Here is a 72,089-nt window from a genome sequence, read left to right on the forward strand (position 1 = left end):
TTGTGTAGTTCTCGAACTACTGTCTCCATACGTATTCGATGATACCTCTTTCTATACGCTCACAGATTATTGAAACAGCCTCACTCGAATGAGCTGTATTACCTGCAGCAGTTGATGGCATGGGCAGCCATAGTCGTTCTGTTAGCTCATTGGGGGAGTCATAACACACACTGAAGAGCAAAAGAAACTGGTACACCTGTCTAATATCGTGTAGGGCCCCGGGAACACGCAGAAGTTCCACAACACACACAACACGACGCGGCATGGATTCAGCACCAGTGCTGGAGGAAACTGACACCATGAACCCTGCAGGGCTGATCATAAATCTGCAAGATTACGAGGGGTGGAGATCTCTTCTGAACAGCACGTTGCAAGGCATCCCAGATATGCTCAATAATGTTCATGTCTGGGGAGTTTAGTGTCCAGCGGAAGTGTCCCTAGAGCCTCTCTGTAGCAATTCTGGTCATGTGGGGTGTCGCATTGTCCTGCTGGAATTGCCCAATGCACATGATTGGATGCAGGTGATCAGACAGGATGCTTACGTACGTGTCAATTGTCAGAGTCGTATCTATACCAATCAGGGGTCCCTTATCACTCCAAATGCACACGCGCCACACCAGTACAGAGCCTCCACCAGCTTGAACAGTCCCCTGCTGACATGCAGGGTCCATGGATTCGTGAAGTTGTCTCCATACCAGTATACGTCCATCCGCTCGATAAAATTTGAAACGAGACTCGTCCGACCAGGCAACATGTTTGCTGTCTCTATAGTCAAATGTCGGTGTTGATGGGCCCAGACAAGGCGTAAAGCTTTGTGTCGTGCAGTCATCAAGGATACAGGAGTGGGCCTTCGGCTCCGAAAGCCCATATCTATGATGTTTAGTTGAATGATTCACACGCTGACACTTGTTGATTGCCCATCATTGAGATCTGCAGCAATTTGCGAAATTGTTCCACTTCTGTCACGCTGAACGCTTCTCTTCAGTCGTCGTTGATCCCGCTCTTGCAGGATCTTTTTCCGGCGGCAGCGATGTCAGAGATTTAATCTTTTACCGGATTCCTGATATTCACGGTACACTCATGAAACCCTGAGATACTGTCAGGTTTCAGATAGATTACATAATGGTAAGACGGAGATTTAGGAACCAGGTTTTAAATTGTAAGACATTTCCAGGGGCAGATGTGGACCCTGACCACAATCTGTTGGTTATGACCTGTAGATTAAAACTGAATTAACTGCAAAAAGGTGGGAATTTAAGGAGATGGGACCTCGATAAACTAAAAGAACCAGAGGTTGTACAGAGTTTCAGGGAGATCGTAAGGGAACAATTGACACGAATCGGGGAAAGAAATGCAGCAGAAGAAGAATGGGTAGCTTTAAGAGATGAAGTAGTGAAAACAGCAGAGGACCTAGTAGGTAAAAAGACGAGGGCTAGTAGAAATCCTTGGGTAACAGAAGAAATACTGAATTTAATTGATGAAAGGAGAAAAGATAAAAATGCAGTAAATGGAGCAGGCAAAAAGGAATACAAACGTCTCAAAAACGACATCGACAGGAACTGCAAAATGGCTAAGCAGGGATGGCTAGAGGACAAATGTAAGGATGTAGAGGCTTATCTCACTAGGGGTAAGGTAGATACTGCCTACAATAAAATTAAAGAGACCCCTGGAGAAAAGAGAACCACTTATATGAATATCAAGAGCTCAGATGGAAACCCAGTTCTAAGCAAAGAAGAGAAAGCAGAAAGGTGGAGAGAGAATACAGAGGGCCTATACAAGGGCAATGTACTTGAGTACAATATTATGGAAATGGAAGAGGATGTAGATGAAGATGAAATGGGAGATACGATACTGTTTGAAGAGTTGACAGAGCACTGAAAGACCTGAGTCGAAACAAGGCCCCAGGGGTGGACAACATTCCATTAGAAGTGCTGACGGCCTTGGGAGAGCCAGTCCTGAAAAAAACTCTACCATCTGGTGAGCAAGATGTATGAGACAGGCGAAATACCCTCAGACTTCAAGAAGAATATAATAATTCCGATCCCAAAGAAAGCAGGTGCTGTCAGATGTGAAAATTACCGAACAATCAGTTTAATAAGTCACGGATACAAAATACTAACGCGTATTCTCTACAGACGAATGGAAAAACTGGTAGAAGCTGACCTTGGGGAAGATCAGTTTGGATTCCGTAGAAATATTGGAACGCGTGAGGCAATACTGACCCTACGACTTATCTTAGAAGAAAGATTAAGGAAAGGCAAACCTACGTTTCTAGCATTTGTAGACTTAGAGAGAGCTTTTGACAATGTTGATTGGAATACTCTCTTTCAAATTCTGAAGGTGGCAGGGGTAAAACACAGGGAGCGAAAGGCTATTTACAATTTGTACAGAAAGCAGATGGCAGTTATAAGAGTTGGGGGGGGGGGGGGGGGCATGAAAGCGAAGCATTGGTTGGGAAGGGAGTGAGACAGGGTTGTAGCCTATCTCCGATGTTATTCAATCTGTATATTGAGCAAGCAGTAAAGGAAACAAAAGAAAAATTCGGAGTAGGTATTAAAATCTATGGAGAAGAAATAAAAACTTTGAGGTTCGCCAATGACATCGTAATTCTGTCAGAGACAGCAAAGGACTTGGAAGAGCAGTTGAACGGAATGGACAGTGTCATGAAAGGAGGGTATAAGATGAACATCAACAAAAGTAAAACGAGAATAATGGAATGTAGTCGAATTAAGTTAGGAAATGAGACACTTAAAGTAGAGAAGGAGTTTGCTATTTGGGAAGTAAAATAACTGATGATGGTCGAAGTAGAGAGGGTGTAAAATGTAGACTGACAATGGCAGGAAAGCGTTTCTGAAGAAGAGAAATTTGTTAACATCGAGTATAGATTTAAATGTCAGGAAGTCGTTTCTGAAAGTATTTGTATGGAGTGTAGACATGTATGGAAGTGAAACATGGGCGATAACTAGTTTGGACAAGAAGAGAATAGAAGCTTTCGAATTGTCGTGCTACAGAAGAATGCTGAAAATTAGATGGATCGATCATATAACTAATGAGGAGGTATTGAATAGGATTGGGGAGAAGAGAAGTTTGTGGCACAACTTAACTAGAAGAAGGGATCGGTTGGTAGGACATGTTCTGAGGCATCAAGAGATCACCAATTTATTATTGGAGGGCAGCGTGGAGGGTAAAAATCGTAGAGGGAGACCAAGAGATGAATACGCTAAACAGATACAGAAGGATATAAGCTGCAGTAGGTACTGGGAGATGAAGGAGCTTGCACAGGATAGAGTAGCATGGAGAGCTGCATCAAGCCAGTCTCAGGACTGAAGATCACAACAACATCATGAAATGGTTGTACGGGATAGTCCCCACTGCATCGTTACCTCAGAGATTCTGTGTCGCATCGCTCATGCGCCGGCTGTAACATCGCGTTCAACCTTACTTAAATCTTGATAACCTGCTACTGTAGCGGCAGTAACCGATCTAACAACTGCACCAGACGCTTGGTGTCTTATATAGGTGTTGCCGACCACAGCGCCGTATTATGCCTGTTTACATATCTCTGTATTTGTATACGCTGCCTATACCTGTTTCTTTGGCGCTTCAATGTATATACACACATTATTTATTTAAATATCACACAGTGAATGCAGTATTTCAAAAAAAAGTTATCTGACTCTTCGTTTATCTTCTTCACTGCACCTCTACTGTATTCCGCAACAAATCTTTTTGATATGCAATAAATTCCGCGCATATCTCCTTCAAACCATTGGGTACCTCACAATACACGGGTGCGACACATCCGCGTTTAACGTGTTTCTCTTTTGGTTCTGTGCCCATGTGCAAACAAAGGTACTACTCCAAATCTTCAAAATGCCACTATGCACACGTAGGAAGGTTACAACATCATTGTGGAGACTATTCTCGGCAACCAACGACCAACGACTCAGTCTCTCCAATGCAAGGTGTGGCACAGTATCCACATCGTATAAATTCATAACTGAGGCGTGCCATAGATAAACACACTTGTCGCCCAATTTCATACACAGAGAGTTTTCATAGACCGTTGGAATAGATAGTGTCACACCAGTGGGACGAATGTGCGGGGGGGGGGGTGGGGGGGGGGGGAGGGGGGGTACGAGTAGGATAATATCTGATGATTGCTGTAGTGCTCACCCTGACATATTACATCCTAGTCGACCTCAGAAATTGGCACTTTAACCTTCTTTGACGCATTACCAATTTCTATTCTTACTTGCAAAGCCCCAGTGATAGTGCAATTCTATAGCCACTTTCAGACGTTTAATTCCACTACGAATTAAATTGTACGTAGAATTGAAAAGCACAGTAACACTTGATACCTTCTTATCCACAGCATCCGCACTCTGTGCCTGCACTATGCACTAGCACAGGGAAGTTCTACTGGGATGGGTTGTATGTCGGTGACCGGTACTATCCTCCATCTTGCTGTTGTTTAGGACCACGAACAGCATCCAATGTGTTGGGAGCATAGCGTGTGTCCTCATTACACAGGTAAATGTGTGGAACCGACAACAACAGCTCTGTTTCCTGTTCCAGCAAGTGGGCTATGTGCACTACAGGATCCCACGTGGCTGCTACAGGTTCAGATATACTGGAGGTTGTTGCTGTCGCAGGTCGAGAGGTCGGTGCAGGTCTGTACAAAATTGTAGTTGAGGTTGCTGCAGGTCTGAACACGGCAGAGATCGAAAAGTTGGCACTCGCCCCTGCAGACTTGGACCTGTCGAATGTTGCTGCTGAACAAACAGGAGAAAGTGTTACAAATGGACCAAAACACGAAAAAAATTAACAATAATGATAATACTAACTACTTACTATTCTGTTGCTTCCTGTTCTGCTGGGTTGGGCTGGATCACAACTGTTGCTGGTGCTTCATGGTTCTTCTTCTTCTTCTTCTTCTTCTGCTGCTGCTGCTGGCTGACTGAGCGAGATAGAGGTCACAGAGCTGCTGAGGCTGCCCTATATCCCCCAAATGACATCACCAGATACTGCCATCCTTGCTGCTGACTGACTGAGCGAGATAGAGGTCGCAGAGCTGCTGAGCCTGCGCTATATCCCCCAAATGACATCACCAGATACTGCCATCCTATTGGCTGAAGCATGTCATGTGAGAAGATTCAGGGTTACTATTGGTTCCCGCCCTTTTTACTGGTCCGCCATCTTGGACTATGTCACAGGAGGTAAGTGGTGAAAGGTCGACAGTGCACTCTGGTGGCGGTGTTCTGAACTAGGTCAGCGGCTGTCCAGACATCAAGGTGAACAGCTATGTTTCATTGTGGAATAGGGCGAAGTTGATGTGGGGTGTTAGGCAATTTAAAAAAAGGCATGCTGTTCCAGCACAAGCATCTGCCTGCATGAGTACTGAAATGCATGTTCATACCATCCCACATTACTGCCACTATTTGTCGAAAAAGTGTTCGCCATATGCTCGTTCATACCATTTGTCTGCACTGCCTTTATTTGTCGGAAAGTATTCGCCACCTGCTCGTCCATTACCTTTTCTTTCCACTCATTGTGTAGGTGGCTATGGATACAGCCCACAGCCTGTAATGCACATATTAAATTCATCCCTGAAACTTCCTGGCAGATAAAAACCAAGACTCGAACTCAGGACCTATTGCCTTTCACAGGCCGACAGCACCCTCAGTAGTTGTGAACCAGGTCAGTTGGACTCTGCACCTCATGGTGAACACACTGGATGGAGCTACCGTCTATAACAACTCAAATTGTTTAAATAAACACTCCATCCTTATGTCTATACATCCAGCATCCCAGCGCAGACAGCCCTTTGGTGCCAATTCACGGATGGAGGAAGGGAAGGGGGGTATGAGAGGGGTAGGGGATGGGGTAGGGGAGGGGTGAGGTGAGGGGAATGGGCGGATTAGGTTAATGGAGATTGCCCAGTAGCCCTATTTTCCCACCAAAATTTCAACTTCCCGAAATAACGCCATTGCGACATAGCCACATCTACAGCCGCCATCTTGGGTCCACCATCTTGAATAAATGTGGCAACAATGCAGAGTAGGGTGTCACAAACTTTGTCACACTACTATGGTACAGAGAGAATTTTACTTTATTGAGAACGAGTATTATTGGTGTTCAGATAGTAGAATAAGAGGTGAAGACAAATAAGAGAAGGTGCAGTGATTGAACAGACGATAAAGCAAACATAGAGTATAATAGTCTCTATGCTTATCAGCATGTAGCAGCGATATTTGTTCGTAGGCTGGTGTCACATGACCGAAAAAGCAAACGTTGCACAGGTATCATACACAACCATTCACCGCCAGTTTCATACGCTTCCGTATGAAAGTCCTTGGAGAATGGCATCACCATCTTGATAATAAGAGGCGTCATTTGCCAGATATTACTGCATGTTATGAAAAAATGAAATGTCGTGTGGCTAGGGCCTCCCATCGGGTAGGCCAGTCGCAGGGTGCAAGTCTTCTGAGTTGACGCCATTTCGGCGACTTGCTCGTCGATGATGACGAGGACAACACAACACCGAGACCCTGATAGGAGAAAATCTCTGACACAGCCGGGAATCGAACCATGGCCCCTTTGCACGGCAGTCCGTCGCGCTGACCACGCAGGTATCGGGGCGGACACTGCATGTTAGTTTTAATTTCAACACCAAATAATAATTTAATATTATAAACATGCATTGTTTTATTTAGTTTTTTTATCAGCAAATTTCGTTACAGCACTCCGTATAACCAAAGCAAACAGTAGCTACCGCTTGCGAGATTTCTCCAGACTTAAATAGCTCGCGAAATTAGTTCGAGGACCTTCTGCCGGTATAGCTAGAGCGCTGTATTACTGTAAAACGCGTGGGACTAATTTCCTGTTATCGACACGTGGTGGAACGTACGCAAGCTCTGCCGCCAGCCACTTATGTCGCTGATAGTGGACATCTGACAACTGATGAGTCATGGTGAACTGGGTTATCTGCACGCGCTCGCTCTTACAGTATATAAGGCGAGAGCTGTGCATCAATGAGACACGGTGGTGCATCGCTTCAGCGCCCAGACTCCACTCGTAGGCAACAACGGTGAGTGTTCACGCCGGACTGATGCAACGCATGGTAACGGCGACGTGAGATTCAACAACTGTTTTCCGGAAGGCTTTTGACACTGTACCACACAAGTGGCTCGTATTGAAATTGCATGCTTATGGAATATCGTCTCATTTATCTGATTGGATTTGTGATTTCCAGTCAGAGAGGTCACAGTTCGCAGTAACTGACGGAAAGTCATCTAGTAAAACAGAAGTGATTTCTGGGGTTTCCCCAAGGTAGTGTCATAGGTCCATCGCTGTTCCTTATCTATATAAACGATTTGGGAGACAATCTGAGCAGCCGTCTTCGGTTGTTTGCAGACGATGCTGTCGTTTATCGACTAATAAAGTCATCAGATCAAAACAAACTGCAAAACGATTTAGAAAAAAATATTTGAATGGTGCGAAAAGTGGCAGTTGATTCTGAATAACGAAAAGTATGAGATCATCCACATGAGTGCTAAAAGAAACTCGTTAAACTTCGGTTACGCGATAAATCAGTCTAATCTAAAAGCCGTAAATTCAACTAAATACCTAGGTATTACAATTACGAACAACTTAAATTGGAGAAAACACATAGAAAATGTTGTGGGGAAGGCTAACCAAAGACTGCGTTATTTATTGGCAGGACACTTTACTAAGGAGAGTGCCTATATACTATGCTTGTCCGTCCTCTTTTAGAACACTGCTGCGCGGTCTGGGATCCTTACCAGATAGGACTGACGGAGTACATCGAAAAAGTTCAAAGAAAGGCAGCACATTTTGTATTATCGCGAAATATGGGAGAGAGTACCACAGAAATGATACAGGATTTGGGCGGGAAATCGTTAAAAGAAAGGCGTTTCCCGTTGCGACGGAATCCCCTCACGAAATTCCAATCACCAACTTTCTTCTCCGAATGCGAAAATATTTTGTTGACACCGACCTACATACGGAGGAACGAGAACCACGATAAAATAAGGGAAATCAGAGCTCGTACGGAAAGATATAGGTTCATTCTTCCCGCGAGCTATACGAGGTTGGAATAATAGAGAGTTGTGAAGGTGGTTCGATGAACCCTCTGCCAGGCACTTAAATATGATTTGCAGACTATCCATGTAGATGTAGGTGAACAGGAAGGGGTTGGGTTGGGTTGGGTTGTTTGGGGAAGGAGACCAGACAGCGAAATCATAGGCCTCATCGGATTAGGGAAGGATGGGGAAGGAAGTCGGCCGTGCCCTTTCAAAGCAACCATCCCGGCATTTGCCTGGAGCGATTTAGGGAAATCACGGGAAACCTAAATCAGGATGGCCGGACGTGGGATTGAACCGTCGTCCTCCCGAATGCGAGTCCAGTGTCTAACCTGAACAGGAAGGGATAGAGTGAAACGGAGCTAAATATCTCGTCCTGGAGGTTACTTGGTAATTATATGTATGTGGTGTCTGTTCATTCGAACGTGTCTGAGAGAACAGACACTACATTCATAATTAAGGAGATTACAGCCAAACATCCCTAAGTGCAGATGCACTCGAGACTCGAACTCTTATGGCAATTGCGGGATGATGCGTGTCATGAGACTAATGATCAGGATTGCTATATCATTGGTGTGTGGTATAAGTCGAGAATTTGGATCTGACTGGAAGTGTGCTAGGGTAGTCCGTGTTGTGGTCGTGGTGACCACTGGGTCTGGATGGCATACTGGTCTGCGCAACTGCCTAGCAAGCAGGAGACCAGGTTCGAAGCCCAGTTCAGCACAAATTTTCCATTTGACCCATTGATATACATCAATGCCCTGTCGTAGCTGATGATTTTAGTTCCTTTGTGACTTTCTTCTGTAATTGTCTACTTCTTGCTCTTTTCTTTTACCACACAACTTTCGTTTCATATACATCACAAAGTGGTCTCTTTATGCATTCTAATCCCAAAGTTTCTTATGAGTTAATACTTGTCTTTCAAAACACTTGAAATCAGAAAACGTGTGATACATAATGGCCAGCATGGGGTTAAATGATAAAAGACAGTTTTGTCTTTCCCCTCCGTTAAATTAAATTTATTATGCAAATTTGAGATTAGGATAATAAATTCTACTCCATCTAAAACGTTTTGTTAAAATGTACCGATTTTCACAAAACACAAAAATGTTTATTTTCTTGTTAAATGTAACAAATTCTTTGTGATATAAGACGCAACACTTTCCTCAGCAGATGCTCTGTCACTACGTTTACGTGGGGTTCCCAAAACGCTACATCATGAAACGATTTTCCTATACCGCTTCTCGTTGGACATGTAAACAATACAATAACGATAATGGAATTTCGGTTCTAGGTACCGGATTTCCTCTTCCACAGTCGATTTTCGCCCTTATGTGGACGCACAACCGTTTCTGACACTTGACCGATTTATCGGGCTACCTCTTGTTTTTAAAAATATTCCTCTAATCTATGGTTCAAATGGCTCTGAGCACTATGGGACTTAACTGCTGTGGTCAACAGTCCCTTAGAACTTAGAACTACTTAAACATAACTAAGGACATCACACACAACCATGCCCGAGGAAGGATTCGAACCTGCGACCGTAGCGGTCGCGCGGTTCCAGACTGTAGCGCCTAGAACCGCTCGGCCACTCCGGCCGTCCACTAATCTAGGTGAAGCCACTTTTGTGCAGTGAGGGAGAAGTTGAAACTTTATACTCAGCAGTTTCAATCGATCAGAAATGGTTGTCCGTGCTGACTAAATTAGAAACCAGAGGAGCTGATTTCCAAGCGGCTGTAAAATAACTGATGGTGTAAAACAACATTTGTGTACAACAACTGACAACATCGGGATCCCGACATTTAGCCGGGCTAGCAAAACCTCTTCAGGCCATAACATGTAAAACGGGAAACAGTAAAAAAAAAAAAAAAAAATAAAAGTTCTTGCTTATCTGTATCAGTGATATCTGCGTAGGTTGCATTTTATCTTATCTGTGGCAGCGGTGTTTAGTTGTCAAATGACTATTATCTAAGAACCTGAGAAACTGTTCGTTATCAAACAAACATCATGAAAATGTGTGGAGGGCGTGTGCATCGCGACGGCCTACAACGCTGACTGCATGTGTTCTCTTGTCTGCAGTAGCAGCCGGACCGTTGGACAAGCATGGCGCTGGTGACCTGGAGCTGGGTGCTGGACGGGCTGCTGTTGCTGCTGCCGCTGCTCTACTGGTACACGACGCGCCACTACTCTCTCTGGAAGAGGCTCGGGGTGCCCTACGTGAAGCCGAAGCTGGTCGTCGGAAACATGGGCGGCGTCGTGACCGGCCGCCAGCACATGGGGGAGCCCATATACGAGTGCTACCTGCGGGCAGGGGACGAGCCCTTCATGGGAATGTTCGCCTTCGATCAGCCGCTCCTGATGGTCAAGGACCCCGAACTCGTGGGCCGTGTCTTGGCCTCGGATTTTTCCTCCTTCTACCGGCTAAATTTTACCCTCCCAGAATCAGAGGAATCTCTGGGTGGACGGTCAATCTTCTCCACCAATGGTCCAAGGTAAGAAGTACAATTATTTCAGTTAGTTTACACAAGTCACAGCATCAAAACGACGCCGAACAAAAGTTTTGCACAGAATGCCTATTTATTTAGAAGCATACTCTAAATGGATGAGTTACAGTCTACTTCAGTGCTCTAAATGGAAGACTTACACGTTATTGTTATTGTAGTCTTCAGTCCGAAGACTGGTTTGATGCAGCTCTCCATGCTACTCTATCCTGTGCAAGCTCCTTCATCTCCCAGTACCTACTGCAGCCTACATCCTTCTGAATCTGCTTAGTGTATTCATCTCTTGGTCTCCCTCTACGATTTTTACCCTTCAACCTGCCCTCCATTACTTGGTGTTACCATGATGCCTCAGAACATGTCCTACCAACCCATCCCTTCTTCTCGTCAAGTTGTGCCACAAACTTCTCTTCTCCCCAATCCTATTCAATACCTCCTCGTTAGTTATGTGATATACCCATCTAATCTTCAGCATTCTTCTGTAGCACCACATTTCGAAAGCTTCTATTCTCTTCTCCAAACTATATATCGTCCATGTTTCACTTCCATACATGGCTACACTCCATACAAATACTTTCAGAAACGAATTCCTGACACCTAAATCAGTACTCGATGTTAGCAAATTTATCTTCTTCAGAAACGCTTTCCTTGCCATTGCCAGTCTACATTTGATATCATCTCTACTTCGACCATCATCAGTTATTTTGCTCCCCAAATACCAAAACTCCTTTACTACTTTAAATGTCTCATTTCCTAATCTAATTTCCTCAGCATCACCCGATTTAATTCGACTACATTCCGTTATCCTCGTTTTGCTTTTGTTCATGTTCATCTTATACTCTCCTTTCAAGACACTGCTCTTCCAAGTCCTTTGCTGTCTCTGACAGAATTACAATGTCATCAGTGAACCTCAAAGTTTTTATTTCTTCTCCATGGATTTTAATACCTACTCCGAACTTTTCTTTTGTTTCCTTTACTCCTTGCTCAATATACAGATTGAATAGCATCGGGGAGAGGCTACAACCCTGTCTCACTCCCTTCCCAACCACTGCTTCCCTTTCATGTCCCACGACTCTTATAACTGCCATTTGCTTTCTGTACACTTACACGTGTATTTGGGCAATTAAAAATTAGGAAAGATTATTTATTTTCGTCCTAAATGTATACAGGGCGTTTGTTTTAACTGGAGACAACCAAATATCTCGAAAACGACAGATGGTTCGAAGAAAAATTCTAGGTGTAAAGCTAATACGCATTAAAGACATGTGTCTGTGCTACAACTAACCACTTCATAACCACCCCCATCCAGCATGGGTGGGGTCCACTTTGTATTTTCAAACTGTATACAGCTCATATTTTCAGCACATTCAGATTCTACCCCAAAGTATATGTATTGCTTTCTCAACCCATTATTTCCCACTCGTAGCAGATGCCGCTGTAATCGAGACATATCAAGTGTGCCTGTTTTTGCAATTGACAACCGAGGTTCAAGTGGCTCTGAGCACTGTGGGACTTATTATCTGAGGTCATCAGTCCCCTAGAACTTAGAACTATGTAAACCTAACTAACCCAAGGACATCACACTCTAACAACCCTACCACAACAAAGGCAAAAAATTAATTGTGATTGTGGTGTTGCTCAGGCTACTAAATATTGCATTTTCGGGCAACAACAACGTTATATTATGTGGCAGGTGTCATTAGAGCACAGTTAATAAAGTCATTTCATGAAATAATGGATAAACTACGCACTCATCCTTTCGTGTTTCCCACGCTGGTCTCGTTGTGAACTCATGGCTCATTCGTCGAAAATCTAGGTCGTGATGATTCCAAGCTCGGATTCAAAGAGGCCTAGGTGTTATTCTGCGATATCCAAAAGTTTTATAGATGTGTTTCATAAACCATTCTTGAAGATTAAACTTTTGCAAGTTAGCACACTGGTGATGTAAAAAAAAAGGAATCAGCACTCCGAATTCTTTTTTATTACTTTTGTTGCAATATCACGTACCTCACAAAACGTCACTTCACAATGTAAAACATACTTGAAAATATTTTCCTCACTGTTAAAGTTCACATTTTATAAACTGACTACAATTTGCGTCTTTTCAACATGACGACCAACACTTGACTCCTAATAATCGCTTACGCGCCCAAAAATCAGAGTTACAAGTACGTCAAAGATCATAGTGACAAACAAAAACAATTTACATAAGAGTAATATCATTGCAATATAAACATATCGATCTATCAAAAAACCTCTACATTAATGAAATCAAATCTGAATGTTGTCTCAGAAATATGTTAACTACTTTACAGAAACACAGTAGAATATTGCTGGTATCGAGAGGTTGAGTTGAGGTGCCGTAATGGTTACGTAATTCAAGTACCATTACAACACGCATCCATGCCCGCGGCAGGATTTGAACATACGACCGTAGCAGTCGCACGGTTTCGGACTGAAGCGCCTAGAACCGCTCGGCCACAACGGCCGGCTGAGAACCGAGGCATTTGACTCTACGTTTCATTTACGATGTATTATGTTGGTGCATAAGTTGGTAGCGCATCTGTTTTGCAGGTTGGTATCCCGGTTGCTAAGGGTTCATTTATCGATTTTCCTTTATTACTTGTAGGTCACTGCCCCTATTTCAGTTTACGTTTTGTCATTTTATCATTTGGAAATAGTAAGTGGAGCTGTGTAAGCTAGAAAATAGAGTGCCAAATGAAGAAACATTTCCGACGTCTTCTTCTGTGACAGCAGCGGAGACAGCCAGAAATATTTGCGACGTGTATGAGAATAGCGCCATTGGACACATCGTGGAAAGAAAATGATTTTCTCGTTTTATGGAGGGTCGTTTTGACGTTACTGACTCTACACATTCAGGAAGCCCTTGGGTGTTTGGTAAAGGTCGTTTCATCGCGTTAGTCCATAACGACCCACGTCAGTGTACTCGAGAAGTGGCATACAGCATGTGATGAACTGTGACCATTCCACCTTCGTGCGACACATTCAGGCGACGAGGAAGGTTAAAAAAATCGGGAGTATGTGCACCGCATGCTCTAAGCCATAATTACAAATAACTGGCGAGTGGCTATATGTGCATCTCTGCTTGCTCGTCATCAGTTGCCTCGTGAATAACACCAATTATTCCTACCCTGTAACGTTACTGGTGACGAGAAATAGTGTAATTATGCTAACATAAGGAAAATAAAGGAATGAATCAGCCCAAACAAAGCAGCAATTCCCTGTACAAAGATGATTGTGATCATTTATAGTGGAGGGCGCTAAGCAGCTAGGTCATCAGCGTCCTTGCATTAATGTTATACCGAACAAGATTTTCACAGTCTGTGGAAGGAGATCAGTAAACTGGAAAACATTTGATCCCATCACAGGAAACATAAAGCAACCCCAAGAAGGTCAGGTTCATAAAAGCTCGTAATAAAATACCGGCGATACGGATAACTAAATAAAATCAAGAATAATATACCTGTAAGGATGCTGTGAAAAAAGGGACAAATAATAGTGGCTGGATGACGACTTAGAAATAATAGGTGGCCCAGCCACTCTGTGACACATTAAGATCTCACACCCAGTATTTTGGGAAGAATTCCGGACACCATACAAATTTTTAAGACACGAACAACACTCGCCTCGTTATCAGTTAAAATAGAAGAAGGTCCTGTGGGAGACCCCGTTTAACCCTCAGGTCGCCATATAAAACACAGTTAAAAGGTGTACTGACAGCTGTGCCGCGCATCTCTGACATACTGGGTGCTCGTCTCGACGTAAGAGGAAGCCATGTGTCAATGGATAATGTACCACTCTAAGCCGAGTAAGAGCTATTTCTTCACAGCGTCGCGAGCGGAGGGAGGTGAACCATGTTCGCACTGAAGTCTTGATGGAACGCAGTTTGTTATTACTCACGGCCAGCCACTGAGACTCCCACCAACAGATGGCCTTCCTGGTCACAAATGAAGTGATAGCCCAAGAGGGACTGAACAGTGGGCAGGAGAAGGAAGGGAGGAAGCCTCCTTAGCAGCCGCATCAGCGACAGCGAGTTCGTATTGCTGGATGCCTATGTGCCCTGTAATCCAGCAAAAAATTATTTTCGTGTTTTTCCTGTGCCCAGAGAAGGAGAGTGTCCTGTACCAGTTACACCATACGATCTGCTGGGTACATCTGTCCAAAAGTGAGAAGGGCACTTTGAGAATCAGAACAATCGATACATTTTTTGTCACGACGCCTTCTCATCTGGTCCATTGCCCTCAGGTTAGCAAACAGTTCTGCGTAATGAACTGAAAACTGCTCTGGGAGCCCTATCCTGAGGACACCGTGGGGGAATACGACAGAACAAGCAGAAACATCTCCCTGCTTATAACTATCTGTGTAGACAGTCATAAAATCTGGGTGGCTACGTAAAATTTCATTAAATTTAATTTTAAAAACATAGTCTGGGGTACAATGTTTCTTGTAAGCAGTCAGGGGGAGGCCCTACTCCACCCCTGGCTGGCACCTTAATACCCTCCGCCTGTAATAACTCAAGGCTCTCAAATGGCCGTGTTGCGTTTGGTCGATGATCGAACAGCCGTTCCAGTGGCGGCTGAACGTAACTGGATGCTGGCGATGTAGGAACGGACAATGCCCTATATGCTAGGTGTACCACGAGAAGAAGACGTCGAATAAACAGCGGACGCACACGAACTAACAGCAGGGCTCGTGCGATAGGCCCCTGTCGACAGCCTTATACCCTCGTGATGAACTGCATCCAGCTTTTAAGGTATAAAGGCCTTGCTGACCCATAAATCTGGCATTAGTAGTCAAGCCGGGGTCGCACAAAAGCATTATAAAGTTAGAGCAGACTCGCTCTGTCGGCTCCCCAAGACCTATAACTGGCACACTTAAGAGTGTTTAAGGCCTTGAGACATCTCAGTTTCAGTTCTTTAAGGTGTGGCAACCATGTTAACTTCTAATCAAAGATAAGATCGAGATACTTCACCTTTTCCTTAAAAGTAAGAACGGTGTCCCCCACTTTTAAAACGGTCAATTTTTTTTTTAAACTTACAGTGGGAACGATTAAAAGCAACACAAACTGTTTTCTCTAATGAGAATTTAAGACCTGTGGTGCAAGACCATTCCTCCAATCGCCTGATCGTCACTGGCATCTTCCGAGTAGCCGTGGTGAGGCTGGAGGAAGCACAGAAGATGGAGAAGTCGTCTACAAACAAGGAACATAGTACCGGACTTCGCACTGTGGCTGTAAAACTATTGATTGCAATGGCGAAAGCCGTGAAATTTAAAACACTCCCTTGAGGGGCACCATTCTCCTTCTTAAAACGGAGACAGAACATTCCCAACCATGTATATAAAATATCTGTCCGAGAAGAAGGACTGTATGAAGGTTGGTAGACTTCCACGGAATCCCTACTGATGGAGCTGCGACAAAATATTATGCCTCTAGGCAGTGTCGTAGGCCTTTTCCAAATGGAAGAAAACACCAACAAGGTGTTGCTTACGAAGGAAAGCGTGTTGGATTGCAGCTTCGAGTAGGGTCAGGTTATGTATCCCTTGTCGATGTTACAAGAGGCCCCTGTATTCGTACAGCTGCTATTGGCGGTCGAGAGTTGTGCCTTGAGCTCCTCCTAACGGCTTCCCATACTTTACTTGCGGATGTGGACTTATTGATGGAGTTCAGAAACTCTTGCCAAGACCTTTGCTTACTCTCCCGAATTATTCTCCTCACCTTTGCGTGCGCCTTTCGAAAGTTTGCAAGATTCTCATCTTTAGGGCCTCGATTGAATCTGCACATAGCTGCCATCCTGTGCCTGATTGCAAAACGACACTCATCGTTCCACCAAGGGACAGGTCGCCTCCCACGCACTTCCACAGTCTCTGGGATGGATGCATCAGCAGCATGGTGAATCACAGCTGTAACGTGATCCACACAGTCCTGGACGCCGTCATATTGCTCGAAAGCAGCTAACTGCCTGTAAAGCATCCAGTTAGCCGTCTTGAATAACCATCTCGGTGGCTTTCTTTCAGGATCTGCTCCATGAGGCAGATGGATCCAGATAGGGAAATGATCACTACCGTGAAGGTCATCGTCCACTGCCCACTGAGCAGTGTCTCCAAGAGCAGGTGAGCTGAGGGAGAGGTCTATGGCTGGAGATGGACCTGTAGCAGTGCTAGAATGTGTGGCTTGACCCATGTTCGGCAGTATAAGGTCTGTTGCGTGCAGCATATCCTCATGTACCTGACCCTTGGGGCATGTGGAGTTAGAACCCCATAGTGCACTGTGTGCATTGACGTCCACTAAAAGGAGGAAGGGTTGGGGTAGTTCGTCAAGAAGTTGAGTGAGGACCCCTACTATCTAGACGCTCGTGGGGTGATAAGTACACAGAGCACACTGTGATGTCAACATGGGCAACTATCCGAACGCCACCCGCTTGTAGTGTTGTTGTTAAGGGAATAGGTAATGAGTGAAAAGTTTCCTTTATGAATACTGCGACCCCACTTTTTGCCCTGTCACCAGTGAGGTCGTCGTTTCTATAAAGGTGATAGTCTCCAAGTACAGATGTGTCAGTCGCTTTAAAATGAGTCTCTTGAAGGCAGAGGCAAAAGGGTCTGTCCTGTACAAGGAGTCTCAGTTCTGCCAGATGAGTCCTGTATCCATTTATATTTCATTGAAGTATGGGAGCCTTTTCAGCAATGTGGTCTTAATTCACCCCTGTCTTTGTGCCAAGTTGGTGAGGCGCTTGTAGAATGAGGCAGAGTTTTGGGGCTGACGGTCTCGTGACGAGGCATCAAAATCCTTGATGTCCTCATCATCAATCAGATGTGCCGGAATGACGTCTGATGGCGTCCAGGTCAGCTTTCTATGCGAATATTGGTATCTTTTCCCTGCTCCCTTTCCCAGCCAGGATGAGGGGGAAAGGGGGCGGTGAGAATCACTTTTCTTTGAAGGAACTTGGCGTTGAGGGTCACTCTGATTTTGGGGTGCCTTTGAGCTATGTACTGTGGAAGCATTACTGGTCTCTTCCGTCATAGCTGTCTGGATTGCAATGTCTTGTATTTTAATTTGGCACATACAGGTGCTATAGGTGGATAATGAAACATTGGACGTCGTCTGAGTCGAAGTGTCGATCTCAGTAACAGGTTTCTGCGCCAACGTAGCATAAGAAGTGAAAAGGACAGGGGGTTTCATCGCCTGATAGTCCTTTTTGGCTTCAGTGTAGGGGATCCGCTTGGTCACTTTGATTTCCTGAATTTGTGTTCCTCTGCAAAAACAGGATATGGTCTGCTCCAGACTGAGTGGCTTCCAGAGCAGTTAATACAGACTGCTGGAGATGGACAGTCTGTCCCAGCTTCATGGGCTTCCTTTCCACAAGTTGCTTCGCCTCTGCAACTTAGCGTTGTATGACCAAAACGCTGGCATTTCAAGTATCGCACATGGTTAGGTACATAGAGCTGCACCGTAAGTCGGAGGAAAACTGTTCAGGTAGCGATGGAGAACTGAAGGTCTCAATAAAACTGACAGTCTTCTCGGTCTCTCCATTGTTCTTGCTTGTCCTTTGTTCCACAGCTATGATCCCCTGTGATGCCTGTTCTTGTTTGAGTGCAGCAACGTCTATATCCATATCATCACGACAGGTTACCACACCTTTGCCGGTTAAGGGAGTTATGCAACTCAGCAATGATGTCATACTCACCCAAGGAACCATTGAGCAACCGCTTATTAGACTTTAAGGCACCAGCCAGCCCATCTAAGCTTTTATGTATATAGAAGGGGGACACTTTTTCAAACGTCCCCTCCTTCCTCTTGATCACTACAAAGACATTGTTATTCATGACTACTTGAGCCCCATTACTGACAATAAATTGATTATGAGGAGGATCAGCCTCCCACATTCTTTTGAATGAAGGGATATGAGAACTCCCAGGTGGCACGCCCTCCCCACTGCGAGGAGAAGGAGATTTCGAGCGTTCCATCTCAGTCCCACGAGCAGCTAGGGAAATAAGGGTCCACTGAAGACAGGCCCCACGTGCCGGAGTAAGCCTTATACGACTGAGGTTCCCCAGAGGTTCCCCAGAGGTTGCCCGCTAGTGACTGTTCCACCTCAACAGCCATGCATCTCATCAGTGCGCAGCATACCTTGAGAATGAGGTTTCTTTTATAGAGGCTTATTCCATCACCGCGATCCAGGCGGTCAAGCCAAGATCCCCATTCCCTGTGACTCACAGTGTTCTACAGCCGCGCCGCATGGTGGTCGCTGAAGCGTGCCCAGAGCCTACAGTGGTAGGAGACTGGCGGCGCTTACCAGTCCCCAGATCAGGAACCCCAGGGTCGCCAGGCCCGTACTCACCAAACAAATTCTGAGCCCCTGAGGGGCCCATACAAACATCAGCGCGCATCTGGTGAAACAGCGACGATGTGGTGTACTACGAATGACTTCCCTGAGGTGTAAACATCACCCCTGACATTCATTGTAACAACTGAGACGACTTGCAGACGTAAGCCAAGAACAACGATCAGGCAGGCGCTGAAGTGATGCTACACTGTGGTGACGCCCGCCTTCGTTGTGCTAAACTGACATAAACATCTTACGATCTCAAATTTTCAGCTTTTCCGCTCTCTACAAGCAGCATTCAAAGAATTTCCTGTCCGGACGAAAAGGCGCGCCGAACATGGCTTGACAAGCTCTTTGAAACGCCTGGTATGGCAGAACAGAGCGGATTAGGTTGTGGAAAGGGGCCAAAATATGTTGCTGTCAGTTTCACTCAACATACAAACTTTATTCATCAACACAAAATATTACAAAGAGGATGGAAAACGCCCAAAACTTTAATCGACCTCCTTCGATTTACTTTAGATCGGCTAAAGGCCACACTCAAAATCCAAGACACAAGGCCTAAGCAATAAATTAAAATACAAGGTTCTTCTGGAGGTTTCACCCAATAATATTTTCTGAATATTGAATCTAAACAGGCTGAAGGCCTTAGCAATTTAATTTTAATGGAACTTGGGTGGAGGCCGCATATTAGGCAATAAGAAGAGTTTCAAAAAGGCAGAAGGCCTTATCTTAAAACAGAAGCATAACAATCTTATGCCTTAAGGGCAAGACAAGGACATTAATTTAAGAGACATTAAAACTCGGCTGAAGGCCACACATCAACTAAATAACTAAAATACAAATAGGGAAATTACTACACAACAGAAGGAACGGCACTCAGAAGTTTCCAAGGGTCGGCCTGGGATTGTAACACTAACGCCCGTTTAGGTGAGACAGGCAGCGTGTCCAACGACTTCTAAATCTGGAGGCAACACAGCTAACAGACCAACCAATCAACTAAATCACTTCCGCTCCACGCACGCAAGATTTCAATGCGCGACACACAGAATATTGGCGCCCACACCGACCGACAACACATCAGCTGTCGAACTACTTGCCGCGCTGGACAGCAACAACATGACGAGGAAAATACACTGCCTAAAATTACGTCAACGATCAGGGCAGGTAACTGGAACCTCAACGGCCATAAGGCAGAAGATACTGCTGGTGGACTTCCATAACAGGGCATAAACTAAGTTATACAGGAAGACGGCTGGAATCTTAGCCGACTTAAATACACACACGTTGTTGCTCGCGGGAATGTCCCAAAAGCGACAACCAGGATCAAACGAAGAAATGTAAACATTTGAGGCTCGATAGTAAGTTAAGTGAGGACTCAACTCTCATGTCCAAGATCGGTGGGCGACGAACTCGTAGCACTCGCAAGCAGCACATAACACTCCCACCGCGCGTGCACGCCGCCAGCGGCTCCAGCCCGACTCCGCACGAAGGGTGTTTCTATAGAACGGAGTCAGACAATTTACCCCATAACTGGCAGACTGTTGTAAATAGTGAAGGAGAAGCTATTATTGACGACTAAACTCTCTGTTATTTGTATCTGTTGTGTTTAGTTAACTAATGGGGAACCTACGAACTCGTGTACCAACCTAATACACTACTGGCCATTAAAATTGCTACACCAAGAAGAAATGCAGGTGATAAACAGGTATTAATTGGACAAATAAATTACAATAGAACTGACATGTGATTACATTTTCACACAATTTGGGTGCATAGATCCTGAGAAATAAGTACCCAGAAAAACCACCTCTAGTCGTAATAACGGCCTTGATACGTCTGGGCATTGAGTCAAACAGAGCTTGGATGGCGTGTACAGTTACAGCTGACCATGCAGCTTCAACACGATACCACAGTTCATCGAGAGTAGTGACTGGCGTATTGTGACGAGCCAGTTGCTCGGCCACCATTGACCAGACGTTTTCTGCTGGTGAGACATCTGGAGAATGTGCTGGCCAGGGCAGCAGCAGTCGAACATTTTCTTTATCCAGAAAGGCCGGTACAGGACCTGCAACATGCGGTCGTGCATTAGCCTGCAGAAATGTAGGGTTTCGCAGGGATCGAATGAAGGGTAGAGCCACGGGTCTTAACACATCTGAAATCCAACGTCCACTGTGCAAAGTGCCATCAATGCGAACAACAGGTGACCGAGACGTGTAACCAATGGCACCCCATACCATCACGCGGGGTAATAGGCCAGTATGGCGATGACGAATGCACGCTTCCAGTGTGTGTTCACCGTGATGTCCCCAAACACAGATGCAACCATCTTGATTCTGTAAAGAGAACCTGGATTCATCCGAAAAAGTGACGTTTTGCCATTCGTGCATCCAGGTTCGTCGTTGAGTACACCATCGCAGGCGCTCCTGTCTGTGATGCAACGTCAAGGGTAACCACAGCCATGTTCTCCGAGCTGATAATCCAGGCTGCAAACGCCGTCGAACTGTTCGTGCATATGGTTGTTGTCTTGCAAACGTCCCCATCTGTTGACTCAGAGATCGAGACGTGGCTGCACGATCCGTTAGAGCAATGCGGATAAGATGCCTGTCATCTCGACTGCTAGTGATACGGGGCCGTTGGCATCCAGCACGGCGTTTCGTATTACCCTCCTGAACCCACCGATTCCATATTCTGCTAACAGTCATTTGATCTCGACCAACGCGAGCAGCAATGTCGCGATACGATAAACCGCAATCGCGATAGGCTACAATCCGTCCTTTATTAAAGTCGGAAACGTGATGGTACGCATTTCTCCTCCTTAGACAAGGCATCACAACAACGTTTCACCAGGAAATGAGGGTCAACTGCTGTTTGCGTATGAGAAATCGGTTGGAAACTTTCCTCATGTGATCACGTTGTAGGTGTCACCAACCTTGTGTGAATGCTTTGAAAAGCTAATCATTTGCATATCACAGCATCTTCTTCCTGTCGGTTATGTTTCGCGTCTGTAGCACGTCACCTTCGTGGTGTAGCAATTTTAATGGCTGGTAGTGTAAATGTAAACCTTTGTGTTCCAAGGGCTGATATTTGTTTTCAAACGTTACTCGAGTGTCACAAATGCGATTGTACAGTACTCGATAATATGGGTAGAGATTTACGTTTATGGCATATAAGCTAGTTGTATGGTAACGTGGTTTTCTGTTCCCTACGGAGTTGAGAGTGGTGACTATGCAAACCATCGGAATGCTTAATTTCGGTGGCCAACCTCGAACCCCACCATCAGATTGATTGATTTCCGTTTGTGTTTCCATCCAACGCTGTAACTCTTGTACTTGCCACTACGCGGTTACCAGCGGAATAAAACAACAAGCATTGTAATAAGGTAAAATGTCCATAAAATAATAGTAACAGGCGCACCTGCCATGGATACTCACCTCAATGGTGATAGACAAGGGCACTCACCAAATTCAATCATTCCAGTGGTGAGAGGAAAGGGGACTGGCCAAAATTTAACAGTACAACGGTGAGAGGCTAGGTGTTTCACGGATATCAAGCACCCTGTTGGAAACAAAACTATTACATTGACATCGTTCTTCCTGGATCATAGGAAACTTAGTTTCTAACCAGACACTGAAACGACTAACTACTGGGTGATCAAAAAGTCAGTATAAATTTGAAAACTGTATAAATCACTGAATAATGTAGATAGAGAGGTACAACTTGACACATGTTTGAAATGACAGGAGGTTTTAGTAGAACAAAAAAAGAAAAAAAAAAGTTCAAAAAATGACCGACAGATGGCGCTTCATCTGATCTAATTAGCATAACAAAGTAAGACATAGCAAAGGAAATGCTCAATATGTCCACCATCATTCCTCAATAATAGCTGTTATCGAGGAATAATGTTGTGAACAGCACTGTAAAGCATGCCCGGAGTTATGGTGAGTCATTGGCGTCGGATGTTGTCTTTCAGCACCCCTAGAGATGTCGGTCGATCACGATACACTTGCGACTTCAGGTAACCCCAGAGCCAATAATCGCACGGACTGAGGTCTGGGGACCTGTGAGGCCAAGCATGACGAAAGTGGCAGCTGAGCACACGATCATCACCAAACGACGCGCGCAAGAGATCCTTCACGCGTCTAGCAATATGGGGTGGAGCACCATCCTGCATAAAATCGTACGTTCCAGCAGGTGTTTATCAGCCAGGCTGGGGATGATGCGATTCTGTAACATATCGGCGTACGTCTCACCCGTCACGGTAGCAGTGACAAAACCAGAATCACGCATTTCCTCGAAGAAAAAAGGCCCGACAACGGTAGATGTGGTAAATCCAACCCATATCGTGACTTCCTCGTCGTGCAATGGATATTCCACGACGGTTCTAGGATTTTCCGTAGGCCAAATTCTGCAGTTGTGTGCGTTGACAGACACTCGGAGCGTGAAATGAGCGTCGTCGGTCCACAACACGTTACTCAACCAATCGTCATCTTCAGCCATCTTTTGAAACGCACACACCGCAATTGCCCTCTGCTTCAGTAAATCTCCAGGTAACAGTTCATGATGACGATGGATTTTGTACGGATAGCATCGGAGGGTGCGCACAAGTGCCAACCAAACAGCAGTGTATGGAATACCGGTGCGACGTGCGACTGCACGAGCGATGTTTTTCCAGTGCACAGACGAACTCGCTACTGTCTCCATTTCTTCCTGAACTGTCTCAGCAGCATTACGCCTTGTGCTCAGTCGGCCACTACGGGGTCTATCGCCTAAACATCACGTGGCTTCGAACTTCGAAATCATTCTCGCCACAGCTGCATTTGTCAACGGCCCTTTAACCGTTCAAATCCCCTTCCTATGGCGATAGGATCGTAACGCTGAACTAGCACATTCTCCATCCTGATAATACAGCTTCACTAAAAGAACCTTTTCAGGGAACGTCAACTCCTCCGACTGCTGGTGCATCTGATTCTCTCTCTCATTACAGCTCCTTTTATACACGATTGTCATGCGCAGTCACTGACGTTTTGCTGTCCAGCGCCATCTGTCGGACATTTTGTGAACTTTGTTTTTTTTTTGTTCTAATAAAACCCTATGTCATTCCAAGCATGTGTGTCAATCTTCACCTCTCTATCTAAATCATTCCGTGGTTTATTAAGTTTTCAAATTTATACTGACTTTTTCATCACCCGGTATATTGCACCGTACAGTGACGTCTGCAATACTAAAGTAACTGTCGAACTTCAGAATCAACCGTTATAACACAAACGTTTACATGTACATCGTAAATGAATTGTAGAATTAAATGTAACGGTTCTCTTTCGGACAAACCGGCATAATTGATATTTGTCGATTACAGCGCCACCTAGCACAAATTGGAAACAATGGTCTGAGTAAACTGTATGGGTCTTTTGGAGTAGAATCCCAATATACAATAAAAATGGATGGTTCCCATTTGAAAACACAAAGCTGACCCTATCCATCACACAAGAGCGGTGGTTAGGAGGTGATGAGCTGTAACATAGACTGATGTTCCCTTTGCTAATGTTGACTTTTCACGTAGAACATTGTTTTCGTGATATGCCTCAGATTCGATGTATTTAGTTGCCTCAAGCTAGAACAAACACCGTATATGTAGCCGTTTCCCGCATAATACTTTCACTTCCAGCATCATGCACGTTAAACATGTTGATGTAGTGCTGTCACCCAGTTGGACAGTCGCAAGTAACCTGTAAAGTAGGGACCAATATATTTCTGCAGTTTTAAACATCGGCATGAAACATAAACTGAGTTCTTTTTGTACTGATATCTGTAGCCAAGTACGGTAAATTCAACTAAATGTTTAAATTTCTGTTCTTAAGGTGAGTTGAACAAGTTACATCATCCGAAAGTTGTGTCACTCTAATCGCTAACATGTTCTGCTGAGGTAAGATAAGGAAAGCTTATATCACTCTAACGCTGAAGTATTTTGCTGAAATAAGATAATGTCATCGAGGCTCACATGAACTTACAAGCTGTGCGACATCCAAATCCAATGTGCCACAGGAGTACAGAAGAATTGCAATAATACATGCAGTTTTTGCCTCATAACTTCTTAACACAGATTGATATGAGTATGTACTTACACTCCTGGAAATTGAAATAAGAACACCGTGAATTCATTGTCCCAGGATGGGGAAACTTTATTGACACATTCCTGGGGTCAGATACATCACATGATCACACTGACAGAACCACAGGCACATAGACACAGGCAACAGAGCATGCTCAATGTCGGCACTAGTACAGTGTATATCCACCTCTCGCAGCAATGCAGGCTGCTATTCTCCCATGGAGACGATCGTAGAGATGCTGGATGTAGTCCTGTGGGACGGCTTGCCATGCCATTTCCACCTGGCGCCTCAGTTGGACCAGCGTTCGTGCTGGACGTGCAGACCGCGTGAGACGACGCTTCATCCAGTCCCAAACATGCTCAATGGGGGACAGATCCGGAGATCTTGCTGGCTAGGGTAGTTTACTTACACCTTCTAGAGCACGTTGGGTGGCACAGGATACATGCGGACGTGCATTGTCCTGTTGGAAGAGCAAGTTCCCTTGCCGGTCTAGGAATGGTAGAACGATGGGTTCGATGACGGTTTGGATGTACCGTGCACTATTCAGTGTCCCCTCGACGATCACCAGAGGTGTATGGCCAGTGTAGGAGATCGCTCCCCACACCATGATGCCGGGTGTTGGCCCTGTGTGCCTCGGTCGTATGCAGTCCTGATTGTGGCGCTCACCTGCTCGGCGCCAAACACGCATACGACCATCACTGGTATCAAGGCAGAAGCGACTCTCATCGCTGAAGACGACACGTCTCCATTCGTCCCTCCATTCACGCCTGTCGCGACACCACTGGAGGCGGGCTGCACGATGTTGTGGCGTGAGCGGAAGACGGCCTAACGGTGTGCCGGACCGTAGCCCAGCTTCATGGAGACGGTTGCGAATGGTCCTCGCCGATACCCCAGGAGCAACAGTGTCCCTAATTTCTAATTTGCTGGGAAGTGGCGGTGCGGTCCCCTACGGCACTGCGTAGGATCCTACGGTCTTGGCGTGCATCCGTGCGTCTCTGCGGTCCGGTCCCAGGTCGACGGGCACGTGCACCTTCCGCCGACCACTGGCGACAACATCGATGTACTGTGGAGACCTCACGCCCCACGTGTTGAGCAATTCGGCGGTACGTCCACCCGGCCTCCCGCATGCCCACTATACGCCCTCGCTCAAAGTCCGTCAACTGCACATACGGTTCACGTCCACGCTGTCGCGGCATGCTACCAGTGTTAAAGACTGCGATGGAGCTCCGTATGCCACGGCAAACTGGCTGACACTGACGGCGGCGGTGCACAAATGCTGCGCAGCTAGCGCCATTCGACGGCCAACACGGCGGTTCCTGGTGTGTCCGCTGTGCCGTGCGTGTGATCATTGCTTGTACAGCCCTCTCGCAGTGTCCGGAGCAAGTATGGTGGGTCTGACACACCGTTGTCAATGTGTTCTTTTTTCCATTTCCAGGAGTGTATTTTTATCACGCCGAAAAGGCATCGAAGATAATGGAAATAGATCACTTGACCTAGGTAAAAATAACGATAATATGTGCTTTATGTTTTTGACCTCATTATTCGAGTACATTATTTCCTACACTGCCCGCCAAAAAAGTGGAGCACCCAGAAGAGCTGTGAAGTTTCATTTCGTTTCTGCCTCCCATGGTGGGTGGAGCACTTTTTTTTGTCAGACGGTGTATACCTTACTACATGAAGTAAGCAAAAGCAGGAGTACACGCAGTGTCTCCGCCCAGTGATTAAGATTGAAATGAATATGAGGCACTTGGGGTGGAAAGCTGGCGAATGTCTTCGATATCTGTCCCTTATTATTTCTTTAGAAGTACAGTCTGGTGGGGTATGTATGAAAGAGTAGTAAAAATGTGTCTCCTCCGACAGGTGGAAGATGTTACGTAATGTATTGACGCCAGGTTTCACTTCCGGCAAGATGAAGCGCATGTTCAATCTGGTCGAAGAGTGTGGACAAGAATTGGTTGAGCACCTGACAGCTGCTACGAAAAAAGGTATGGCTCTTTTGTTACCGTAATTGTTGTTGTTTCTATTATATTAGCATACCGGAAAGTTGCTACGATATAAATGAATCAACAGAAAGATGTGGAATATAATGTGAACGTGATCTATAGTTTCCAAGAATGGGATGATTTACATACGAAGTGCAAACCAACGATAGTATCAGCTGATACGTGACAATCTATTGCTGGACTGACATGTCTCATGTATTATTTCAGTAATTTATTTAAGCTTGGTTTGATTTCGAGCGATGTCAGTTGATTAATGTTCATGTTTATAGCAAGCAACCTCTGTGATTTTGGCGATTATGGTGTAAACTCTTCTTACGTCTCTTTCCGTAAACCTGTGGAAGCCGTATGCAACTCGTTCTGTAATTTTCTTGGAGTTGGAGAATCCCAGGTGAACGGCAAGGCTGAGGTCCCAAACAGTCCATGGGGACGAGAACCATTTTAGCTTAGGAACCAGAAGGCAGAGTAACCCGTGTGGCTGACCACTTAGCCATGGAGACACGGCAATATCTGGCCTTGCGTCCATCCTGCTGCTGGCTGCATAACAATTCACTAAGTACACCTCACACTATGTGAGGCGTGGCCATCTTCTTGAGAAAATCGGATAACATGGTGGCGAACACCCAAGTTTGGGCCAACGTGCAGATTTAACAAGTCGAGCCAGCCGACAGTAGGTGCTGACAAAAGAATTAAATTTTCGTGATGGACAATTCTTTCCGGACGAGAGAGGAGTGGAACGCCGTTTACCATGCGGTACCGTGAGAAACGAGGCAGAGCAGATCTTCCTCTACAGAAGTCATTTAAGAGAGGTGATATGAACGCTGCTTTCCAGAAAATCCAAACGTTGAGCCCATTGCATTGGCTGCTGAGGAAACACAACTTCAGAGAAGGGATATCAGACAGAATTATTAATAACTGCGTTCTTTTGCAGCAGGCCTTCCCAACCTTTTCAACTGGCGGACCCCTTCTTCAGTCGAAAATCCATGGCGGACCCCTAGTCAGTCAAGAGCACAGTAACTTTAAATTTCAGAGCGAAACCCAAGGAAGCTGAATGCTTCTTAATGCAAGTGCCATGTTCCCAATGACACCCTCCTTCCCCGAAGTATCAATAGTCTTTGGTTTAGAGATGAATGAAAACAACTTGAAATTAACGATCCAATTTAAATCCCACTTTATCCAGACACTTACTAGTGGATTTACTAGCTTTGTTCAACACACTATAGCCTGATTAAAATTACTTGGTAATTGAAGTTTCACACAATGGAGCTGTCTTCCTCCAAGAGCAATCAACGTCACGTTCAAACTGTTCGCTGTTGACAAGCTGCCTCTTATGGTCTGTTCACTTCCACTATTTGGCTACTGTAGTGTAAGGAGCATGCATATTTCGTAACAGTCGTGTGTGTGTGTGTGTGTGTGTGTGTGTGCGTCTGTGTGCGTCTGTGTTTTTTCGTGAAATCCGAAGAAAAATGTTCAAATGTATGTAGAGTCTATGGGAGTCAAAAATCAATTTATTAGGTGGTGCACTGACAAAGCAAGTTTAACATTTAACGATGCCTGGGGCCGCATACGTGCCAGCGTGAGCTGCGATTGGTCGACAAAGCTCGCTCCGCGCATGCGTAAAAGGTTTCAGCGCATCTACCGTCGTGAGCCGGCGAACAACCAAACCCCCGTATTGTTGCTAAACAGTCGATCAAGGAAGCCGCATTCTCCTGCACTAAACTGTGTATGCTTTCTGAGTTAGGAACCGCAAAGGCTGCTTGGGGATACGACCTGAATTTAAAGTACACATGTTTTTCATACGAAAAAAATAGTTATTAATTTGATTTTCACATTTTTATTCAATAATTTTACTGATTATTTTACACGATTTGGTGAAGGGTGGCCGCGGATCCTCTAGAAAGAGCCGGAGGAACCCTAAAGGGTCCGCAGACCACAGGTTGGAAAGCCCTGTTCTACAGGATAATATTGCAAATCTGTTGCTAACTCATAAATTGTCGGTTTATTTACTACTGTACCACTTGTCGGAATATTGAAAAAGCAATTCCACTGGCGCGCAGAAAGTTGTGCAGTCTCAGAGGCAATACTTAGTCTGGAGAACAAGCAGGGATCCTTTCTTCCTTGGCAGAAGGTGAGTAAACACTTCTCCGGCGGACAACGTGGAAGGACGCCTTCCCCACCAGGCGCAGTCAGCAGCAGATCATGGGACACACTGCCTTCTACTCAACGACTTGCAGGGTTTAGTGAGACTACGAGAGTTCAGGCAAACTGATTTCAAGACGTAGAAACAAAAAGAATGTCGTGTGACTAGGGCCTCCGTCCGGCTGACCGTTCGCCGGGTGCAAGTACTTCGGTTTGACGCCTCTTCGGCGACTTGCGCGTCGATGGGGGTGAAATGATGATGATTAGAACAACTCAACACCCACTCCCTGAGCGGAGAAAATCTCCGACGCAGCCAGGAATCGAACCCGGGCCCTTAGGAGTGACATTCGGTCGCTCTAACCACTTTTTGTTAATCTCATTTTGTTCGATATTGTTCGTTGCATTTGTTCGGGGCGGACGTACCATGACACCAGTTCTAGTTCACTGTTGACCCTTTCACTTAGTTTTTGTTATTACGAAGGCAGCTAACCCTCTGAAAAGCTACCGTGCCAGCTAAACACTAAGCTACCGGTGGCTGACGACGCAAAAATGATGATGTGAATGAGTTACTGTTGCAAACCTTTACAATCATGGAATATTTGAGGGTTCATTAACGATTTATTCTTCATTTTAGTATGCATATATTAGGTAATCACTCTTTCGGCGTCATTATTAGGTTGGAGCACAACTTTTTTTCTTTTGCATTTTGGTATTCATGTTGCCATGGGTTTATTTGTCGACTGTCATCTTTTATTTGTAGTTCACCTTTGCTATCTGAGTTCACATATTGTAATTTTGTTATTTGGGAATAGTCAGTGGAACTGTGAGAGCTAGAAAATGGAGTACGAAGTGGAGAAATAGGACAATTTCCTAGACATTCTGCTGTTGGAGTACAGTAGAAGGCTGCAGCAGCGGAGGCAGCCAGAAACAATTTGTAAGATGGCAAGAACTATGCCCCTTACATGAAGTCATTAAAGATCACCTAACTTACAATGAACGAACAGTAGGGCTGACCAAAAATGAACGACAAGGCACAATGCATCGTGTAGAGGATATGGTATAGACGTATTGGAATAATTAATGTTGGGTGATGGTTCTAAAGCAATTCACACGAAATGAAAAGTTTGTGGAAATGCGTCGATTTACTGAAGGCTGGTTTATCCCAGGGAAGTATTCAGAGTTGACTGTGGTCGGCTGAGGGGCAGCGAAGGGAAGCGATAATAGGCAGCTTAGGGTGGCTCAAGTTCTGAGAAAGCGGTAACGGGGCGCGGTCTCCAGCTGCCTTAAGATGAGTGACAGTGAGTGGGTGGTTGACCCCATGCTGGTGTACCGGGAAGCAGACAGAGAACATGTATTCCTGTTGATAAATGTCCCTCATCCTGTTTTCAGTGAAACATGCAAGAAAGCCGCGCAAAGCTACAGTGGAGCGGTCAACAAAGGCCAAAATATGCGTGTTCATGACTATAGTAACTTCACACTGAATTCACAGATCGCAGAGTCTGAAGTAAATCTGGTGAAGAGCGACAGAATGAAATACGCCGGCCTCCGATGGGAACGTAGGACCGAGGAATTTGAAGTACTCTCCTGGGAGTCATAATTCCAGAAAAATTGGTGTTTTGTGCAGACACTAACCTTGATGGGCGGCCTGGGAGAAGCTAAATAGCAGAAGTACAGAGGAAGGGAAATTTTGTGGGAATTTGTTCACTTCCCAGAGCAGGCATTGGTCGGCGCTGGGAAGAGATGCATAATTAACGCGACTTGTGCTGCAATTGGCGTAAGTGATTTTGCTGGAGGGGAAACCGAGGCGAAGAGTGGACTGAGAGAAGTCTCTGTAGGGGTCTTCCATTCCCATCTTGCCTACAGTGTGGATGTGGCTTTCTTTACTCAGCTTGCCTGAGAAAGAGTGAGCATCTCTGCAGTTTAGGACTTAGGAAACAGAACAATTGAGCTTGGGGATAGAAAGTTTTGATTCAGCTATGTACTGAGCAAGATAGCTAGGAGTGAATAGACGAGCGCAGCCTTGCACCACCACAAGGCCGGCCAACGTCCGCACAACGACCCCACCCCACCACACTGAATTCGGTGATACTGCACACGCTTCGGCTTCAGTTTGTTGGATCATGTCGGCAAAGTTTCCACGAGGGTTTCATGGGACGTGTATTGTGGAATTCTTCTCGCACTTCGCATTGCGCCTGGGTCAGTCGATACGAATTAATTTTTACTTATCGCTCTTTACTCCAAGTAAACGCAATTTATTACCACTGCCTGGTAGGAGAGTCATGTTATGACTGAAGGTTGGGAGTTAAAATAAAATTGTGCTAATCGACTGCATCTGTTTCCAATCAAGTAGTTGAAATCCCAAGTCACTTTCTTAATTTTATGTTCAACATTTGCAACTGGTGTTCAACAGCTTAATATAACATCAATGTGAACCCCTTTTTAATTAAAAGTGATCAGTTCTAAATCAATTAATGTCAACACTGCCACCGCAGTTCAATCAGGAGTCACAGGGCCTTATTACTTTCTTTGCATTATCCGATATTGCGGCAGTTTTGCTCTCTGCTGATCTGTTAGTCAATTAGCTGGGGTGCACACACGCCAAAACCAGATAAGTGACGGGTGGGGTGTTACAATTTGTGTCTTGTATGGTGATCACGCCATTTGACAGAACACGGTAATAAAATGGTTTTCTTGCCTTAAGGAGGACCATTTTGACATTAGTGACCCCAGAATCAGGAAGACCTTAAGAGTTTGACAAAGATTGTTTCGACGTAATAGCCCACATTGATCGACATGAGTGTACTTGAGAACTGGCAAATGTGATGAATTGTGATCATTCCTGTCGTGGGACATTTGCATGTGATGAGGAAGGTTCAAAAACCGGGAGAGTGGGTGCCGCGCGCTCTAAACCAAAATCCCAGAAATCTGCGGGTGACCATATACCTATCTCTACTTGCTCGTTGTCAATTGGCTCGTGAACAACGCTGACCATTCCTATCTCACATCGTTACTGTTTATCGGAAATGGTGTCTTTATGCTAATATCAGAGAAAGAAGGGTATGGTTAAGCCCAGACAAAGCAGCAGTTCCCTGTACAAAGACGTGCGCGTATACACGAAAGATAATGTTATACATCTCGTGGAGCAGCGACGGTGTGGCATAGTACGAATTTCTATCCCTAGGACCAACCGTCACTGCTGACATTTACTGTAAACAACTGAGACGTCTTGCAGCCCACGTCATTATGGAGCCACCAGTAGCTGGCACACTGACAACCTGGATTCGTGGCACTGTGAGGTCTGCACCACACTTGAGCCTTAGCATCAGCTCTCACCAACTGAAATTGGGACTGTCTGACCGGGCCACCTTTACCAGCCGTCTAGAGTCCATCCAATATACTCAGCAGAGGCGTTGTAGGCGATGTCTTGCTGTTAGCAAAGGCACTTCCGTCGGTCGTCTACTGACATCGCCCATTACATATACATCTACATCTACATCCATACTCGGCAAGCCACCAGAGGGTGTGTGGCGGAGGGCACCTTGAGTACCTCTATCGGTTCTCCCTTCTATTCCAGTCTCGCATTGTCCGTGGAAAGAAGGATTGTCGGTATGCGTCTGTGTGGGCTCTAATCTCTCCGATTTTATCCTCATTGTCTCTTCGCGAGATATACGTGGGAGGTAGCAATATACTGCTTGACACATCGGTGAAAGTATGTTCTCGAAACTTCAACAAATGCTCGTACCGAGCTACTGAGCGTTTCTCCTGCAGAATCTTACACTGGAGTTTATCTATCATCTCTGTAACGCTTTCGCGATTACTAAATGTTCCTGTAACGAAGTGCGCTGCTCTCCGTTGGATCTTCTCTATCTCTTCTATCAACCCTATCTGGTACAGATTCCACATTGCTGAGCAGTATTCAAGCAGTGGGCGAACAAGCGTACTGTAACCTACTTCTTTTGTTTTCGGATTGCATTTCCATTGGATTCTTCCAATGAATCTCAGTCTGGCATCTGCTTTACCAACGATCAACTTTATATGATCATTCCATTTTAAATCACTCCTAATGCTTACTCCCAGATAATTTATTGAATTAACTGCTTCCAGAAGCTGTCCTGCTATATTGTAGCTAAATGATAAGGGATCTTTCTTTCTATATATTCGCAGCACATTACACTTTTCTACATTGAGATTTAATTGCCATTCCCTGCACCATGCGTCAATTCGTTGCAGATCCTCCTGCATTTCAATAAAATTTTCCATTGTTACAACCTCTCGATATACCACAGCATCATCCGCAAAAAACCTCAGTGAACTTCCGATGTCATCCACAAGACCTTGTATATTGTGAATAGCAACGGTCCTACGACACTCCCCTGCGGCTCATCTGAAATCACTCCTACTTCGGAAGACTTCTCTCCATTGAGAATGACATGCTGCGTTCTGTTATCTAGGAACTCTTCAATCACACAATTGGTCTGATAGTCCATATGCTCTTACTTTGTTCATTAAACGACTGTGGGGAACTGTATCGAACGCCTTGTGGAAGTCAAGAAACACGGCATCTACCTGGGAACCCGTATCTATGGCCCTCTGAGTCTCGTGGACGAATAGAGCGAGCTGGGTTTCACACGATCATCTTTTTCGAAACCCATGCTGATTCCTACAGAGTAGATTTCTAGTCTCCAGAAAAGTAATTATACTCGAACACAGTACGTGTTCCAAAATTCTACAACTGATCGACGTTAGAGATATAGGTCTATAGTTCTGCACATCTGTTCGACGTAGCTTCTTGAAAACGGGGATAACAAGTGCCCCTTTCCAATCCTTTGGAACGCTACGCTCTTCTAGAGACCACGGTACACCGCTGCAAGAAGGGGGTCAAGTTCCTTCACGTACTCTGTGTAAAATCGAACTGGTATCCCATCAGATCCACCGGCCTTTCCTCTTTTGAGCGATTTTAATTGTTTCTCTATCACTCTGTCGTCTATTTCGATATCTACCATTTTGTCGTTTGTGCGACAATCTAGAGAAGGAACTACAGTGCAGTCTTCCTCTGTGAAACAGCATTGGAAAAAGACATTTACTATTTCGGCCTTTAGTCTGTCATCCTCTGTTTCAGTACCATTTTAGTCACAGAGAGTCTGGACATTCTGTTTTGATCCTCCTACCGCTTTGACATAAAACCAAAATTTCTTAGGATTATATGCGAGGTCAGTACATAGAACTTTACTTTCGAATTCACTGAACGCCTCTCGCATAGCTCTCCTCACACTACATTTCGCTTCGCGTAATTTTTATTTGTCTGCAAGACTTTGGCTATGTTTATGTTTGCTGTGAAGTTCCCTTTGCTTCCGCAGCAGTTTCCTAACTGGATTGTTGTACCACGGTGGCTCTTTTCCATCTCTTACAATCTTGCTTGTCACATACTCATCTAACGCATATTGTACGATGGTTTTGAACTTTTTCCTTTGCTCCTCAACACTATCTGTACTTGATGTTGTGGTTGGCAGGAGAGCCAACCGTATGATTAAAGGAGGCCGAAATGCACGCGTTTTAGCTCACTCAGGCTGGCGTGAGGTCTGGGACATGACAAGGGAATTAGAAGTGAGAAAAACGGACGTAGCTGGTGGAATACTTAACTCTAATCCATTAATGACGAACGTCGCTCTTTATGGTACATGATTCACAATATCAATAGTACGGATACTGGCGCCTTGCTAGGTCGTAGCAATTAACGTAGCTGAATGCTATGCTAACTATCGTCTCGGCAAATGAGAGCGTAGAAGTCAGTGAACCATCGCTAGCTAAGTCGGCTGTACAACTGGGGCGAGTGCTAGGAAGTCTCTCTAGACCTGCCGTGTGGCGGCGCTCGGTCTGCAATCACTGATAGTGGCGACACGCAGGTCCGACGTATACTACCGGACCGCGGCCGATTTAAAGGCTACCACCTAGCAAGTGTGGTGTCTGGCGGTGACACCACATTCCTCCCCCGCAAATCGGCGTACGGTGGTGGCATAAGGCTTCCGCCCGCCGTGGGGAGGACCGCATGTTGACGTATGCGACGAGGTGTGGAGCCTAACAACAGGCGAGGCTGTGCCACCCGCACCCTGCCATTCGGACCGCTTTATGATCGCTGATTCCCTGTTCTGCGTTAAACGACATATCACCACACTGCCCTAAGGGATACGTCATTAGTACGAGGTGCATTCAAGTTCTAAGGCCTCCGATTTTTTTTCTCCGGACTGGAAGGACATAGAAACATGCGCATTGTTTTAAAATGAGGCCGCATTCATTGTCAATACGTCCCAGAGATGGCAGCACCACGGCATATGGAATTTTACCGCCAGCGGCAAGAATGAGAACTGATTTAAATACTTAAAATGGCGACGTTTTCCTTACTTGAACAGCGTGCAATCATTCGTTTTCGGAATTTGCGTGGTGTGAAACCAATTGAAATTCATCGACAGTTGAAGGAGACATGTGGTGATGGAGTTATGGATGTGTCGAAAGTGCGTTCGTGGGTGCGACAGTTTAATGAAGGCAGAACAGCATTTGACAGCAAACCAAAACAACCTCGGGCTCACACAAGCCAGTCTGACGACATGATCGAGAAAGTGGAGAGAATTGTTTTGGGGATCGCCGAATGACTGTTGAACAGATCGTCTCCAGAGTTGGCATTTCTGTGGGTTCTGTGCACACAATCCTGCTTGACGACCTGAAAATGCGAAAAGTGTCATCCAGGTGGGTGCCACGAATGCTGACAGACGACCACATGGTGCCCGTGTGGCATGTTGCCAAGCAATGTTGACGCGCAACGACAGCATGAATGGGACTTTCTTTTCGTCGGTTGTGAGAATGGATGAGACGTGGATGCAAGTTTTCAATCCAGAAACAAAGCGCCAGTCAGCTCAATGGAAGCACACAGATTCACCGCCACCAAAAAAATTTCGGGTAACCGCCAGTGCTGAAAAAAATGATGGCGTCCATGTTCTATGACAGCGAGGGCGTAATCCTTACCCATTGCGTTCCAAAGGGCACTACGGTAACAGGTGCATCCTACGAAAATGTTTTGAAGAACAAAATTCTTTCCTGCACTGCAACAAAAGCGTCCGGGAAGGGCTGCTCGTGTGCTGTTTCACCAAGACAACGAACCCGCACATCGAGCTAACGTTACTCAACAGTTTCTTCGTGATAACAACTTTGAAGTGTTTCCTCATGCTCCCTACTCACCTGACCTGGCTCCTAGTGACTTTTGGCTTTTTCCAACAATGAAAGACACTCTCTGTGGCCGGACATTCACCAGCCGTGCTGGTATTGCCTCAGCGATTTTCCAGTGGTCAAAACAGACTCGTAAAGAAGCCTTCGCCGGTGCCATGGAATCATGGCGTCAGAGTTGTGAAAAATTTGTACGTCTGCAGGGCGATTACGTTGAGAAGTAACGCCAGTTTCATCGATTTCGGGTGAGTAGTTAATTAGAAAAAAAATCGGAGGCCTTAGAACTTGAATGCACCTCGTATGTCCCACATTGATTTCTGTGGTTATTAATTTAGGTTTTGTTCGGAAAATGCCTGTTAGCACTGACAACTCTAGGCAAACGCACGGCTCTCAGTCGTTAAGTGAAGGCTGTTGGCTTCTGCGCTGTCCGTGGTAAGAGGCAGTGGCTGAAATTTGGTATTCGAGGCACAGTCTTGACACTGTGGATCTCGGGGTATTGGATTCCGTAACGATTTACGAAATGGAATGTCCCGTGCGTCTAGCTGCAACTACCATTCTGCATTCAAAGTCTGTTAATTCTCGTCGTGCGGCCATAATCACTTCGGAAACCTTTTTTGCATCAATCACCTGAGTAGAAATGAAAGCTCCGCCAATGCACTGTCCTTTCATAACGTGATACTATCGCCATCTGTATTTGTGCATGTCGCTATTCTATGAGTTTACCTCAGTGTGTATTTCTTGTACTGAACCCATGTTTGCAAAATGTGATATTTCCACATTAAAAACCATGTCGTCTATTGTTCCCGAAATTGTGTTGTTATGCAATGGAGTTGATTACATCCTGGCACATACATGAGACCCCGGCGTAATACTAACATCTTCTATGCCTGTGGGTAATTTCCCTGATTGAATACGATTTCGCAAATTTCGCTATTAATAATGAGGTGTTTTAGAAAGCAAGGAACCTTTCTGAACACTGATGGCAAATTTTTCGAATAATTTTTCTTCAATGTTGCCTTCCTCAAACTTTTCTCGTCTAAATCACTTTGTCGGTGAGGAACTGAATCTATGACGAAACCACGTACTGACCATATTCCCATTATGAATGGATATTTGTGACTGAACGCTTCGGCTTTTATCTGGAGGATTCGTGTAACATCGTACATACTTTCACGTTCAGATATAGAACTGCCTTCGCTTCTGGGAAACGTGAAGCACCAAGGACGGACTAGCGAGTATACGCAGCCTAAGCAGCACTGTGGACTCTTATTGTGCAGCAAGAGGAACGTGTGAATTGACGTTTTAGAAGTGTACTTACCGGATATTGCTTCACTATCTTGTTGCAATGACAAAGAGTTCAGTCAAGAAGAGAACATAAGCATTTATTGTGTTATAGAACAGAAGAAAGTTGAAGATTAGAAGGGTAACTAATAGAGTTGTAAAACTACCGTAGGCCAACGTAGGCTATCATTAGCAAGCGTAGTGCGTGTGTGTGTGTGTGTGTGTGTGTGTGTGTGTGTGTGTGTGTTGGGGCTTAAGGCGCTCAACGTCGAGGTCATCAGCACCCTGACACATCAAAAGAAATGAATGTGGACAAATTTAGTGAAATGGAAGCATACACGCAAAGAAAGCGGGAAAATATGCAAAATGCTGTATAAGAAAATAAATCGTAAGGAAAACGAGAAAGGAGCGTCAACCTGTTCCTGGTAGCTTTGGTCAGTAAAGGTAATACCCGCAATTCCTGTACGTTCTGTGTGTTGCATAAATATTGGGTGTTACCTCATAAACGATTCCCTTCTTCACATACGGAATCAATGTCTTACTAGATTCCCCTAAAAACCGAAAGCGTCGAAAGGTCTAGAAACGGAGTGGAGTTATATAAAGGGTCGGCTAACTGTTTGTTCTACATAATTATCCTTCTGTCTGTTACTTAAAAGTAAACAGAGTTTATAACAAAACTAAAATATACGCTGTTTAATTTAGGTTTCATTCGAAAACTATTACTTTGTATGTTGAAACAAAGGGATGTTGTAGTAAAAATAAAGAAAGCTGTGCAACATAGATTTATCATACAGCACTAGAAAACGCAATTTCCTCAACAAAAAGATAAAAGTAAAAAAAATACGAAAAACAAAAGTGTATCACACATTGCTTCAATCATTCGTCGAATGTATGTTCCTGTTATTCATAAATACATTTCGCATTTATCAGTAATAAGAGTAATCTCGTGCTTTGATCATGGTGAAAAAAGTTCTATTGAGTACAAAATAAATTATATATGTCAGTGCACGTAAACTCTACTTGCAACAAAAGTAATTGCTTTGGTTACATGCAAGTGCAGAAGTTATGCGATCAAATAATTTTGGTTACTTGTAAAAGGCAATTTATATTCGGTAAGTATATGAAATACGCTATAGACTAACAATGAATGAGATGCGGTTAAGATTTTGTGCAAAAGAGACAACCAAACAAACAAAAATCAAAGAGAATTCGCCGACTTCCAATTTCTCGTTTACACATTCATTCACATTAATTTATATTTCTTTTCCTACCAGTGCTAGAAATACTACCGGTAATCCGACGACTCACTACGTCATTTATGTAGTGTAACAGATCGAATTAACGCATGGTGCAGGGAATAGCAATAGAATCTCAATGTAGACAAGTGTAATGCGCTGCGAATACATAGAAAGATAGGTCCCTTATCATTTAGCTACAAAATAGCAGGACAGCAACTGGAAGCAGTTAGTTCCATAAATTATCTGGGAGTAAGCATTAGGAGTGATTTAAAATGGAATGATCATATAAAGTTGATTGTCAGTAAAGCAGATGCCAGACTAATATTCATTGGAAGAATCCTATGGAAATGCAATCAGAAAACAAAGGAAGTAGGTTACAGTACGCTTGTTCGCCCGCTGCTTGAATACTGCTCAGCAGTGTGGTATCCATTCCAGATAGGGTTGATAGAAGAGATAGAGAAGATCCAACGGAGAGCAGCGCACTTCGTTACAGGATCATTTAGTAATCGCGAAAGCATTACGGAGATGATAGATAAACTCCAGTGGAAGACTCTGCAGGAGAGACGCTCAGTAGCTCGTTACGGGCTTTTGTTGAAGTTTAGAGAACATACCTTCACCGAGGGGTCAAGCAGTATATTGCTCCCTCCACGTATATCTCGAGAAGAGACCGTGAGGATAAAAATAGAGAGATTAGAGCCCACACAGAAGCATACAGACAATCCTTCTTTCCACGAACAATACGAGACTGGAATAGAAGGGAGAACCGATAGAGGTACTAAAGGTACCCTCCGCCACACACCGTCAGGTGGCTTGCGGAGTATGGATGTAGATGTAGTGGAATCGTAATTTAGAAATGGTTGTAGGCTTTCGATTAGTAAATGAGGTGTTGCCCCTCAACCTAAGTATCCTCAGACTCAGAGTTGAAATATTAAAAGTTTTGGCTGGTTTCGCTGTCAAGGGGCTGGGATAGGTATTTGCCGCATTGCACGCCAAACACTGCTGAGTCTACAGTATATAATATGAACACACACATGAATAGAATGATCGATGGTTCCTATTACTCGGCAATTGCGAATTTTGAATGTCACTTAGCAATTTGTAAGTGAAAAATTGCAATTAAATAAAATCTGCAAGTACTATTTTGAACGACTTCAAGTGATAAGTACGATAGCAGAAGCACCTTTAAGAATGCCGTTTATTACTTATTGGTGTCCAGCAATTAAATAAAATGTAAGTTGAGTAACGGGGAGTAACAGGGAAACAGTAGGTTCCTACATAACGTAATTAGTTATGAACAACAACATAGCTCGCGAGATATTCTCTTCTAAACGCGTAACGTCTTCACTGCAGATACCATGGAAGTCTCACAAGTGCACAAGTCGGCACTACGAAACCACACTCCCGTAATCACACTCAAACTTCTCAACTGTGCCAGTAGTTCCTGCGACCGACCGTCACTGTTTTCCATCCAGCATTCTCTGCGCCAGTGCGTCCATCGCGCCGTACCGTCGAGGACTCTCTCCTGTCCTGTGCGACTGTCCCTTGCGTCACACCGTTCAGAACTCCCTCCGTGTCCTCTCCTGTACTGTCTCTCCACGTGTGCTTTTTGGAACGATCCCTGTGATTGGCGAGAGCGCTCCCGCCCTGACTCCAAGTCAATGCACACGCACAAACATAACGCAACACATTCGAAATACTGGATTTACATTTAAATAACTTGAAATTAAATAAATATTTCTATGGCTGGACGATAAACACGCTGTAACACACATTATTAAACACATAAACAAAGAAAATAAACATATATCAAAGGAATAGAAACAAAAGGTAGGCCAGTAGCCTAATGTCTCTGTGCTTTCTAAAACACAGTAAATATTTAACCAATTTCTTCATGAATAGTATATATCAGGTATAAACAAACACATAGACGAATAAATATACTTATAAGCATGCTGCTACCGTTTTTTCGTGTAACTGTGGAATACTCATGGAATGACGCGATCGATAATATTCGGCCACTTTGACCTCCAATAACTCATGTACTATTCGAGTTACATGCCTGTAATTTATACTAATTCAGGTTTACACTAATAGTTTTTCCAGATACACGCATCGACAAAATCGGATGAACCGTTTAGGTTTTGGAAATTCGATGCTGGGTGTTACTTGTATAATTCATCGCCAGATACAAAACTTTAAACTAATAAAGATATTGAAAACCTGATTACATCATCAGATTTTTCATGCAAATAATGATAATGTACATGTTTCTTTTTGAGGTATCATGATTCATCTAGCTACTATTAATTTCTATACGAACTGTGAAATGTCTGCCATAAGATTTCACAAAGTCCACCATCTTTGGCACTCCCAGGATGTCTCCTTCATCGACAGAGCGTCAACATGGCAGTTCCAGCCACGTGCTCGCCCTGGACAACACGCTGGGGCACTCCTCTTGTTTGGCACCCCCTGCCGAGCAGCCCGTGTGGCTACGCCAACTCCGAACTTAGAATATTTTCAGGGCACCACAACTCGCCCGTTACCTCACAGGGTGCAACTCTAGTAATTAATGAAAAAGATACTGAACCGAATGTGAAGAAATAACATAACTTAAAAGAATGTATCAGTTGATAGGACACATCCTGAGGCCTGAAGGAATAGCGAATTTGGCAATTAAGGAAAGTGTGGAAGAAAAATTGTGAGGAAGATCGAGGGTCGATTACAGTAAGATGGTTCAAGTCGTTGTCGGTAGCAGTAGTTGTACAAACGTGCTTGCATAGGATCTAATTATGTGGAGAAACGCATCAGACCAGTCTTCAGAATGAAGATTAAAACTTGTTGTTGCAGACAGCAACGTGGATGTGCAGGACCTTATGGTGTGCTACACGACTGACGTCGTTTGTTCGACGTTTCTGGGCGTGAAGGGCGGCGCCCTGCAAGACCCTAAGGCTCCCATGCGGCAGAGCCTGACTAGGATGCTTCGAGACGACTTGGTGGGCCGTCTGGCTCAGTCTATGAGCTTCCTGGCGCCTAAGCTGTTCGAGAAACTGAACGTCAACATCTTCAATAAAGAACTCGAGGATTTCCTTTCCAAGACCACTCAAGAGGTATGACTTCAAAAAATGAGCAATTACAAGTCTTCGACTGCCCACCATCTAAATTCTATTACAAAATGTTATGCGAGAAATGAAGGTATTACGTAATCAGCATACGAATTTCACAGTTACACTGTTTGACATGCTATATCAATAGTGATGTTATCTCCGTTCACGTATTAACTATGTAGATATTTGTCATTTTCTGTAATTGATAGTAACCATACTCACATTGATTAACTATAAAATTTGGTACTTGTCTCCGTTGTTATCCTCTGCTTATGATTGTTGGCACAGGCTTTTACACTTTGAATAGACAATCTACAAAGTTCAGTTTGGTTTATAAAGGTAGCGCCTGCTCCTAAATAAGAGGGATTTTTTAAGTTCTTTCCTTCTGCATTTTTTCATAGTAAACAAGCAAACTCTTACACAGTAATTAACCAACTTTCACATTGAAAATTCCTGGCAGATTAAAACTGTGTGCCCCACCGAGACTCGAACTCGGGACCTCTGCCTTTGGCGGGCAAGTGCTCTACCAACTGAGCTACCGAAGCACGACTCACGGTCGGTACTCACAGCTTTACTTCTGCCAGTACCTCGTCTCCTACCTTCCAAACTTTACAGAAGCTCTTCTGTACACACAGCTTTACTTCTGCCAGTACCTCGTCTCCTACCTTCCAAACTTTACAGAAGCTCTTCTGCTTCTGTAAAGTTTGGAAGGTAGGAGACGAGGTACCGGCAGAAGTAAAGCTGTGAGTAGGGGGCGTGAGTCGTGCTTCGGTACCTCAGTTGGTAGAGCACTTGCCCGCGAAAGGCAAAGGTCCCGAGTTCGAGTCTCGGTCGGGCACACAGTTTTAATCTGCCAGGAAGTTTCATATCAGCGCACACTCCGCTGCAGAGTGAAAATCTCATTCTGGAAACATCCCCCAGGCTGTGGCTAAGCCATGTCTCCGCTATATCCTTTCTTTCAGGAGTGCTAGTTCTGCAGGTTCGCAGAAGAGCTTTTGTAAAGTTTGGAAGGTAGGAGACGAGGTACTGGCAGAAGTACAGCTGTGGGTACCGGGTGTGAGTCGTGCTTTGGTAGCTCAGTTGGTAGAGCACTTGCCCGCGAAAGGCAAAGGTCCCGAGTTCGAGTCTCGGTGGGTCACACAGTTTTAATCTGCCAGGAAGTTTCATATCAGCGCACACTCCGGTGCAGAGTGAAAATCTCATTCTGGAAACTTTCACATTAATACAACTTCCTAGAAATGCAGAAACATTTCTGTTACAACTGACTCGACAAAGAATCCTAATAAACTTCTCGTCCTGCCTAGTAAGAAATAGAGAAACAGGGATATTACAGCTACAAACAAAGAGTCTCAGCATTTGGATAACTGGCCTCGAAATTATTTAAATACATTTTACGCAGATGTGCATAACTATTATAAAATTTAGTGAAAACTCTGTTGCAAATAACTTTACAAAATTAACATTTATGCTTTCCTTAATTAAGTACAACATTGTTTAATTCATATCAAATGAAAGGAGTATAAATAGATTTACACAAAGTTATTTTTAATAAATGAACTCATTCAGACCCACCGAATTGAAGGGTTCTTAATAGGCATATTTGAGTTTAACTGCATCATAACTGAAACGCTTCAAAAATTTTGCCGATTTAAATTTAGCTTCGCACCGAAATTTCATAAATCTTTTCTTGAGCAGCTGACTCCCCAGGTGTGAAGTGGTAAAAGCAGAAAGATTTCAGACAGGTGCTGTTTCGTTTATAGCCACTGTATGGTGTGACGTTACCATGTCCGGTTTCTGAGCTTTCTCTGTCTCTGTTTGCAGACAATGGACTACCGCAAGAAAAACGGCGTTGTGCGAGAAGACAGCATCGACCTGTTGATGCGCGTCCTTGACGAGTCGAAGCGCATGGTGGACGAGACTGGTCAGGAATTCAGTAGGTACCCTCCTGACATACCACAGTATACCACATCTGCTATATACGGAAAACTAAGTTAGAAATTCCTGTTAGGTACTTGGAAAACTAATGTGTAGGAAAAATAATGCGTAGGTATGCCATTCTTGATCTTTTCGTGACCTAGAAGTTTACTGGTATATAGCTTTGAACAATATTTCAGCCCCAAGCTGGAAAGTTATTTAATTTGGTGTCCTCAGTTAATAGCACTGTACGTAAATCATTTGGGATCATGAATTTATTATGCTTTTTCAACTGGAGGGCTTATTCACAGTAATTAAATGTAAGTCTTTTATACACCAAGCTGCGTTTAAACGAATTGGAATAATGCACCTCAGTGTGACGTTTTCAGTCAGCTGAAAGACTAATAGAGTAGGTGTGGTAACAGCAAAAGCATAATTAATGTACCTCGTAGCTACTTTTACTTACGCATGAATAATCTGCTTTGGTCCGTGGTGATAGTTACATTTTAAAAGTTACTTAATATCTTACCTTGAAGTTTTTGAACAAAAAATATGTAATGTCCCTCATCCACAAACTAAGCTTTCAGAAGTTCAATAGTTCTACTGGATTTTTTGATAATCTCAGTTTCGCTTTCCTGAGTATTACTTTTTACAATGAGACAAATGGAACACTGGCTGGCCCATGTATGTCACTGTCACTGCATTTCATTACCAGGCGGTACATACTGACGATGAAGCATCCTGTTCCTTTCACACTGCGTGGCTTTCCTAGAATTCTCCAAATAAACCGAAGCTGACCATGTTCCTTCCCAACCATCGACATTACGTGATGGTTCCACTTCATTAGCTTTGCAGCTCTACGTGTTACGGAGGGGTTACTTCAAACCGTTGTTACGCGAAAACCCTGTAAACTCGGAAGAGGAATTTGATGGTGGGGTCCTAGCTACACGTCCTTCTGTTCAACAGACAACAGGTGTTACAGTGAGAAGGTGGAAAATTTTATTCACTCATTAGTATATATAGGGTATCATCGGTAAAAAATTTTGAAGTTTATGTCGATTAAACAACGAAATATTCCTTTTGGTTATTTGTTATATTGGTGCACTATACGTAAAAACTCATAACAGCCAAATGAAAATATACTAACTCCTGTGTGTCACCCTGCATGATGAGGAAAGAAAGCGGCCATCCTTTATGAAGGAACTACCCTGGCATTTACCTTGACTTATTTAGGAAAATCATGGAGAAACGAAATGTGCGGCTCTATGGGGATTTCAACTTAGTCTTTCCAAATGTGACTCCAAAGTGCTAACCGCTATGCCACTTTGCTCGGCACGTCGGACGTTTCGGTGATGTTAATGAAGGAGTATTATTGGCCATTACGAAAGGTCATTACGAATAAAGCAGGTGAAAGAATTTGTTCAGTGAGAGACAGTGGAGACGTAGAACCTTTGTTTCTTTTTGTGGCCAGAATTCGACCAGAGGGACGTTGTGGCGCAGGTGCTGAGCTTCCTATCGGCGGGCTTCGAGACCTCCGCCTCGACCATGATGTTCACACTATACGAGCTGGCCCTGAACCAGGAGCTGCAGCAGCGCATCCGCCAGCAGGTGAAGGAGGTGGCCGCCAAGCATGGCGGCATCACGTATGAAGCGATCGCGGAGATGACCGACCTCATAAACACCGTCAACGGTGAGTGTCTCGTCATTTATTCTTTTATCCTCTAGAGCTAGAAGGAAACACACAAACCTGTAGCTACAAATATATACTTACAAATCACTACACAACATCTCTGGGTAATTACAATTAAATTGACATTGTTCCGACTGCTGCAGTGCGGGATGTATACATCGCAGGGTGCTGAGGCAACGTAGGTATGCTCGTTAATCGATGCACTGCTGATGCACGCTGAAGAAATAGTAGTTCCACTTTCTGCTACCAGGTGAAAACACGACGCAGTAAATGTGAAATGTTTCCTGTTTTGGAGTCAGTACAATGTTTGTCTCTTGGCGACATGCTTTGATTTCTTTTATGAAGTGACTGTTGGACTAAAGTGTTAGGAAGGTTGAGGTTTAATATAAAAAACGTAGTGACACTGTACTTCTGGTAAAGTTGTTTAATCAGAAAGCTGGCAATAGCAGCGCTACATTTCTGGAATATCGCCGACAGAGACAGCTGAAGAGGCTCCATGTCAATAAATGGGCCAAAGAATGTGATCAAGAAATCTGAAGAAACAAGTGAATTAGGTAGTGCAGCAGGAAGAGAGAGGCGGGCCATTCCCATGGCGGTTGTTGATGCCTCAGATTCTGCAGCCAGTGCTCAAGCTGCATCACGGAAATTGTCTCTCCAATGATCAGCAGTTCAAAGAATTTTTGCGACGCATTTTACACCGATATCACTACAGGATGCAGAATGAGCGCCAAATGCAGCCCCCAGATAGGCTACAAAGACTTCACCTTTCTTTTTTTGGCACTCATGGAAATGGATGACACGTGGCCTGGGAAAATTCTTTGGACGGACGAGGCAAATTTTACTCTAAACTCTAACGTGAATGCACAGAATGGTCGCATATGAGGTTCTTCTCCGCCGTATGTTGTGCAGGAGAATCCAGTGCACTACAGTTATGTGACTGTGTGGTGTGGTTTCATAAGATCTTTCATTTTTGGTCCGCTTTTCTTCGAGGGGAAGGTATCTCATGTCCCTGTTAGATATACAGTGACATCTGCACATTATTCCAGATTTGTATGAACGCAACTGTGTCCACACATCTATTTTCATACAATATAGGATGACACCTCATTTCGCTTGCTAGGTGAAAAATTTGCTTCGAGAAACTTTTGGAAACGACCGCATCATCCCTAGGCAATTTTAAAACGTGTGGTTTCCCAAATCCCCCGACCTAAATCCTCGTGACTAGTGGTTGTTGGAATACCTGAAAGATCGACTTTATCAGGGATGCATTCGGATTCTTCCTGATCTGAAGGATAGCATACGACGACACATCGTTGTAATTACACTGGATATGCTGTGAGCAACTGTTGACCATACCAGGTTACAGATGCAGTATGTTGCTGAGTCGGGAAAACATATTGAACACATGTAGTAACTTATAAACACATCCTAATAAACGTGCTAGAACCACCGTGATCATGTGTTTGACCCTTCCTCGCCTTTTCCTGCACCCATACCACATTTTTCTGTTTCCAGCGCTACATTTTCACCAGTTTGTAGAAAGTGGAACTATATTTTTTTTCAGCGTACTTCGCGAGCGCATGAATGTATCTACGTCGTTTCAGCACCGTACAATGCACAGCCTCCACTGCAGCCCTTAGAACAATGTCAGTTTAATTACAACTAAGCGGTACATCTACTTTTACACTTCACATGCCACCATATGCTGACAGGTACGCAGTGTCCTTGATGAATTTCGTTTTAACGGCATTGGGCTACGGTCTAAGGAGCATTTCTGTGCTTATCGTTTCGCCTTCTAATGCTAAAGCCATAACCAGAGGATATAAAGACTGAGACAGCTGCAGCAAATTTAAACAAGGCTCTGAAAGAAAGTAGAACCATTTATATATTTCCACGCAACGGACAGTTCACGAGTCAAACGCAAGTTTATGATAATAACTAAAAAAATTCCTTTACAAGGTCAAGATAGCACCCTTTGTTAGAATGGGGACTGTGAGCAGGCAGCAAAATCGTGACATGAGAAATTCAAAACATGAAAACTAACAAATCAGAACAGGTCATGTTCCTGGACAGATGAAAAGAAGCTTCAGAATTAAACAGACAAAAAAAAAAAAGACGTACGAGAGCAGTCAACTCCGTGAAACTAAAGAAGACCTCCAAACAAACAATACCAGGTCTTTTTATAAAAACGTTTAGAACCAAGCTGAATGGATACAACCCCAAGATCGCTGTTTCAAGAAGGAAAGCGGACAAGCCAAGAAAACTACAGAAACTTCACAAATATATTTATGAAACTTCTAAATTGCCCTCAATCCACAGAAAGGTGTATACCACAAGTTGCCCTAAAACCCAGAAGACAACTGTTGCATGTCTTCTGTAACGAACTAACCAGCAATCCTTAAAAGAAATTACTATGACCACGCAATAAATTTGGCAAACTGAGAAAATTCCATACGAGTGAGGAACCCCTTTAATACAGTTACGATTTATAGGGGTATTTCCATTCTCCCTGTCACGTACAACATTCTGCATCAACGTCCCCTGGACCGAGTATAGCTGCTACCTGGCTTCAAAATTGGCGAATATCAAGCAGGCTTCATACCAGATCGGTTTCGACTAGAACAACCTTTAGTTCTGAAACTAATTCTCTAGCATCAACATATTTATAATAAGTAAGTAGATCGAGTCGTAAGTTTTGTAAAATCTGGGAAGGAACAATAGCCTGCAACTCTCTCTCTTTCTGAGAAAGAAGGTCTTGATCTGAAAACCGCTGCTGTTGTTAGTGAAACACTAAGTGATACAAACACTAACGTAGAATTCAAGAGAGAAATGTCGGAAAATTTTGACACTGAAACAGGAGTGAGAGTAGGTGGTGGACTCTACCACTACATTTCAACGGTGTGTTAGATAAAGTAATCTAACAGTGCCGAAACCTAAAATAAGAGTTTAAAATTGGCGAACGAACCAAAATAAAAGACCTGGTATTTGAACGCTTAGCTTTTGCATACTGTCTGGTGATTCTGTGTCAGCGCAAGTGGTGCAAAAACAACAGAATTCTTAAATAAACAGCACGGATAGCGGGACTCCAAATATCAACTGAAAAAAAGTACACGCAGCTGCTTGGTTAACCATAATTCTAAAAACTAAATATGAATGACATCTATAACAAAAAATGCATCGCAAAATGCGCCAAACTGAGTCATCAAACGAGAGTGTCTTTATGGGCTGAAACAGAAAGATGGACATTGAAGAAAACAATGAGAGAGAAAGAAAAGTAATCAAGGAAACTTTAGGTGCAAATTATACTGAAGAGAGAACATACAGGTCAAGATAAAATAAACAAATTGAAAAGCATACCAACATTAATTTCGATATAAAGAAAGGCTGAAATTGTATGGGCATATTAAAAGAATGGAACCAACAAGATTAATTAGATAGGTTGTGGAATTCTATGAAAGCTGCAGTAAAGCTAAAATTGAAACAATAAAATGGTGAAGTTAGAGAAAACCTAAAGCAACCAGAAGCAACACAACTGGCTATAGCAGATCGAAAAAAAATTCAAGAATAAAATCAACGTTTGGGTAGTTGCCTGGCAGTAGGACCTAAGACGAGCGAAAAGCTTGGTCTGGTGAGCGGAAAAGATCACATTCTGAGATAATGGCTGTAATATAGGAGAGAATAAAAGCTAAAAGGAAACCCCTCGGTAATGCCCCTGTTGTCCAGTAGCACCCAAACATGAATAATAATAATAATATTTGCACCAATACTGCTAATAATAATATAATTTTTAGATGCAACAACTAACTGGGCTAACCTAACTGCTACTGAGTGATTTTTTAAAGAAAGTGTCAAAAATTAAGTTATGCAGTGCTTTCATACCGAGTTAGATGGTATTAGTTCCTTTTAGCTATCCCCCACAAAAATTTGTTACGTCACTGCGAATGAGAGCTGATTGCGACTTCCCACAAATGTTAGTAATGTTGGTGATAATTTCGAAAAAGGAAACTTGAAGCAAAAATTTAAATCTCACTAGAGGACTTAACAAGGTAGCCTGTAAGTGAAATAACTGATACGAAAAGAATCGGATAATTTGAAGGAATTATACACTACTGGCCATTAAAATTGCTACACCACGAAGATGACGTGCTACTGACGCGAAATTTAACCGACAGGAAGAAGATGTTGTGATATGCAAATGATTAGCTTTTCAGAGCATTCATACAAGGTTGGCGCCGGTGGCGACACCTACAACGTTCTGAAATGAGGAAAGTTTCCAACAGATTTCTCGTACACAAACAGCAGTTGACCGGTGTTGCCTGGTGAAAAGTTGTTGTGGTGCCTCGTGTAAGGAGGAGAAATGCGTACCATCACGTTTCTGACTTTGATAAAGGTCGGATTGTAGCCTATCGTGATTGCGGTTTATCGTATCGCGACATTGCTGCTCGCGTTGGTCGAGATCCAATGACTGTTAGCAGAATATGGAATCCGTGGTTTCAGGAGGGTAATACGGAACGCCGTGCTGGATCCCAATGACCTCGTATCACTAGCAGTCGAGATGACAGGCATCTCATCCGCATGGCTGTAACGGATCGCGCAGCCACGTCTTAATCCCTGGGTCATGCAGCAGCATGGACTATCAGCTCGGAGACTATGGCTGCGGTTACCCTTGACGCTGCATCACAGACAGGAGCGCCTGCGATTTTGTACTCAACGACGAACCTGGGTGCACGTAATGGAAAAACGTAATTTTTTTGGATGAATCCAAGTTCTGTTTACGGCATCATGATGGTCGAATCCGTGTTTACCGACATCGCGGTGAACGCACATTCGAAGCGTGTATTCGTCATCGCCATACTGGCATATCACCCTGCGTGGTGGTATGGGGTGCCATTGGTTACACGTCTCGGTCACCTGTTGCTCGCATTGACTGCACTTTGAAAAGTGGACGTTACATTTCAGATGTGTTACGACCCGCGACTCTACCCTTCATTCGATCCCTGCGAAACCCTACATTTCTGCAGGCTAATGCACGACCGCATGTTGCAGGTCCTGTACCGGCCTTTCTGGATAAAGAAAATGTTCGACTGCTGCTGCCCTGGCCAGCACATTCTCCAGATGTCTCACCAGCTGAAAACGTCTGGTCAATGGTGGCCGAGCAACTGGCTCGTCACAATAGGCCAGTCACTAATCTTGCTGAAGTGTGGTATCGTGTTGAAGCTTCATGGGCAGCTGTACCTGTACACGCCATCCAAGATCTGTTTGACTCTATGACCAGGCGTATCAAGGCCGTTATCACGGCCAGAGGTGGTTGTTCTGGGTACTGATTTCTCAGGATCTATGCACTCAAATCGCGTGAAAATGTAATCACATGTCAGTTTTAGTCTATGAATACCCGTTTATCACCTGCATTTCTTCTTGGTGTAGCAATTTTAATGGCCTGTAGTGTATGTTGAAGCACGCTATTTCTGTTAGATTACATGTGAACATGTCTACAAAAAGAGCCGAGGACTGAACAGAGTAGTACCACAGCTCTGCGGACGGACTCTTTTCCATGTGCTGCCCGCAGAGGCCCTCCGCATGTACCCCGTGGTCAACTTCCTGGACCGACGCTCGACGCGCGACTACCAGATCCCCGGCACGTCCGTGGTGCTGCCCAAGGACACTGGGGTGGTGGTGTCGGTGCTGGGACTGCACTACGACCCCAAGTACTGGCAGCAGCCGCACCGCTTCCTGCCCGACAGGTTCAGCGAGGAGAACTCCAAGGGCCGGCCCAACTACACCTACATGCCCTTTGGCGACGGGCCCAGGCAGTGCATTGGTAAGTACTGCACTTCCGTCACTCGCATAACACGTTACTTGCATTATATGAGTTATTTCTGGAAACTTTCTTGGGTCATTAAGTGCATTCATCACCAGATCACTACGTTACCGGGTCAGCATACTTCAATAAGGACGTCACACGATGAAACAGACATAGAAGGTCGTCATAATCTACTTCTTCTGCTGCTTACAGCCTGTTCCGTGTTCACTAGAGCCATTCAGTTCAAATGGCTCTGAACACTATGGGACTTAAAATCTGCGGTCGACAGTCCCCTAGACGTAGAACTACTTAAACCTAACTAACCTAAGGACATCACACACATCCATGCCCGAGGCAGGATTCGAACCTGCGATCGTGGCAGCACCGCGGTTCCGGACTGAAGCGCCTAGAACCGCTCGGCCACAGAGGGCAGCAGAGCCATTCAGTCCTCAGTCGTCCTACATCTCACTTTCCTGTTGTATTGTACTGACTACTTGTTTCACTAGTTTGTCTTCCCCTACTCTGTTGCTGTGCTGTATCAATTTTATGCTTCATTACTCTAGTTTTGTTCAAATGTTCGTACCGATTTTCCCTTCGTTTAATAAACACGACAGATACGTATCAGATGAAGTGACTAAGGGGCGCCGCCCGGTGTGGCCGAGCGGTTCTAGGCGCTTCAGTCCGGCAACGCGCGACCGCTACGGTCGCAGGTTCGAATCTTGCCTTGGGTATGGATGTGTGTGATGTCCGTAGGTTAGTTAGGTTTAAGTAGTTCTAAGTTCTAGGGGACTGATGACCTCAGATGTTAAGTCCCATAGTGCTCAGAGCCATTTGAATGATTTGACTTCCCAACCCAACTGCTCTATACTGTTTTCTATCGGTCTATTACAATGCGGGCGAGTGTTGTCATGGAGTAGCATTACTTCCCACTGTTTCAAAAAATGGCTCTCAGCACTATCGGACTTAACTGCTGCGGTCATCAGTCCCCTAGAACTTAGAACTACTTAAACCTAACTAACCTAAGGACATCACACACATCCATGCCCGAGGCAGGATTCGAACCTGAGACTGTAGCAGTCGCGCGGTTCCGGACTGAAGCGCCTAGAACCGCTCGTCCACCGCGGCCGGCTTCCCGCTGTTTTCCTGGTCTTTGTTGTTGTTGGACTGCGTCTGCAGGACGTCTCATTTGTTGACAATAAACGACAGTAGTGAAGGTTTCACCTTGGGGGGAACCAGTTCGTACAACACCATATCGTCGCTCTCCTACCAGATGCATACATTTGTGGATGTGCACAGGTCTTTGTACAGGGAGTTGTTTTTTTTGGGGTGGGGGTGGAGGGGGGGATCTCAACCATTTCTTTCCTTTCCTTCCGTTAGCATAATCGCACCATTTCTCGTCACCGGTAACGATACGGGATAGGAATGGTCTGTGTTGTTCACGAGCCAGTTGATGACCAGCGAGCGGAGATTCATATACAGACTCCCGCTGATTTCTGTGATTTTCACTTAGAGCGTGCAATTCTCATACATCAGAGCATGCACGCAACTATAGCACTATGGTAGAATGGTCCCAGTTCATCACATACGTCAGATCTCGAGCACGCCGATGTGGATCATTGTGGACTGATGCGTTTAAAAGATCTTCATCAAACCGCGAAGGTCTTCGTGAATATAGAGTCACTAACGTGAAATGATCCTCCTTAAAACGAGAAAATCATTCTCTTTCCACGCCCTGTCCAATGACATTATCCTCCCCCGCTCGTGGGACCAGTTATCCTCCGACAACGCCTCACAGACGAGGCATGTCTGTACTTCCTGCGGGTGACGCTGCCTCCCCTGCTGGAAGACGTGCCTCTGGAGGGACAAAGGACAGTGTGGCTGCTACATTACGGCGCTCCGGCTGACTGCTCTGTTGAATGTGGAGCTAAAACACTGGTAGAGGCAGAACACTCCCAATTACGCGGTGTGTCCTCATGTGCATTTCAATCACTAAAACCTACACTTTCAAAGATTTTTTACCTGCACCTTCAAGCAGGTGTGCCGTGTGACCTTTCTTGCTCATTGTCGTCTCAGGGATCGTGTTTTGCACTTTGTCCCCATTTGGCAAAATCACCCTCTGTATCAAGTTATTATCTTATATTAGCTGGTAACGTTTTGTTTTGCACGTTGGTATTCCGGTTGATATAGAATTATTGATCGTTCGTCATTTTGTATTTGTAGTTCACTGTTGCTGTTTGAGCTTACATATTGGCATTTTGTCATTTGGAGACTGGAGCTGTGGCAGCTATAAAATGGAGTGCAAGGAGGAGAAAGCAGTACCTATCCGACGTATTCTTCTCTTTGACTTGAACAGATTGCTGTATGGTGTGTCAGGTGGCAGTTGACGCTAAATAACGAAAAGTGTGAGGTGATCCACATGAGTTCCAAAAGTAATCCGTTGGAATTCGATTACTCGATAAATAGTACAAATCTCAAGGCTGTCAATTCTACTAAGTACCTGGGTGTAAAAATTACGATCAGCTTCAGTTGGAAAGACCACATAGACAATATTGTGGGGAAGGCGAGCCAAAGACTGCGTTTCATTGGCAGGACACTTAGAAGATGCAACAAGTCTACTAAAGAGACAGCTTACACTACACTCGTTCGTACTCTGTTAGAATATTGCTGCGCGGTTTGGGATCCTCACCAAGTGGGATTGACGGAGGTCATCGAAAGGGTACAGAAAAGGGCAGCTCGTTTTGTATTATCACGTAATAAGGGAGATAGTGTGGCAGATGTCATACGCGAGTTGGGATGGAAGTCATTAAAGCAAAGACATTTTTCATCGCGGAGAGATCTATTTACGAAATTTCAGCCACCAACTTTGTTTCCCGAATGCGAAAATATTTTGTTGAGGCCAACCTACATAGGTAGGAATGATCATCAAAATAAAATAAGAGAAATCAGAGCTCGAACAGAAAGGTTAAGTGTTCGTTTTTCGCGCGCGCTCCTCGGGAGTGGAATGGTAGGGAGATGATTGTGGTTCGATGAACACTCTGCCAAGTACTTAAATGTAAAATGCAGAGTAATCATGTAGATGTAGATGTAGAATAGAGGGGTAACAGCAACGGAGACAGCGAAAAACATTTGCATAGTGTATGGGGATAATGCCATTGGACACTGTATGGCAAGAAAATGGTTTTCTAGTTGTAAGGAGGATCGTTTTGAAAGCAGTGACTCTCCACGTTCAGAAACACGTCCGGGGTTTGATGCAAATCATTTCAACGCATTAATCCACAATGATTCATGTCAGTTCCCTCGAGAACTGTGATCATTCCACCATCCCGCACATTTGCATGCAGCAGGGGAGGGTCAAAAGCACGGGGTATGGATACCTTCTGCTCTAAGCTGAAATCACAAAAAATCAGCGGCTCGTCATATCTCATATCTCATATGTGCACCTCTGCTTGTTCCTCATCACTTGGCTCGTAATCAACAGCGACTATTCCTATGCTGTATCGTTACTGGTGACGAGAAATGGTTCCTTTATGTTAATACAAGGAAAATGAAGAAGCTGCTGAGACATCAGAAAGCAGAGACTCCCTGCATAAAGACCTGCGCACATCCACAAAATGTTAGGCATCTGATGGAACATCAACGGTGTTGTGTACCACAAATTGCTTCCCCGAGATGTCACCTTCACTGCTGGCATTTTTTATCAAAAACTGAGACGTTTTGCAGTCGCAGACCAAGAACAACGGCCAGGAAGACTACGTGATGTGATGCTACTCCACGATAAGGTCCCCCCATCCCCCCCCCCCCCCCCCCCAACACTATACAGGAGTTGGTTGAGAAGTAATTCCGCACCCACCTTATTCACCAGATATTGCGCCCACAGATTTTCACCTTGTCTGATACAGAATAACGTTCAAGGGACTTCCTTTCCGCATGGAAATGCGCTCCATACATGGCTCTTCGCTTCAGAACCAAGTGATTTCTACAGCAGCGGAATAGGAAAGTTGCTCTAGCGTTGGCAGGCTGCCGTAAATAGTGAACCAGCATATATTATTGATGACTAAAGCCTGTGCGATGTGCACCTAATGTGTTTATTAAACTTACGAAGAAACGTTACTATTTTAAGCGCCAGACCAAATAATGTGGTCTTGTATGTGATCTATTTCCTTAAAAATTTCATTTTTTTCCGATAGTATTCTTTTTTGTCTTCTTTGTTTATTGTCCAAGTTTAGCTTTCATATATTTGAGTTGTGTAGCCATCACTTTGTAGGCCTACAATTTTAGCGTACTTTAGGACAATATTATGGAAATGGAAGAGGATGTAGATGAAGATGAAATGGGAGATATGATACTGCGTGAAGAGTTTGACAGAGCACTGAAAGACCTGAGTCGAAACAAGGCCCGGGAATAGACAACAGTCCCTTACAACTACTGATAGCCTTGGGAGAGCCAGTCCTGACAAATCTCTACCATATCGTGAGCAAGATGTATGAGACGGGAAATACCCTCAGACTTCAAGAAGAATAAAATAATTCCAATCCCAAAGAAAGCAGGTGTCGACAGATGTGAAAATTACCGAACTATCAGTTTAATAAGTCACAGCTGCAAAATACTAACACGAATTCTTTACAGACGAATGGAAAAACCTCCACCTCGGGGAAGATCAGTTTGGAGTCCGTAGAAATGTTGGAACACGTGAGGCACTACTGACCTTACGACTTAGAAGCTAGAATAAGGAAAGGGAAACCTACGTTTCTAGCATTTGTAGACTTAGGGAAAGCTCTTGACAATGTTGACTGGAATACTATCTTTCAAATTCTGAAGGTGGCAGGGGTAAAATATAGGGAGCGAAAGGCTATTTACAATTTGTACAGAAACCAGATGGCAGTTACAAGAGTCGAGGGGCATGAAAGGGAAGCAGTGGTTGGGAAGGGAGTGAGACTGGGTTGTAGCCTCTCCCCGATGTTATTCAATCTGTAATTGAGTAAGCAGTGAAAGAAACAAAAGAAAAATTCGGAGTAGGTATTAAAATCCATGGAGAAGAAGTAAAAACTTTGAGGTTCACCGATAACATTGTAATTCTGTCAGAGACAGCAAAGGACTTGGAAGAACAGTTGAACGGAATGGACAGTGTCTTGAAGGGAGGATATAAGCTGAACATCAACAAAAGCAAAACGAGGATAATGGAATGTAGTCGAATTAAGTCGGGTGATGCTGAGGAAATTAGATTAGGAAATGAATCACTTACAGTAGTGAAGGAGTTTTGCTATTTGGGGAGCAAAATAACTGATGATGGCCGAGGCAGAGACGATATAAAATGTAGACTGGCAAATGGCAATGAAAGCGTTTCTGAAGAAGATAAATTTGTTAACATCGAGTATAGATTTAAGTGTCAGGAAGTCGTTTCTGAAAGTATTTGTATGGAGTGTAGCCTTGTATGTAAGTGAAACGTGGACGATAAATAGTTTGGACAAGAAGAGAATAGAAGCTTTCGAAATGTGGTGCTACAGAAGAATGTTGAAGATTAGATGGGCAGATCACATAACTAATGAGGAGGTACTGAATAGAATTGGAGAGAAGAGGAGTTTGTGGCACAAGTTGACTAGAAGAAGGGATCGGTTGGTAGGACATGTTCTGAGGCATCAAGGGATTACCAATTTAGTATTGGAGGGCAGCGTGGAGGGTAAAAATCGTAGAGGGAGACCAAGACATGAATACACTAATCAGATTCAGACGGATGTAGGTTGCAGTAGGTACTGGGAGATGAAGAAGCTTGAACGGGATAGAGGAGCACGGAGAGCTGCATCAAACCAGTCTCAGGACTGAAGACTGCTACAACAACAACAACAACAACATATTTCCTTGTCTCGTGTTGCGGTGATCTGTCGTAGCTGCCACACCGTGTATAGACCTCGACATTTTATGTCGTACCACTCTAAGTACCACATATCCATGTGGCACCAAAACACTACCACACAGATTTTGCAGGATGTACTTAAATGATTATGTTCAGAGTATTGCTCCTATGTTTGGCATAGCACACTGTTACAAAGACACCCCTTTGTTGCAGGGATGAGGGCGGGTCAGATGCAGGTGCGTCTCGGCCTGGCGCACATCCTCAGCAACTTCGTCGTCGGTCCCTCGGCGTACACGCGAGTCCCGCTGCCTCTGGACCCCAGGAACTTCATCCGAAGACCAGAAGGGCCGCTGGTGCTCAGCTTCCAGCCTCTGGCGGCGCAGTGACGCGGCGTGTGCAGCCAGTGTTCCACGTGCAGCACCTGCACAATTGGACCGCCACCGTGACAACTCACACGCCTATCTTGCTTCATATGTTTTCACTTCGTTCTGCTTTCAACTTTCATAGACCGGTGGCCTGAAAGGAACACTAAGGAATTGCGAGGGACGTCCTCATTGTAGCCAGGAATACTTGTTATCGAAGTCACATGTACTGCTTCATTAATAACTACTGAAATTACCCTCATAGAACGTAGTCATATTCAGAACATTAGGTATGCCTATCTACTGAAAGAGGTAAATGCGTTTAGGAACTATGTCGCAGTAGCATAATTTCAGTAGACAGTTAAACTGGCACTGCTGTGTAAACATTACATCATAGGGCGGAAATTATTCTAGCCTGGGAGTTTAGGACTGTAAATTGAACTAACTCCCATTTTTTCTGTGAACCGTCTGATTGCACTGTATCGCTTTTCAAGATCTCTCGAATGTCGTTAACTAAATCTGTTTTTAGAACAGACGGTAAGAGTATTATCGACGCAACAAAATACTCGTTCCTCTGTGTACCATCACGTGCAAGAAACTTTGTGTTGATAACTTAATTTGTTCATGTAGTGTATAGTTTATACTTCGTGAACACTCTGTGCATAGGAGACTGCTTATAATTGAATTTTTGCCTATCTTTATGTCTCCCAGCGTGTTAATGGTGGTAGAGAGTTTTGGAGGCAGTCTTCTGATATTATTAACAGGAGACTCCTGTTACGGAATGAGACACTCTTACTATTACCTATATGCACCGGCTAATTGCATTTTTGTGAGCGACATGGAGTACTGTTTACGTAGTTACATTCAATCACTAAAATAACAAAATAATGTATTTTTAATAGGTACACGTTATTTTTTTGTCAGTTCTCTGTGATAAGAATAATGTAAGAGATTGAAAAACTGAAATAAAGCAATTTTTCTTAAAATGTATGTGTATAATTTAACGCATTTTAATTCAAAATATTTCTTTGATATACTTCAGTATTAAAGAAAAACAATGAACAGTTTGAGAAAACACGTACTTTCTGCAATGTGTCCACCTCTGCCCCTCGATACACGTTCTAAATGAAGCATATTGAATAATAAATGAGAGATATAAAAGGACAAGGACAATATTTCTCGGACTGACAGAAAGGCAGCTTGCAAGTAATTTTTTTACCTTATGTTGGTACGTGTTTCACAATGCAAGCAAAGCATCATTTACGTTTTCGAAATGTTTTGCAGTAAAGAGCCCTTCAAGGTATGTTTGTTTCCAATATATGATGCTTTCTTCGTTTTGGACGGTCTATTGCTAACGGAACGGCATCGAAAACTGATGGTTTAGACGCTAGCTTGAAGGAGGAAACCAGATGGCGCTATGGTTGGCCCGCTAGATGGCGCCGCCATAGCTCAAACGGATATAACTGCGTTTTTTTAAAATAGGAACCCCCATTTTTTATTACATATTCGTGTAGTACTTAAAGAAATATGAATGTTTTATTTGGATCAATGTTTCGCTTTGTGATAGAGGGCGCTGTAATAGCCACAAACGTATAAGTACGTGGTAACACGTAACATTCCGCCAGTGCGTACGATATTTGTTTCGTGATACATTTCCCCTTGTTAAAATGTACCGTTTACCAATTGCGCAAAAGGTCGATATCGTGTTGATGTATGGCTATGGTGATCAAAATGCCCAACGGGAGTGTGCTATGTATGCTGCTCGGTATTCTGGACGACATCATCGACATCTACATCTACATCTACAGTTATACTCCGCAAGCCACCCAACGGTGTGTGGCGGAGGGCACTTTACATGCCACTGTCATTACTTCCTTTTCCTGTTCCAGTCGCGTATGGTTCACGGGAAGAACGACTGCCGGAAAGCCTCCGTGCGCGCTCGAATCTCTCTAATTTTACATTCGTGATCTCCTCGGGAGGTATACGTAGGGGGAAGCAATACATTCGACTTCTCATCCAGAAATGCACCCTGTAGAAACCTGGACAGCAAGCTACACCGTGATGCAGAGCGCCTCTCTTGCAGAGTCTGCCGCTTGAGTTTGCTAAACACCCCCGTGATGCTATCACGCTTACCAAATAACCCTGTGACGAAACGTGCCGCTCTTCTTTGGATCTTCTCTATCTCCTCTGTCATCCCGACCTGGTACGGACCGTTCGCCGGATAGTTACGTTATTTAAGGAAACAGGAAGTGTTCAGCCACATGTGAAACGTCAACCACGACTTGCAACAAATGATGATGCCCAAGTAGATGTTTTAGCTGCTGTCGCGGCTAATCAGCACATCAGTAGCAGACAAATTGCGTGAGAACCGGGAATTTCAAAAACGTCGGTGTTGAGAATGCTACATCAACATCAATTGCACCCGTATCATGTTTCTATGCACCAGGAATTGCGTGCCGACGACTTTGAACGTTGTGCACAGTTGTGCCACTGGGCACAAGAGAAATTCCGGGACGATGACAGATTTTTTGCACGCGTTCTTTTTAGCGACGAAGCGTCATTCACCAACAGTGGTAACGTAAACCGGCATAATATGTACTATTGGACAAAGGAAAATCCACGATGGAAGCGATAACTGGAACATCAGCGACCTTGGCGGGTTGATGTATGGCGCGGCATTATGGGAGGAAGGATTACTGGCCAGAATTTTATCGATGGCTTTCCAAATGTTGCAATGTATGCTGATTTCCTACGTAATGTTCTACCGGTGTTACTACAAGATGTTTCACTGCATGACAGAATTGCGATGTACTTCCAACATGATGGATGCCCAGCACATAGCTCGCGTGCGGTTGAAGCGGTATTGGATAGCATATTACATGACTGGTAGATTGCTCGTCGAAGCACTATACCATGGCCCGCACGTTCACCGGATCTGACGTCCCCGAATTTCTTTCTGTGGGGAAAGTTGAAGGATATTTGCTATCGTGATCCATCGACAATGCCTGCCAACATGCGTCAGCGCATTGTCAATGCATGTGCGAATATTGCGGAAGGCGAACTACTCACTGTTGAGAGGAATGTCGTTACACGTATTGCCAAATGCACAGAGGTTGACGGACATCATTTTGAGCGTTTATTGCATTAATGTGGTATTTACAGGTAACCACGCTGTAACAGCATGCGTTGTTAGAAATGATAAGTTCATAAAGATACATGTATCGCATTGGAACAACCGAAATAAAATGTTCAAACTTACCTGCGTTCTCTATTTTAATTTAAAAAACCTACCTGTTACCAACTGTTCGTCTAAAATTGTGAACTATATATTTGTGAGTATTACAGCGCCATCTATCACAAAGCGAAAAAAGTGGTCCAACTGAAACATTCGTGTTTCTTTACGTACTGCACGAATATGTAATAAAAAAGTGGAGGTTACTATTTAAATAAACGCAGTTGATATCCGTTGGATCTATGGCACCCCCATCTAGCGAGCCAACCATAGTGCTATCTCGTTTCCCCCTTCAAGCTAGACTACTTTCCTTCTTTGTAGTTGTTTCGTTTGACGCTTATTTCGTGAGATATTTGGCCCGGTCACGATCAATGGGCCACCCCGTTTACTATATTGCAGAAGTTATGTGAAAATTAGAATTTTAAAAATTCCGCAGTTAAAACAGAGGCCTTCAAAGGTAAATATTCTATGAGAATCACAATTGTATTCGGTGATATTACACTATAGCAAGTCACATTTTTAATTAGGAACATATGTCAGTTACAAAAATGAAAAGGATTTTAGAGACTAATTACCCATGTTCCAACAAATACGTGGTACAGTAAACAGGAGCCTAAAACCTCAACCAGAAAAAAACACGAATAAACTTCTGTACTTGTTTTTCTCTATGGATCCGAAACATGGACGTTGGCAAAAGCAGATAAAAACAAAATACAGGCGGCCGAAATGAGAGTCTTAAGGACAGTAAAAGGATGTATCCTTTCAGGTAAAACTGCAAATGAAAGAATAAGGGAAGAACTAGTAACAGACACTTTGTAAGAAAATATTGTAAACTGAAGATATGATTGGAGACAGCATATTGACAGAAAGTTGAACGACAGGATTCTAAGAAAAGTATTATAGACCTGAAGACAGTTCTACTCCAGTCAATGAGATTCCAGGCTAAAGACGTGTCTCGGGACGCCTCAGACAGCGGTGGGATACCAACCTAAATGTCGCCAGACATACGGCCCGACAAACATAATCCGGGATCCCATTTCTTTTGGTTGTCATCCGTGGCACCTTAACAGCAGAGCAGAACATCGACGATATTCTACGCTCCGTTTTGTAGCCCTTCACGGCAAGTCATACTGGACTTACATTCCAGCACGATAAAAACTGCCCACACACGATGGGAGTGTCTACAGCTTGTCTTCGTGTTTACCAAACCCTACCCTGGCCAACAAGGTCGCCGAATCCATTTCCAATCGAGAACTTTTGGAACATTGCAAACAAGGCCCTCCAAACCGCAGAGGATTTTGTCGATCTAACGCGCCATCTGGACAGAGTTTAGCACGAGATCCCTGAGTGGCCATCCAAAAACTCTGTCAATCAACGCTAAGCCGAAAAACTGATCGCGTAGGACTCAGAGGTGGCCCGACGCTTTGCTGACTTTCTCTACTTGCGAAGCTCTCTTCCTTAAAAAATTCATCAAGTTTTTCTGAAATTTTAACATTTGTTTGTCAGTACATCTACGTCACTTCTACCGATTTCCGTCCCATGCGGATAGTTCCTACGAGTTGAGTCTTTTCTTTTTGACATATTTTGTGTGTATGCCTGTATGTAGAAAACGTGACATGTGCGTAAACGGTCGAAACCGCTTGCAAAGAGCTAGTTCCTAGCATTTGTAAACCTTGTCAATCTTAGATCGTCCTTTGTTGACGTACTGGTTGCTTCCATACATTTATATTTTGAGTAAGTTAGGTGACCGCTTTCTAGAAATCTCAGAGATGACTTTATCCTGTTCATTTTTAGATTTGGTCTTTTACAGAAAAACAAATCTGCAAAGTTGCTAAGAAAACTGAGGGTAGCGAATTCAAACTGTCCATCCCAAATGTCTTGGGAAAAACAACAATATTGGAATTGATTTTTTGATGCAAAACACTTTTGTTATTTATTTATTCCCAAAACTAGTTTCAGCGACAAATATCGCCATCATCAGTGGATTCTTTATTACATGTGTACCATTTCTTTTTTAAATATTGTTTTCTGTTAATACTTACATAATACCTTATTTACTAGACGTCAGAGCATGGTTTTAAGATTGATGGCGCTGTTTGCGGCATATTTTCTATGTTTTTCTGTTGCCGTGTTGCTCACCATACATCGTATCATCTGCAACTGTGTGAGTGGCTGTTAATAAACAAGTACAAAAACGTGAACTTACCCATGTCAGCGTTGTACAATTAGGATAGTGGTACCGTTGTGGATACAGTTATGGTGTGTACTCGATTGTTACGTACTTTGTCGTGTTTCCACGTTCGCTGGCCAGCTTGGAGCTACTTTTATACACAGAAAAATATAACTCTCGCATTTCGTTCACAATCCAAAACATCACCCCATCGTGCTGTTCGCGCGGACTGGTTGGAAAAGAGTTCCCCTTTTGCATGCAAGAACGTTTGGGTTACACAATACTGTTGTTAGCTAAATGACATCGGCAGGTAAACCAACGGTTGGATGTCTGTACAGCTGTCACTATACTAACGCTGCGTCCTAGGTGCACTGGCACACGGGTATTAAATAGCTCCCCGTGAAGCTGAGCAACCTTATTATTGAGTACTTGCCAGTCTGTGTGTTTTAGTTCTAAATCTTGCAAATTGTAATTGAGTCTGTTCTTGTGGGACGCCATTAGTTCACTGTTTCGTGACTTGTCATATGTTTGTTTTAACTGTTCGTGTTACAAGATAGTCACTGAGTTTGCCCTGGATGGGTCCATTATTTGTATGCAGATGAGGGGCCAGAGGTAACTTAGCACGCTAATTTAATGACGTGTGTAATGTATTGACAGGAAGTGTGCGCAAGACGGACGTCTGAAGTAAAATAAGACGGCAAGATTATGGCACCGTAAACCTACTGAGATAGCAGCTGATGAATTCTAACGCTGTAGATTTGTTCTTGAGTTAAGTGATTACCTTTTGTAGCGAACTATTCACGAATCATAATTTGGCATTCATCTGAAGATGTTTGTTTGAAATTGTTCGCTACTCCTGTACAGAAATCGAGCAAGTTTCAAACTATGGCACGAGAAAAATTCGCGTGTACGAAACTTGTGATAAGGTGGTCCTGCAGTAATTTGTTGTGTATTTCAAGCGCTTTGTTAAACTGCATTTATCTGAATACAGTTATTAGTTTTAAATTGCTGTCAGTTTATTATTAAAAATTTGTTTACAAGTTACTACATGCTTTTTTGAAATACCCTTGAGCATTTTAAACTTTTTATCACAAGTAGTTATCGAGCTTGAGTTGAAACATTTAATTGATGTAATTGCTTCGGGCTCAAATTTGGCAATACTGTACACCAGTCTCTTATCCTTGATGTTGGATCAGTGTAAATATTATTAAGGGTAAGCCTCGTAATGGGTACCTCTTAAAAAAAAAGGCATCGAACAATTATCTCTAATAACTGTTGAGTACGATTCGTTTGTTAATAAATTTGTTTCAAGGGATGTCGAATTCATATTAGTCCGACGCCTTACCACTCCGTAATAGCTACTACCACACCAGTTACGTCAGAACGTCAGTTTTAATTCCAGGTTACAAAACTCGTCGGCTGCAGCAGTTCAGTTATTCGTCACTTAAAATCAGCTGTAGACAGAGCAACTCCATTTCTGCCGTACCTTGCGGGGGCGATTCCAATACTGTCCCCTCGTTAGGCGTTAGCAGCAATTGTGAAGTGACCTGCCGTGTGTGTGTGTGTGTGAGTGTGTGTGTGTGTGTGTGTGTGTGTGTGTCAGCGGTAGCCAGCAGCCGATGTCGCAGCGATGTAATGACAAATGACAGACGTGAACTATCAGTGAAACTGACTGTAGTACTTGTTCTATGGTTCTGAAAGTTCTTGCAGACTAATGGTATAGAAAAATAGGATAAGCTCTGCAGAAAATAAAACCTCTGATTGTTCTGTTAATAACGACAGTAATAAATGACGTCTGGGTATGGAAAGGTTTCCAGAAATATCACAGAGCCCCTCAACACGTAAAGTTTCATCTAGTTCCCTCCTGGATACTTTTCCTTTTGACAGGGAGTGTATTTCACTCTTAAAAGGCAACTTTGTTATTAGAAACTGAAAACTGTAGCGAAGAAAGTAGTATTTTGTGCCAATCGCTACGTTTTCAGACACACAGCTAACAGTTCTACATCTCGTCCATGGTGAGGGCACTGCGACAACGTTACAGCTTCTTCTGGGCTCATTTTAGAGCCGCTGTACAAGGCTTCTATATTCAACATAATGCCTAAAGAGTACTCAGAAAGCATGTTGAGTAAAGTTTCCCCAAAATTAAACACATGGAGGTACTGGTGATTTTCGATGTGTTTATGGCCGGCAGCGACTGGCGGAAAAAAGCTGTACTTCAAAGATAAAGTGTATTTCCTATGCAGTAAGCTTTCCCTGTGTTGTTGTTGTGGTCTTCAGTGTGAGACTGGTTTGATGCAGCTCTCCATGCTACTCTGTCCTGTGCAAGCTTCTTCATCTCCCAGTACCTTCTGCAACTTACATCCTTCTGAATCTGCTTAGTGTATTCATCTCTTGGTTTCACTCTACGATTTTTACCCACAGCGCTGCCCTCCAATACTAAATTTGTGATCTCTTGATGCCTCAGAACTTGTGCCACAACCTTCTCTTCTCCCCAATCCTATTCAATACCTCCTCATTAGTTATGTGATCTACCCATCTAATCGTCAGCATTCTTCTGTAGCATCAAATTTCGAAGGCTTCTATTCTCTTCTTGTCTAAACTATTTATCGTCCACGTTTCACTTACATACAAGGCTACACTACATACAAATAATTTCAGAAACGACTTCCTGACACTTAAATCTATACTCGATGTTAACAAATTTATCTTCTTCAGAAACGCTTTCAATGCCATTGCCAGTCTACATTTTATATCATCTCTGCTTCGACCATCATCAGTTTTTTGCTCCCCAAATAGCAAAACTCCTTTACTACTTTATGTATCTCATTTTCTAATCTAATTTCCTCAGCATCACCCGACTTAATTCGACTACATTCCATTATACTCGTTTTGCTTTTGTTGATGTTAATCTTATATCCTCCTTTCAAGACACTGTCCATTCCGTTCAACAACTCTTCCAAGTCCTTTGCTGTCTCTGACAGAATTACAATGTCATCGTCGAAACTCAGCGTTTTTAATTCTTCTCCATGTATTTTAATGCCTACTCCGAACTTTACTTTTGTTTCCTTTACTGCTTTCTCAATATACAGATTGAATAACATCGGGGAGAGGCTACAACCCAGTCTCACTCCCTTCCCAGCCACTGCTTCCCTTTCATGCCCCTCGACTCTTATAACTGCCATCTGGTTTCTGTACAAACTGTAAATAGCCTTTCGCTCCCTGTATTTTACCCCTGCTACCTTTAGAATTTGAAAGAGAGTATTCCAGTCAACATTGTCAAAAGCTTTCTCTAAGTGTACAAATGCTAGAAATGTAGGTTTGCCTTTCCTTAATCTTTCTTATAAGATAAGTCATAGGGTCAGTATTGCCTCACGTGTTCCAACACTTCTGCGGAATCCAAACTGATCTTCGCCGAGGTCAGCTTCTACCAGTTTTTCCATTCGTCTTGAAAGAATTCGCGTTAGTATTTTGCAGCAGTGACTTATTAAACTGATAGTTCGGTAATTTTCACATCTGTCAACACCTGTTTTCTTTGAGATTCGAATTATTATATTCTTCATGAAGTCTGAGGGCACTTCGACTGTCTCACATATCTTGCTCACCAGATGGTAGGGTTTTGTCAGGACTGGCTCTCCCGAGGCCGTCAGTAATTCTAATGGAATATTGTCTTCTCCCAGGGCCTTGTTTCTTCTCAGGTCTTTCAGTGCTCCGTCAGATTCTTCACGCAGTATCGTATCTCCCATTTCATCTTCATCTACATCCTCTTCCATTTCTATAATATTGTCCTCAAGCATATCGCCCTTGTATAGACTCTCTATATACTCCTTCCACCTTTCTGCTTTCCCTTCTTTGCTTAGAACTGGGTTTCCACCTGAGCTAGTGGCTCTCTTTCCTCCAAAGGTCTCTTTAATTTTCCTGTAGGCAGTATCTATCTTGCCCCTAGTGAGGTAATCCTTAAATTTGTCCTCTAGCCATCCCTGCTTAGCCATTTTGCACTTCCTGTTGATCTCATTTCTGGGACGTTTGTTTTCATTTTTGTCCGCTTCATTTACTGCATTTTTATATTTTCTCCTTTCATCAATTAAATTCAATATTTCTTCTGTTACCCAAGGTTTTCTACTAGCCCTCCTCTTTTTACCTACTTGATCCTTTGCTACTTCATCCCTCAGAGCTACCCATTCGTCTTCTACTGTATTTCCTTCCCCCATTCCTGTAAATTGTTCCCTTATGCTCTCCCTGAAACTCTGTACAACCTCTGGTTCTTTCAATTTATCCAGGTCTCATCTCATTAAGTTCCCACCTTTTTGCTATTTCTTCAGTTTTAATCTACAGTTCATAACCAATAGATTGTGGTCAGAGTCCACATCTGCCCCTGGAAATGTGTTAGAATTTAAAGTCTGGTTCCTAAATCTCTCTCTTACCATTATATAGTCTATCTGATACCTACTAGTATCTCCAAGATTCTTCCATGTATACAACCTTCTTTTATGATTCTTGAACCAAGTGTTAGCTATGATTAAGTTATGTTCTGTTTAAAATTCTACCAGACGGTTTCCTCTTTCATTTCTTAGTCCCAATCCATATTCACCCACTATGTTTCCTTCTCTCCCTTTTACTACTCTCGAATTACAGTCACCCATGACTATTAAATTTTCGTCTCCCTTCACTATCTGAATAATTTATTTTATCTCATCATACATTTCTTCAATTTCTTCATCCTCTGTAGAGCTATTTGGCATATGAACTTGCACTACTGTAGTAGGCATGGGCTTCGTGTCTATCTTAGCCACAATAATGCGTTCACTATGCTGTTTGTATAAACCTGTTTACATTAACAACCTTTCGTTTAAAGCCCGCAGTCTAGATCTTTTAATATCTTGTCAGGATTTGGAGGGATGTTTGGTGGTGGAGTACTAGCGGTGGGAGTTAATAGTCCAACCGAAGTGAAGTTCTGTATAAGTTCTTTCAGAGGCAGAAGCTGACTCTGTCGAATCTTTAAGAAATTAATTCTTGAATTAAATAAACACTGAAATAGTGTAACTATCATTAACTAAGTGTGTAAAACTGCATAATGAATTCTTGAATGTAAACTTGAAAGGGTACAGTACCGCCCGACATTGAAAATAGGTACAACATTCTTCGTTATTCTTGTCAGAACAACATATTTTTTGTAATAATAACTCAATTTCACTTAATACGCCCAAGCCGAATACCAGTGTAGGAAAGAAGGACAATTTATTTATTTAATTGATCACATGTGCTCTCCCACAAAATAACTCCCTACATCCAGTTTGGTGAGATCTGTGAAATGAATGAATGTATGGTCGTCTGTTAACCGCAGATAGTGAATGTGCAATATATGATCATCTTAATGAGACGGTCCTTTGGTCACCTTTGGTGGAACCAACGAGATGAAATTTACCTGAGCTCTGAGCGCCTGAAATGTGGCTGGCCAATACGGTAGCATGGTGCTCCCCTACCTCGGTGGAGGTGCGAGATGACCTGAAGAACGGCCATGTTTCAGCACTCTGGCGCTGGGTCTTGTGTTGGTAAGATCTGTCTTAGGTGTGCTCCGTAAAGGCAAAAGAGTGGAGAGAATGGTATGCATGTGAAATACTTAAGAGTATGGAATAATTATTTCTCTATTTCAGGAACTTTTGGGGGGAGAATTAAATGACAGACAAGTAATATTAAGGGGATCGTAGTAATCTATGGAAGTGACCAACGGTCACAATAAAACGACCTGTAGCAATAAGTTGAAATACTTGCGAGTGCTAATACTAGGTAGAAATACTTGCGAGTGCTGGTACTAAGTTGAAATACTTCCGAGTGCTAAAGTAAAGCTGAATTACTGGCGTGTGTACTATAAGTTGGAAATATTTAAGAAATGGCGAGTGCAGGACTTGAAATTAGAGACGAGCACTTCCACGTGGTGAGTACTGTGTGAGTCTCAATCTGTGTATGAGGCAAAGGATAAAGACAAGTATTCATCCAAGGTATCAGTTGAGGAGTCGCGTGTGTGACGAATATGATCTTAATATTACTTTGCGTGTTATGTTTCCGTGTGACGCTAGATTCAAACTCTAATACTCTGAGAGAGAATCAAGGTGAGTTAGCCGTCTATCCAGCAACGCCACTTGGCTTGCATTGCACAGGAAGACGTGCATGTATCCTCCAGAGTTCGTAGTAGGAAAGAAAAGTTACGAAGTGGAGCAGTGTCGTGTGAAACTGGGATGAATACTAATTGAACTGGGAAAGCTGAAAGTGAATTGATTCTAACGTTATGGCTATTCTTTGTGATGTATTCTATGATGCCAGTGTGATGTATTTCATGTAATTTAAGTATGTGTGGTTTGCATGGGAGAGTAGCAAGATAGGTTCAGAGGCAGTGGGTTATGCATGTTCCTTTTTGTTCCGCTCGGTCTGGAGTAAATTTTCATGATGATAGGTGTGAGAGTCGAAGTGTGAGATATAGCAAAAGATCCACCATCCTATCCAGAAAGTGCACTGTAGTGTTAGACAATTACGAGACCATAAGATAGAGAATCACCAATGTAAAGCTATGCCCACTGGGCGTAGTTTCTTACGTGTAATTATTGTATAAAATGTAATGGTGTGTTTAGGTTATCTTTGAATCATAATAGAATTTATCGGAACAAAAAAGATAGTGAGAAGAAAAAGATTGGTGGCCTTGTTCTTCGAATAGTGTGTAGTCATTATATCCAGAATTTATAATGTGTGCGCCATTCATATTCAGTGCGATGGCCACGTGTTGATCAAAGCCGTTGGGTAAGAAAGAAAATGTGGTATTGCCAGAGCGTAGTGAACAATCAGAGTTGTGTAATTCCTAATAGTCAAATGTGCGTTATCCGTTTCCGTTGCGTAATATTCAAAGAGGAGAATAATTTGTAGCTTAATTGTGGGCACTAGAACTCATAATCAATCATTGATGTTACACGAGAAATACGAATAAATGCACTCGCTTGGCGCCGGCCGCGGTGGTCTCGCGGTTCTAGGCGCGCAGTCCGGAACCGTGCGGCTGCTACGGTCGCAGGTTCGAATCCTGCCTCGGGCATGGATGTGTGTGATGTCCTTAGGTTAGTTAGGTTTAAGTAGTTCTAAGTTCTAGGGGACTGATGACCACAGCAGTTGAGTCCCATAGTGCTCAGAGCCATTTGAACTCGCTTGGCAGACCACTCATCTTGCAGGTCTGACTGCTTGATGCCACAGTATGATCAAGGCATGTGGGTGCCTCTCAAACTACATAACGATGATAATTGAATTCTTCTGATTATTAAGAAGTTTATGTATCTATGCGTATATGTAAAATGACGATGTGTGTAAAATGTAAAAATTACTAGCTACTAAAAGAGGTATGTATATACGCACATCAAAAAAACGTTTTGCCTCACCCCAGTTGCCAGAAAACCTGAAGTTAGACGTTGACTGTGGACATTGCATCACAGACATAGTCCCTTTGACTGTTCAGAGAGGTCACTAAACCCTCCCAAAGACGTAAACAAGCTTGCATGCGCAGTTCCAGTCATCCCACCAGGAAGGAGGTACACGGCTCGTGTTGTCTACAGTTCAACCATGCCTAGACAGTCAATACCACGGTTCGATCGCGTCCGCATTGTTACTTTGTGCCAGGAAGGGCTCTCAGCAAGGGAAGTGTCCAAGCATTTCCGAGTGAACCAAAGCGATGTTGTTCGGACATGGAGGAGAAACAGAGAGGCAGGAACTGTCGATGACATTCCACGCTCAGGCCGCCCAAGGGGTACTACAGCAGTGGATGACGGCTACCTACTGATTACGGATCGGAGGAACCCTGACAGCAACGCCACCATGTTGAAAAATGCTTTTCGTGCAGACACAGGACGTCTGTTACGACTCAAACTGTGCGCAATAGGCTGCATGGTGCGCAACTTCACTCCCGACGTCCATGGCGAGATCCATCTTTGCAACCACGACACCATGCAGCGCGGTACGGATGGGCCCAACAACATGCCGAATGGACCGCTCAGGATTGGCATCATGCTATCTTCACCGATGAGTGTCGGATACTCCTTCAACGAGACAATCGTCGGAGACTTGTTTGGAGGCAACCCGGTCAGGCTCCACGCCTTAGACACACTGTCCAGCGAGTGCACCAAGGTGGAGGTTCCCTGCTGTTTTGGGGTGGCATCATGTGTAGCCAACGTACGCCGCTGGTGGTCATGGAAGGCACCGTAACGGCTGTACGATACGTGAATCCCATCCTCCGAACTATAGTGCAGCCATATCTGCAGCATACTGGCGAAGCATTCGTCTTCATGGACGACAATTCGCAAACCCATCATGCACATCTTGTGAAAGACTTTCTTCAGGATAATGACATCGCTCGACTAGAGTTGCCAGCAAGTTGTCCATACGTAATCCCTATCGAACATGCCTGGGATAGATTAAAAAGGGCTGTTTATGGACAACGGACAGCTCCAACCACTCTGAGGGATCTACGCCGAATCGCTGTTGAGGAGTAGGACAGTCTGGACCAACAGTGCCTTGATGAATACTGCCTAAAGGAAAATTAAAGAGACCTTTGGAGGAAAGAAAGCCACTTGTATAAATATCAAGAGCTCAGATGGAAACCCAGTTCTAAACAAAGAAGGGAAAGCAGAAAGGTGGAAGGAGTATTTAGAGGGTCTGTACAAGGGCGAGGAACTTGAGGGCAATATTATGGAAATGCAAGAGGATGTAAAGGAAGATGAAATGGGAGATATGATACTGCGTGAAGAGTTTGACAGAGCACTGAAAAGCCTAAGTCGAAACAAGGCCCCGGGAGTAGACAACATTCTATTAGAACTACTGACGACCTTGGGAGAGCCAGTCCTGACACAACTGTACCATCTGGTGAGCAAGATGTATGAGACAGGCGAAATACCCTCAGACTTCAAGAAGAATACAATAATTCCAATCCCAAAGAAAGCAGGTGTCGACAGATGTGAAAATTACCGAACAATCAGTTTAATAAGCCACAGCTGCAAAATACTAACGCG

General features: G+C 43.8%; 1 protein-coding gene across 2 annotated transcripts; it reads left to right on the top strand.

The window, feature by feature from the left end:
* Positions 1-7,027: 7,027 nt before the first annotated feature.
* LOC126284320 (cytochrome P450 6j1-like) lies at positions 7,028-58,640 on the top strand. Of its 2 annotated transcripts, none has more exons than XM_049983159.1 (8): positions 7,028-7,090; positions 10,185-10,597; positions 26,919-27,043; positions 41,779-42,038; positions 43,857-43,968; positions 45,421-45,639; positions 51,206-51,457; positions 57,504-58,640. In XM_049983159.1, exons 2-8 carry the CDS (start codon positions 10,209-10,211, stop codon positions 57,674-57,676), a joined length of 1,530 nt encoding a protein of 509 aa, XP_049839116.1. In that variant the 5' UTR covers positions 7,028-7,090; positions 10,185-10,208; the 3' UTR covers positions 57,677-58,640. The 2 variants fall into 2 exon arrangements, with proteins under 2 accessions (XP_049839116.1, XP_049839117.1); XM_049983160.1 differs by having other exon boundaries at positions 7,040-7,090; positions 10,188-10,597; positions 57,504-58,638.
* Positions 58,641-72,089: the final 13,449 nt, after the last annotated feature.

The sequence above is a fragment of the Schistocerca gregaria genome, chromosome 8, assembly GCF_023897955.1.
Source record: "Schistocerca gregaria isolate iqSchGreg1 chromosome 8, iqSchGreg1.2, whole genome shotgun sequence".
NCBI classification, from domain to species: domain Eukaryota; kingdom Metazoa; phylum Arthropoda; class Insecta; order Orthoptera; family Acrididae; genus Schistocerca; species Schistocerca gregaria.

Excerpts from the sequence above, each read along its gene's own strand:
- LOC126284320 (XM_049983159.1), top strand. The coding sequence starts at position 10,209 with ATGGCGCTGGTGACCTGGAGCTGGGTGCTGGACGGGCTGCTGTTGCTG. Across the intron at positions 42,039-43,856 it reads TTTCCAAGACCACTCAAGAG|ACAATGGACTACCGCAAGAA; the intron begins GTATGACTTCAA and ends CTCTGTTTGCAG. Across the intron at positions 45,640-51,205 it reads CCTCATAAACACCGTCAACG|AGGCCCTCCGCATGTACCCC; the intron begins GTGAGTGTCTCG and ends TGCTGCCCGCAG.